The 72,089-nt window shown below is 35.4% G+C and overlaps 1 protein-coding gene across 1 annotated transcript; it reads left to right on the top strand.

Annotated features, from left to right (window-relative positions):
- The first annotated feature begins 46,432 nt into the window (after positions 1-46,432).
- Positions 46,433-57,546, top strand: GMNC (geminin coiled-coil domain containing). The gene is made up of 5 exons (XM_021671362.2): positions 46,433-46,514; positions 48,255-48,429; positions 50,270-50,358; positions 51,791-51,907; positions 53,430-57,546. Exons 1-5 carry the CDS (start codon positions 46,512-46,514, stop codon positions 54,048-54,050), a joined length of 1,005 nt encoding a protein of 334 aa, XP_021527037.1. The 5' UTR covers positions 46,433-46,511; the 3' UTR covers positions 54,051-57,546.
- The last annotated feature ends 14,543 nt before the right edge of the window (positions 57,547-72,089 follow it).

Here is a 72,089-nt window from a genome sequence, read left to right as displayed (position 1 = left end):
GCACATTTACCCCCTGAAATTAAATAAAAGTTAGAAAGAAAGAAAAATATGGTTTAGAAAATGGAAAAAAAGTCTACAGACAGCAAGAAAATATTTGCAGTTCATAAATGATATAAAGAATCTCCAAATTCAAAATTGAGGAAAGAAGGACACAAAAGTGGAGGATAAACTTCAATTGACACTTTAGCACAGGATATGCAGCTGACAGATTATCACATAAAAATATATTTGTTATTAATCGGTAAGAAAATAAACATTTAAATCACAAAGAGATACTATCACACATCTACTAAAATAAATTGTAAACACTGACCAACTGATAGCAAGAATATTGGTAAGTGAAACTATAATATATTTTTTGTGGGAATATAAAATGGTATAACCAATTGCAAAATAGTTTGATAGTTTTTTAAACTTTCTTAAAATATACACTTACATGATTTTGCTGTTCCACTGGTACCATATTTCCATACAAGATCTTATGCACGAAACACCCTGTATCTATCAGCCGATGAATTTATAAACACATTGCAGTATATACATATGAAATAGTACTTAGTAGAATATTATTTAGCAATAAAAATGGCATATGATAACATGGAAGAAAACCAGACCAACAAATAATATATATTCTATTATTGCATTAACATAAAACTCTAGAAAATGCAAATTAATCTACAATGACAAATGAGTAGTTGCCTGGGGAATGCATGGAGTTCCTTACCTAGGTAGAAGGAATAGTCCAGTGTTCTGTAGCACACTAGGGTGACCACAGTTAACAATAATTTATTGTATATTTCAAAGTAGCTGGAATAGAGTATCTGGAATGTTCCCAACACAAGTAAATGAAGAACATTCACATTGGAAAATAATAAATCAAGTTATTATTGTTCACAAATGGAAAATCTAGACTCCATCAAAAATTGTTAGAACTGACAAATGACAAACGAATTCAGTAAAGTTTTAGGATACAAAATCAACATACAAAAATCAGTAGCATTTCCATACACCCACAGCAAAATTCTGAAAAAGAAATTTAAAAATCCAATCTCATTTATGTTAGCTACAAAAAAATAAATTAACTAGGAATGAATTTAACTAAAAAAGTTAAAATCTTTACAATGGAAGCTATAAAATGCTGATGAGGGAAACTGACGAAGACACAAAAAAATGAAAACATAGCTTATGTTCATGGATTGGAAGAATTAATTCTGTTAAAATGTCCATAATATCAAAAGCAATCTATGGATTCAATGCAATCTTTGTATAAACACAAATAATGTTTTTCCAGAAATAAAAAAATCCTAAAATTCATATGGAATGACAAAAGACCCCAAATATTCAAAACAATTCTGAGCAAAAACAATAAAGCTGGATGTATCGCATTATGTATGCAAACCGATAAACTTGATATATTACATTAATATAATCAAGGACAACATGATTATTTCAATAGATGTCAAAAAAGAATTGGATAAAATTCAACATCTATTCATGATGCAAAAAACTATCAACAAACTGGGCATAGAAGAAACATGTCTCAAAATAACAAAACTGTATATAAAAAACCCACAGCTACCACCATGTTGAATGGGGAAAAACTGAAAGCCTTTCTTCCAAGTTGTGGAAGAAGATACAGATGCCCACTTTCAGCCCTTTTATTCAAAAGAGTACTGGAATTCCTAGTCAGAGCAGCTAGATAAGATAAATAAATGATAAATGTGTGAGGTCATGTATAATTTTAAGTAACCTGACTTGATCATTATATATTGTATGAATGTATCAAAATATCAGATGAACCTAGTAAATATGTGTAGCTATTATGTGTTAATAAAAATAATTTAAAAAATAGTAGACAGTATAGAAATAGGTAGAGTTCTGTTATCTCAATGTTAATTGAATTCTGTCTTTCAGTGCCCACTGCAGGCACTGAAAATACAACTCTGAAAAAGACTTGGTGTCTCCCTTTGAAGGACAAAATTACTTAATGAAGCTAAATGCTTTCACAAAGGTTTTCTCGGGAATAATAAAAGTTTTTTATCTTTAAGGAGTGGTATCTTACTTCAATTTTGGTGATTCTGGGAGATAGAAGAAGGGAAGTCAGAAGAATGTGAAGGCAATGCCTAGAGACAAAATTTTAAAAGGTAATTGGCAATATCAGATGAATCTGAAAAAAAATCTGAGAAAGTAAAAATCAAGAATATATATTAAATTGTACTCTTAAACTTATTTAAAGAAGACAAAAAGAAGGCAATGAATAGAAAAAGATATTAAATGCTGGAAAGTGCTTTTAAAAGGTTTCCTGCTTACTGAAAGGCTTAATGGTAGACAGATATTCCAATTATCTATTACTACAAAATGACTCACCCTCAAAAATTATTTTATTATACTCATTCTGTGAGGAAGGAATTAGGACAGAGCTCAGCAAGTGTGACTTGTCTTTATTCCACAATGTCTAGGGTCTTGGCTGTGAATATTCGAACAGTTGGAAACTTGACACCTCTAGAGTCTTCTTCACTCACATGTCTAGTTTATGAGCAGGTCTGGAATAGCTTCCTCCCTCTTTGTAACTGCAGAGCCTCTCAATGTGGCCTCTTCTTATGGCCTCCAGAATGGTGGCCTCAGTGTAGCTGGATTTTTTACATTGCAGCTTGGGTCTTCATAAGGGAGTATTTCAGCAAACAAAGTAGAAGCTTTGTGCCTTTTGTTGATCCTCTCTCTACGCAGTGCCACTTCTACCTTTTTGTCTAAGAAGTCACAAGCCTATCCAGATTTAAGAGGAGGGAATACAGACTCCTACTAGGGCAATCAACACATTTGAGGTTAACACATTTTAAAAACAACAACAGGCCGGGCACGGTGGCTCACGCCTGTAATCCCAGCACTTTGGGAGGCTGAGGCAGGCGGATCACATGAGGTCAGTAGTTCGAGACTAGCCTGGTCAACATGGTGAAACCCGTTCTCTACTAAAAATACAAAAATTAGCTTGGTGTAGTGGTGGGTGCCTGTAATCCCAGCTACTCAGGAGGCTGAGGCAGGAGAATCGCTTGAACCTGGGAGGCAGAGGTTGCAGCGAACAGAGATCACGCCATTACACTCCAGGCTGGGCAACAGGAGTGAAACTCCATCTCAAACAAACAAACAAACAAAACACCCCCCCCCCCCACCCCACACACACCCCACAACAACAGATTAATTCTAGAGAGAAGAAAATCTCAGATTTATGGAAGTGATAAATAAATCTCCCTGATTTTCTCAGCAAAATATATCACACATTAACTGTTGAAACTTTTCATGGGAAGGGGACATAGAATGATGATGAGAGAAAGAACTAGTGATTTCATAAGAGGGATAAAAAGGTCTGAAAGGTCACTTTGGTTGAGAAGTCAGTAAGCAAAGAGTAGAGATTTTGAGATTTTTTGGGGAATTGAGAAAAATAGCGACATAAGGAAAAACATTTAAAATAATTCATTTATCAAACTCATGGCAAAAATACCAGAGACAAAGTTAAAATATGACACAAACTATGGAAAATCTATAACACAATGGTCTGACAATTTAATATTAACAGATGTAACATATTAATAAGACCAATAGCCCAAGATATAAGAACACAGTGTTTTAATAATGAATATTAGGTATAAGTCTGAAGCACTACATGAAAAACTAAAATACTTTTTAATGTGAATATTGAGAAAGATCTTAAAATAATAAGAGAGGAGTTTTTTTTTTTTCATTTTAAGGCTGTATTTTGTTCATTTGTTTAATATTGTCTTATGACTACAGAACACATGCCATAAATTTGATAGCTTTTAATCAGGTTTGCTGTTGAGATCGAGAGTATATTTGAGTTTCAATATGACCATTAATTACCATGTGCTTTGTCACAGAAGATTTTATAAGGAAATGTAGAAAAGTATTTATATTTGGGGCAGAAAAAAGAAAAACTTAATAAACTTTAAACAAAAATGTGTTTTAAATTATTTCAATTTATTAAACTACCAATGAACTTGAATATACACACTGGTAATTGCTGCGTTTATAAACTCATAAACTCAGGTTTCACTCTGAATAGCAGAATGCAGAGAAACCATCCGTTCCCAAATGCTGCTCCCTCTTTATCCCAGCGGGTGGGCTTCTAGCTTTTCTATACACATAGTTATTGCTGGACAAATCTTTCCCTCTCTTTCTAAGAAATTCACCCCTCCCTTGAGCCACAGTTCTTTATGATGAGATGACTCATTAAGCTTTTTTCCCAGCAAGGAGCTGACACCCAATTAATGAGCTGACACTGTTCTGAGTCTGCTCTCACTAGTGCAGTAAGGCTCTGTTTACAAACACAGGCTGTTGTGAGTGTTAGGGTGGGCAGGTTAAAATCTCCCTGCTGGGCCAGTTTGTTCAAAATCATAAGGGTTCTTTAAACACTGTCTTTGTGCCTTACACATCAGACATACTGCTTTCAGCAGGATGCAAGTCACCCCAATGACAATATCCTGTTTGGTGGGAAAGGGACCAACGGACCCAGCTTTTGGACTATAAATAATACAAGTGGTAAAAATTTTATTACAAAGTCACTTTCAATACTCTCTAACGGTAGATAATTTTTATCCTTAAGTTAATATTTTAGGTTTGCAAACTTTTATTTTCAGCTGAAAATTGTTGTTAAATTCAGAATTTACATGTGTTTTCCTCCCTCCACCTAAAATTCCATCTGCCCTTCTTCATTTGGCAAACTGATAATGAACCTCAGGCCCCAAATGAAGCGTCATTTCTTCTGTGAAGTCTTTCTTGAATTTCTCAGGAAGGGATAACGCTCTATACAGTGTTCTCATGAGAATTTTTAAAAGCCTCTATAGTAGCATTCATTATACTAACTCTCTTTTAAGTCTTCTCTTTCTTAAGAGGAGAAGGATCTAAAGTATCTCGACATGACACATAGTAGATGCTGACTTAGGCTTCCAATTCTATGCCTATGGGCTACCTACAGTGTGTTCTATACCTACTAGTATCAATCGTTACTTCATTTTCTATCTAATGAACCCATTGGTTATGAAAATCATATCTCTTTCTGTACAATTAGGACTTCATATGTTCCCCCACTTTAATAGTGAGCAGCACAATGCCAGATGCTGTGCTAGTCATGGGCAATCACAAGGTGAACAACTTACAGCCCATTTTCTCAAGGATCTCATAATTTCATATATAAATAACAGTTATTTACCTACTCTGTACCACTTCTGAGTATTAGGGCTTGTATCCAAAAGACATTTATTTGGAGATAGAGATAACGTAGAAAGAGAAACAACCATATTGTTTTCATTGGGCAAAAATAATGTTTCTTTTTTATTAAAAAGACTTGAACGTTAAAATTATATCATTGCAACCAAAGACAAAGCAATCTATTTCTTTTTCAAACATTCTTATACTGACAGGGTGCAAACAGAGGTTCCCATGTGTTCAGTAGTCTCCCAGTTATGCTTATTCAGTGCCAACCTTCCCATTTAAAGTTCTCATCCTAATTAAACAAAGCCTGCAGATATAGATGGCATAGGAAGAGTGAAAAAACTCAAAACTACAAAATTAAAAATTGCACTTGCCTGTTAATCACTAGTTAAAGGAAAATGGATAGAAGGCTTCCAAAGCATGAGGGAGCACATTCACTGTATGTATACTGGAATTTACACACACACAAACACACACACACACACACCCCTTTTCAGAAAGGCATTTTCAGTTCACTGTATTCTCTTGAAACTCAGAGAAAATAGCAAAAGCAATATAAAATTGGGAGAAAATTTATTTTACAATGAAGTAGTTATGAAATTAAAACCATGATGCCTACTGAGTGCATACTGTGAACTAGAAATCTAAGTGCTTTATACTAATTGAGAACAAATTAAAACCACAATGCTTGCTGAGTGTGTACTGTGAACTAGAAATCAATCTAAGTGCTTTATGCTAATTGAGAACACATACACAACTCCCTAAAAGAAGTGTTCCAGCCCTAAAAGACCCATCCAGTGATCTTTTAATTAAGGCAAAATCCCTCTTCAAATCTCTGTTTCACTCAGATTCTTCTATCTTAGAAGATGAATTAAAAAAAAAAAAAAGGTTTGTTGCTGTTGTTTGTTCATTTGTTTTTGTCTCTGACTTAGCGTCTTTGTTGAAAAGCACTGTTGGAAGTAAAATGCTGAGAAGGAAGAGGAAGCAACAATCTTTGGATCTTAACAAGGAAAATCTGCAACTATAGGCATTATGAGTGGCAAAATCTTGTCCATTCTTAGTTTGTTATAAAGCATGGCTACCATGTCCTGCCATATTCCATTTTCAGTCATACCTGCATGGGTATTTTGCTAACCTGAAAGGCATTCTGTGGAGTAGACATTTAGGAGGCCTGGGTTTTGACACTAATTAGATATATTTACCTGTGTCACTTGAATCTTTAATTTTCTCTAATTTTATTAATTGTATTCTTCAGTTTCCAGAATGGTAGACAACTTACTGCTGGGCTTGTTTTTTTTAATTGGAATCTGCAAGAATTCGTTATGGTCATAATGTGTATGTTATTTTTGGGTAATGGAAAAAGAAATATACAAGCATTTATATTTTCATAGATGACTTCTGCAAAAATTTAAGTGTATAAAAGGTTTCACACAGTGTTAATGATTGAAACACAAAGATCTATCAATTATTATTATCATCATACCACAAAATTCAAGATGTTTTTATATGCTTGGAACTCTGTGTATTTTATTATGTCATCTTTGCAAGAACTTGTAAGGTTATTAATATCCTTACTTATTCATAAGGGGATTGAGGCTTTGAAAAGTTAAACATATTGGCCAAGTTCCTCTAACTACTCAGTGAGAGTCAGATTTTGAATCCAGATATACCTATGCTTAAGCCTGGCATTTTTAATAATTACTGTTTTTCTTCTCCCCTGAGTAATGGAATTTCCTTGAAGATAGATATGTAGGCACTTGTATCTAGTCCCAAGCGATGTTGTAAATGTTCAAATAGAGATCAGAAAGGAAGCAATAATTGCTCTGTAGCTAAAAGGAGAACAAAGGACCTGGTTTTTGAAGAGTGAGTAGATTTTTCAGGCAGGGAAGCAAAAAAAGAAATTATGTAGGCAAAGAAGTATGGAGAATGGTTAGGCTTTGAGAATATAGATTGTGGATAGAGAATTGCTAAGGCATGTGAATGATGGAAGTGAAGGCTGAGGTTTGAAAAAGAAATTAGAGCTAGATTATAAAGATTCATGAACACTATATACAGAAATCAGGATTTCACATTTTCCTGAACATAATTATCGAAGTTAATGGACACTTTAGTAAATATCAAAAGCAGGCCCTGTTGTCCTTTTTGTTTACAACCTTTCTACGACCATCACATCAGCCAACTTACTTACTATTTGCCAGGTATTGGTATCTTCTCAAGATATGATGCCTACTTTTAAATTTATTTGTAGCCTACTTACAAAATGACACATGTATAACATGATCAAATGAAACATGGTCTTACATGATGGGGATCTGTAAATGGTCTAGAAAATATATAAAAGCTACATAATTCATATGTAGGAGTGACACTTGGAAGGAAATCGGTCATGGAAATATGTGTAGTGGTGAAGACCATGAGCACTAGAATTGGGTCTGAGTTCCAATAAATCTAATGACCTCTAATAACCTCAAACTTTGTGTGATCTTGAATAAATTATTTCCCTTTTAGTTTATTCATAAGTAAAGTAGTGACAGTGATGAAGAGTGTAATTAATGATCAATAAATATTGAGCCAAAGATTCTGAGAGGAAAGAAATTGATGATAGTCGTTCAGGAAGGATAAAGGACGAACAGGAAATAAGACACAGACACAGGTATGTCCTATGCTATGAGTAACTAGAATGAGTATAGAAGTTGAGAAATCCAGATAAATTTGAGTTGGATATGCCAGAATCATATTTGAGGCAGCATGGTACAATGGGAAAAACAATGGATTCTCCACTAGGCCACTTTGACAGTCTTCTGCATTGAGCACTCAACCACCCTTCTGAAGCTATTTTTTAAATCTGTAAAACAGATTTTATTATTCATTGAGAAGCACGTAGGAGAATGTATAGCATGAAACATTCAGTATGTATTATTAGGATAACCACCTTACACTGAGCTATATGGCAATTTCATTGATATCTATGACTCGCACATGTACAACCCAATACTGTGTTGGAAGACACACGTGGTTCTAACATTTAACTATTGGGATAATGTCCTCCCATGTAATTTGTGTTAAAGAACTTTTTCCTACAGGTCTATAAATTTTTTACTTGAATACAAAAGCACACTACCAACCAAATAAACAGATTTAGGGTAAAGAAAGCAGTAAACTTTTTTTTGTTGATTCCTCTTTGATCTAAAATCCACAGAGCCACATGTGTACATTGTACATTATAGTAAAGAATTTTTGGCCAAATGCGGTGGCTCATGCCTGTATTCCCAGCACTTTTGGAGGCTGAGGTGGGCAGATCACGAGGTCAAGAGATCGAGACCATCCTGGCCAACATGGTGAAAACCTGTCTCTACTAAAAATACAAAAATTTGCTGAGCACGGTGGCATGTACCTGTAATCCCAGCTACTCAGGAGGCTGGGGCTGGAGAATTGCTTGAACCAGGGAGGTGGAGGTTGCAGTGAGCTGAGATCACGCTATTGTACTCCAGGCTGGTGACAGAGCAAGACTCTGTCTCAATAAAAAACAAAAAAGAAGAAGCATTTTTAAAATTTTTGGGAAAATCAATCTTCTTAGCTTTGTTTAATTCAGACCTTCCCACACTTACTTGACCACTGAACCATTTTAATCATGAAATATTTCTTAATAGTCAATGGAATTATGGCACCTACTGGTTCTACTTTGGTTAATATAAGGGCCAGGGCTATAGTAAACTGAAGACTCTACCAGGGCTGGAAAATCACTTTCCACGTGGCTGTTGGCAGGAGGCCTCGGTTTCTTGTCACATGGACCTCTTCACAAGGTTACCTAAATGTCCTCATGACATGCCAGCTGGCTTCTTCCATGGTAAGTGATCCCAGAGAAATAGAAAGGCAAAAGCCACAACGATTTTTATTACTTAGTCTCAAAAATGACCAAGATGGTCACTTCTGGCATGCTCCATTTGTTTCAAGCGACTCACTAAGTCCAGAGCACATTCCAGGATAGAGATATTTGCTCCACCTTTATGCCAGAGAAGTAATGAACAGATTTTAAAACCTCTGTATTGGCCTTTTGAGTGTGGGGAGGGAAGCTCAGCAACTTGCTTACTTGATATATTAGTCTGTTCTTATGCTGCTAATGAAGACATACCCAAGACTGGGTAATTTATGCAGTAAAAGAGGTTAAAGGATTCACAGTCCCACATGACTAGGGAAGCCTCACAATCATTGTGGAATGCAAAAGAGGAGAAATGGACATCTTACATGGAGGCAGGCAAGACAGAACATTTGCAGGGAAATTCCCTTTTATAAAACCATCTGATCTTGTGTGACTTACTCACTATCTTGGGAACAGCACAGAAAAAAACCTGACCCCATGATCCAATTTTGTCCGAATGAGTCCTTCCCATGACACATGGGGATTATTACAATTCAAGGTGAGATTTGGGTGTGGGCACAGAGCCAAGCCATATTATTCCACTCCTGGCCCCTCCCAGATCTCATGTGATCACATTTCAAAACCAATCATGCCTTCCAAAGAGTCCCACAAGATCTTAACTCATTCCAGCATTAACTCAAAAGTCCAAGTCCCAAGTCTCATCCGAGACAAGGCAAGTCCCTTTTGCCTATAAGCCTGTAAAATTGAAAGCAAGTTAGTTACTTCTTTGAAACAATGGGGGCACAGGCATTGTGTAAATTTGTCCATTTAAAATGGGAGAAATTGGCCAAAATGAAGGGGCTACAGGCCTCACACAAGTCTGAAATCCAGCAAGGCAGTCAAATCTTAAAGCTCAATATAATCTTATTTGACTTCATATCTCATATCCAGGTCACACTGATGCAAGAGGTGGGTTCCCATGGTCTTAGGAAATCACCACTGTGGCTTTGTGGGGTTCAGCCTCCCTCCTGGCTGCCTTCATGGGCTGGCATTGAGTGTCAGTGGTTTTTCCAGATGCGTGGTGCAAGCTGTGAATGGATCTACCATGCTGGGGTCTGGAGGATGGTGGCTCTGTTCTCACAATTCCACTACACAGTCCCCCGGGAGGACTCTGTGTGGGGGCTCTGACTCCACATTTTCCTTCTGTATTGCCTTGCAGAGGTTCCCTACAAGAACCCTTCCTCTGCAGAAAACCTCTGCCTGCACATCTAGATGTTTTCATACATTCTCTGAAATCTAGGCGGAGGTTACCAAACCTCAATTCTTAACTTCTGTGTACCTGCAGAACCAACACCATGTGAAAGCTACCAAGGCTTGGGGCTTGCACCATCAGAAGCAATGGCCTGAGCCGTATGTTGGCCCCTTTTAGCCACAGCTGGAACAGCTAGGACACAGGGCACTAAGTCCCAAGACTGCATACAGCAGGGATCCTTGGACCTGGCCCAGAAAACCATTTTTACCTCCTAGGTCTCCTGGTCTTTGAGAGGAGGGGCTTCTGTGAAGGTAGCTGACATACCCTGGAGACATTTTCCCCATTGTCTTGGTGATTAGTATTTGGCTCTTGGTTACTTATGCAAATTTCTGATGCCAGCTTGACTTTCTCCCCAGTAAATGGGCTTTTCCTTTCTATTTCTTTGTCAGTCTGCAAATTTTTCCAACTTTTATGTTCTGCTTCCTCTTAATCACTTTGTTGCTTAGAAATTTCTTCTCTCAAGTTCAAAGTCCCACACATCTCTAGGGCAAGGGCAAAATGCCACCAGTCTATTTCCACAACAAGAGTTATTTTTACTCCAGTTCCCAATAAGTTCCTTATCTCCATTGGAGACCAGCTCAGCCAGGACTTTACTGTCTGTATCACTAGCAGCATTTAGGTTAAAGTCATTCAATATGTCTCTAGGAAGTTTCAAACTTTCCCACATCTTTCTTCTGAGTCCTCCAAGTCTCTAGGAGGTTTCAAACTTTTCCACACCATACTGTCTTCTGAGCCCTCTAAGTCTCTAGGAAGTTCCAAACTTTTCCACATTTTCCTATATTCTGAGCCTTCCAAACTGTTCCAAGCTCTGCCTGTTACCCAGTTCCAAAGTTGCTTCCACATTTTTGGATAACTTTACAGCAGCACCCCACTACCTGGTACCAATTTACTGTATTAGTCTGTTCTTACACTGCTAATAAAGACACACTTGAGAGTGGGTAGTCTTTAAATAAAAAGAGGTTTAATGGACTCAGTTCTGCATGGATGGGGAAGCTTCACAATCACAGCAAAAGGTAAAAGAGGAGAAAGGCATGTCTTACATGGTGGCAGGCAAGAGAGAGCATGTGCAGGGGAACTCCCCTTTATAAACCATCAGATCTCATGAGACTTATTCCCTATCATGAGGACAGCACAGAAGAAACTTGCCCCCATAATTTCATTACCTCCCACTGGGTCCCTCCCACAACACATGGTAATTATTACAATTTAAGGTAAAATGTGGATGGGATACAGAGTCAAACCATATCACTCAGTTACCTTCTTGTTTCCCCTGCATCTTTAATGTTTCACTACAGAAATCCCAGGTCTTCCTCAAAATGGGGTTTAAAACCATTTTTTGTCTAGATAATTATTAATTCAGAAAACATTGCAAGTAAATATTATATGCACCATCTATCTGCACATAGATAATTGTTTTGTAAATTTTGGTTATGTTTCACTGAGAAAGACTTCTTTCGTTTAAATACTCTAGGAAATATAATGTGAGGGACCTAGTTATATTTAATAATGATTGTTCTAACGATGAATTCTTGGAATTCTGAGACAATTGAGAAATGTAGAAAGTGTGATTTAAGAATGGCTCCATATGTTAAGCCTTGAAGCCACAAAACATTTCCTGGTCAAGATTAGGCTCTCTTATTTTTAAATAACATTACAGTAATAACAATTGATTTTTTAATTTTAACAGGAATATTAGATATTTCTATATGTTTCTTTTAAAAATGTAAGTAAATTAGCCTGATTGTTTTCTGTAAAAACAAAATAAATACATTGCTAAATTACATAGTCTAAATGCCATCTGTTGAAAAATTCTTTGGCTCTACTAGTCCTACTACGTTTTAAATGAAATCCTGGTAAAATCTTAATGCTACAAGCTGTTCTGATTTCTAAGGTACGAAATGCAAGATAGATGTTTTAAGTGAATAAAAATATATGAGCTAATACTCAGGAAAGTGTATTTTTTAATTGTTTGTTACCTGAAAAAGATATAATCCAAGTGCTAGGCATGGTTCTATGGAATACACATATGTATTTGTAACATTCATAAAAACCCCTATGTTTATACAAGGTCCACATAAATATTGTTCTCCTTAAAATAAAATATCTGAGTAATTGAAATGGCTTAATCCAAATATTCAAGCATGCAAGCAAACTACCAGGAGACAGGTGAGTGAAGGTTGTTTATTTAAATAAGAAAAAGAGAACCAAATTATGTCACCAGGGATTAAAATAATACATTGCAGACAATCATAATTCATAACAAAATAAAACACAAAATAGGTGGAATTCGTGGTGGTTCAATACTAAGGAATTAGGACTGTTTCAGATCTGTTCCATTATTGATCTGCTCAATGAAGTCCCATAAGCTGGAATGAAGTGCCTAGACAATGGGACTTTTAACACAGGCAAATATATAATGTCTACTGCAGGCAGGCACCATGACTAAATAGCTATAGTCAGCTAGTCAGCCTTGCAACATAACTAGTCTCTGATGAAAACTCATACTGTATTTTGCCCATACGGGAGAATTTTTTTTTAAAAACTAGAAGCTTTAAAGAGAGAAAGTGCTGATGTGTGAGCTAGTATCACCATTATTTCCCATTGTGGTGTAAGCAAGTATTATGCGTGAAGCAACCTTCTGTTCACCAAGCAGATCCTGTTGAACCTTTTTGCTGTGTGTGGTTTCTTTACCTATGCACCTAAATAAGTTCTATTTTTAAGTTTGATAGTTCTTCATCTTCCTGTTTTGGGTTCACTGATTTTACAGAATTTACCCTAAACTATCAGACCACCTAAAGACAACAATAACTATATGAGAATCATGTGGGTACCTCTCTGTCTTATTTTTAGCAAACATATATTTAGCATGTAAATTATGCCAGTCCTAATGTTGAAACCTTCATGTACATTTTATTAGTCTGTTCTTTCATTGCTATAAAGAAATACCTGAGACTGGGTAATTTATAAAGAATAGTGGTTTAATTGCCTCATGGTTCCACAAGATGTAGAGGAAACATGATGCTGGCCATTGGCTTCTAGGGAGGCCTCAGGAATCTTGCAATCATGGCAGAAAACAAAGGGGAAGTGGCTCCTCTTACATAGCCAGGGCACAAGTAAGAGAAAGGGGGAGAGTGCCACACCTTTTTAAACAACTAGATGTCATAAGGACTTACTATCATGAAAACAGTACCAACAGGGAATGGTGTTAAACCATGAGCAACCACCCTCATGATCCAATCACTTCCCTCACTTCCAACATTAAGGATTATACTTCAAAATAAGATTTGGTTGGAGGCACAGATACAAAACATACCATTTTCCCCCTGGCCCCTCCAAAATCTCATGTCCTTCTCACATTGTAAAATACAATTATGCCTTCCCAACGTTCCTCCAAAGTGTTGACTCATTTCAACATTAAGTCAAAAGTCTGCAGTCTGAAGTCTTATCTGGGACAAGGCTAGTCCTTCCTGCCTGTGAGCCTGTAAAATGAAAAACAAGTTAGTTATGGCCAATGTACAATGGGAGTGTAGACATTGGGTAAATACACCTCTGTCAAAAGGGAGAGATTGACCAAAACAAAGTGGTTACAGGCCCATGCAATTCCAAAACCTACAAGGGCAGTCATTAAATCTGAAGACTCCAAAATAATCTCCTCTGATTCCAGGTACCACATCCAGGGAACACTGGTGCAAGGCGTGGGCTCCTAAAGCTCTGGGCAGCTCTGCTTCTATGATTCAGCCCCCTCAGCCACTCTCATGGGCTGGTGTTGAGGGTCCACAACCCTTCCAGGTGCAAGAGTGCAAGCTGCAAGTGGATCTACCATTCTGGGGTCTACAGGATGATGGCCCTCTTCTCATAGCTGCACCAGGCAGTGACCCCAACTCCATATTTTCCCTCCCCACTGACCTAGTAGAGCTTCTCCATGAGGGCTCTATCCCTGAAGCAGGCTTCTGCCTGGACATCCAGGCTTTTCATACATACTCTGAAATCTAGGCAGAAGTGCCTAACCCTCAATTCTTGCATTCTGTGCACCACATGAAAGCTTAACACCACGTGAAAGCTGCTAAGGCTTATGGCTTGCACCCTTTGAAGCAGCTACTTGAGCTGTTCTTGGATCCCTTTGAGCCACAGCTGGATGCAGGGAGTGGTTGGGATGCAGGGAGCCATGTCCCAAGGCTGTGCAGGGCAACAGGGCCCTGGGGGACTAGCCCATGAAACCATTTTTCTCTCCAAGGCCTCTGGGCCTGTGATGGAAGGAGCTGTGCCAAAGGTCTTTTCTAAAATGCCTTGAAGGTCTTCTGCCCATTGTGTTGGGAGCTATTAGCACTTGCCTTGTTTTTAGTTATGCAAATTTTTTAATGACTGTTACACAACTGTTTATGTAAGTAAAAAATAATAAACAAATGTATGTACTCAATGTGGTTATCCCATTTCATATCTACACAACAATTTTGTTTCCTCAACTAACAATGAACTCAAAGAAGTCATATGTTGTCCTGTTGTCTAATGTGAGAAGGTTTGGGATTGAAGTTTCTTCAAAAAGAGGAGTTTACCGAGAAATCATCATGAAACCTGACTTTCACGGGGAACCAAGACAAAAGAAAGGCATCAGAAGAAAAGACAAAGAGGGGGAAAAAGCTATATATGAAGGAACCTTTACAAACATCATAAATGCTCTCTACAGTGTTGTCATAATCTAGAAACACCCCAACCCATCCCAAAAGTCTTGGTACATAGTGAGTTAAGGTTAGGGAGATGGAGGGCTAAAAAAAATTGTTTTTCTTTAAAGAAAATAAAAAAAAAACTACTCCCTCAAAAGTAAGCATATTATTGGTATTTGTTGTCCTTGAATCATTTTTGGTTATTTACTTATTTTTTCATAAGTTATTAGGATACAAGTGGTATGTGATTACATGAGTAAGTTCTTTAGCACTGATTTGTGAGATTTTGGTGCACCCATCACTTGAGCAATATACACTGCACCATATTTGTAGTCTTTTATCCCTTACACCCCTCCCACTCTTCCCCCAAGTCCCCAAAGTCCGTTGTATCATTCTTATATGCCTTTGTGTCCTTATATTTTAGATCCCACATAACATTGAGAACATACAATATTTGGTTTTCAATTCCTGAGTTACTTCCCTTAGAATAATAGTCTCCAATCTCATCCAGATATACACCACAGTTTCTTTATCCACTCATTGATTGATGGGCATTTGGGTTGGTTTCATGATTTTGCAATTGTGAACTGTGCTGCTATAAACATGCATGTGCAAGTATCTTTTTTGAATAATGACTTCTTTTCTTCTGGATAGATGCTCAGTAGTGGAATTGCTGGATCAAATAATAGTTCTACTTTTAGCTCTTTAAGGAATCTCCACACTGTTTTCCATACCAAAGTGACTGTACTAGTCTGCATTCCCACCAGCAGTGTAGATGTGTTCCCTGTTCACTGTTTCGAGGCCAACATCTACTGTTTCTGATTTTTTTTATTACAGTCATTCTTGTAGGAGTCAGGTGGCATTGCACCATGATTTTGATTTGCTTTTAACATCATTAGTGATGTTGAACATTTTTTCATATGTTTGTTGGCCATTTGTCTATCTTCTTTTGGGAATTGTCTATTCATGTCCTTAGCCCACTTTTTGATGGGATTGTTCATTTTTTTATTTCTTATTTATTTGTGTATATTTATTGTAGATTCTGGTTATTAGTTGTTTGTGTACAGATTTTGAAGATTTTCTCCCACTCTATCTGTTGCCTGTTTACTCTGCTGAATGCTCCTCTTGCCATGTAAAGGCTCTTTAGTTTAATTAGGTCCCAACTACTTATCTTTGTTTTTATTGAATTTGCTTTTGGGTTCATGGTCATGAAATCTTTGCCTAATCCAATGTCTAGAAGGGTTTTTTCGAAGTTATATTCTAGAATTTTTATAGTTTCATGTCTTAGGTGTAAGTTCTTAATCCATCTTAAATTGATTTTTGTATAAGATGAGAGACGGGGATTCAGTTTCATTCTCCTACATGTGGCTAGCCAATTATCCTGGCACCATTTGTTGGAAAAGATGTCCTTTCCTCCACTTTATGTTTTTGTTTGCTTTGTTGAAGATCAGTTGGCTGTAAGTATTTGGGTTTGTTTCTGGGTTCTCTATTCTGCTCCACTGGTCTATGTGTCTATTTATTATACCAGTACCATACTGTTTTGGCATCACTGGTGATGCCTCCAGATTTGTTCTTTTTGCATAGTCTTGCTTTGACAATTTGGGTGCTTTTTTGGTTCCATATAAATTTTGGATTTTTTTTTTTGTAATTCTGTGAAGAATAATGGTGGTATTTTGATTGGAAATGCATTGAATTTGGAGATTGCTTTTGGCAGTATGATCATTTGCACAATGTTGATTCTACTGATCCATGAACATGGGATGTATTTCCATTTGTTTGTGTCATCTATGATTTATTTCACAGTGTTTTGCAGTTTTCCTTGTAGAGGTCTTTCAACTCCTTGGTTAGGTATATTCATATATATATATTGCAGCTATTGTAAAAGGAGTTGAGTTCTTGATTTGAGTCTTGACTTGGTCACTGTTGGTGTAGAGAAGAGCTACTGATTTCTGTACATTAATCTTGTCTCCTGAGACTTCTGAATTCTTTAATCAATTCTAGGAGCTTTCTGGAGGAGTCCTTAGGGTTTTTAAGTAAACAATTATATTACCAGCAAACAGTGACAATTTGACTTCCTCTTTCCCTATTGGGATGCCTTTTATTTCTTTCTATTCTTTCTCTTGTCTGATTGCTCTGGCTAGGACTTCCAGTACTATTTGAAGAGGAGTGGTGAGAGTGGGCATCCTTGTCTTGTTCCAGTCTCAGAGGAAATGATTTCAACCTTTCTTCATTCAGTTTTATGTTGGCTGTGAGTCTGTCATAGATGGATTTTATTACATTAAGGTATGTACCTTGTATGCTGATTTTGCTGAGTGTTTTAGTCATAATGGGATGTTGGATTTTGTTCAGTGTTTTTTCTGCATCTATTGAAATGATCATGTGATTTTTGTTTTTAATTCTGCTTGTGTGGTGTATCACATTTATTGACTTGTGTATGTTAAACCATCCCTGCATCCCTACTATGAAATCCACTTGATCATGATGGAGTATCTTTTTGACATGTTGATGAATTCAATTAGCTAGTATTTTCTTTAGAATTTTAGCATTTATGTTCATCAAAGATATTGGTCTGTAGTTTCCTTTTTTAGTTATGTTCTTTACTGGTTTTGGTATTAGGGTGATGCTGGCTTCATGGAATGAATTAGCGAGAGTTCCTTCTTTCTCTATGTTGTGGAATAGTGTCAAAAATATTGGTAACAATTCTTCATTGAACATCTCATAGAATTCTGCTGTGAATCTGTCTGGTCCTGGACCTTTTTTGTTGTAGATGGTAATTTTTACAATTTCAACTTTGCTGCTTGTTATCGGTCCATTCAGGATATCTAATTCTTTTTTATTTAAACTAGAAGGGCTGTATTTTTCCAGGAAATTATTCCTCTCTTCTAGTTTTTCTAGCTTATGTGTGTAAAGATGTTCATACTAGCCTTAAATGATCTTTGGTATTTCAGTGCTGTCAGTTGTAATATCTCCTGTTTCGTTTCTTAGTGAGGTTATTTGGATTTTTCTCCTTTTCTTGATAATCTTGCTAATAGTTTATCAATTTTATTTATCTTTTCAAAGAATCAGTTTTTGTTTCATTTATCTTTTGTATTGTTTGTTATTGTTGCAATTTCATTGAGTTCTGCTCTGACCTTTGTTATTTCCTTTCTTCTGCTGGGTTTGGGTTTGGTTTATTTTTGTTTCTCTAGTTCCTTGAGGTGTGACCTTAGAATGTCAGTTTGTGCTTTTTCAATCTTTCTGATGTAGGCATTTAGGGCTATAAACTATCCTCTTAGCACTGCCTTGGCTGTATCCCAGAGGTTTTAATAGGTTGTGTCATTATTGTCATTCAGTTTGACAAATTTTTAATTTCCATCTTGATTTTATTTACAATTCAATGCTGATTCAAGAGCAGGTTATTTAATTTCCATGTGTTTGTATGCTTTTGAATTTTCCTTTTGGAGTTGCTTTCCAGTTTTGTTCTACTGTGGTCTGAGAGAGTGCTTAATATAATTTCAATTTTCTTACATTTATGGAGGCTAGTTTTATGGCCTATCATATGGTCTATCTTGGAGAAAGTTTCATGTGCTGTTGAATAGAATATGTATCCTGTGGTTGTTGGATGAACTGTTCAGTATATATCTGTTAAGTCCATTTGTTCCAAGGTATAGTTTAAATCCGTTGTTTCTTTGTCGACTTCCTGTCTTGATGACCTGTCTAGTGCTGTCAGTAGAGTATTGAAGTCTCCTACTATTATTGTGTTACTGTCTATCTCATTTCTTATGTCTATTAGTAATTGTTTTATAAATTTGGGAGCTCCAGTGTTAGATGTATATATGTTTAGGGTTGTGATATTTTCCACTGGACAAGGTCTTTTACAATTATATAATGTTCCTCTTTGTCTCTTTTAACTGCTGTTTCTTTAAACTTTGTTTTGTCTGATATAAGAATAGCTATCCCTGCTTGCTTTTTTTTTTACACCCCTTTACTTTAATTTTATGGTAGTCCTTACATGTTAGGTGAGTTCTTTTGAAGGCAGCACATGGTTGGCAAGTTCTTATCCATTCTGTGGTTCTGGTATCTTTTAAGTGGAGCACGTATGCCATTTATATTCAATGATACATCCCGCTATTGTTGCCTGTGGATTTTTGTTTTCTTGTTCTTTTTAACTTGTATTTTAGTTTCATAGGTCTTATGTGATTTATGTTTTAAGGTTCTATTTTGTTGTGTTTCCAAAATTTGGTTCAAGATTTAGAGCTCCTTTTAGCAGTTCTCATAGTGATGGATTGGTAGAGGTGAATTCTCTTAGCATGTGTTTGTCTGAAAAGGACTGTACCTTTCCTTCATATATGATGCTTAGTTTCATTGGATACAAAATTCTTGGCTGAAAATTGTTTTGTTTGAGGAGGCGGAAGCTAGGACCCCAATCCCTTCTAGTTTGTAGGGTTTCTGCTGAGGAATCTGCTGTTAACCTGATAGGTTTTCCTTTATAGCTTACCATGTGTTTCTGTCTCATAGCACTTAAGATTCTTTCATTTTCTTATCTTTGGATAACCTGATGGCCATGTGTCTAGTAGAAGATCTTTTTGCAATACATTTTCTGAGTGTTCTTTGTGCTTCTTGTATTTGGATATCTAGGTCTCTACTAAGGCTGGGAAAGTTTTCCTTGACTATTCCCCCAAATATGTTTTCCAAGCTTTTAGAATTCTCTTCTTTCTCAGGAACACTGATTATTCTTAGGTTTACTCATTTAACATAATCACAGACTTCTTGGAGGCTTTGTTCATATTTCCTTATTCTTTTGTTTTGTCTTTGTTGGATTTGGTTAATTCAAAGACCTTGTCTTGAGCTCTGAATTTTTTTCTTCTACTTGTTCAATTTTATTGCTGAGACTTTCTGTAACATTTAACCTTTCTAAAAGTGTGTCCAAAGTTCCCTGATTTTTTAAAATTGTTTTTACTTTAAGCTATTCATTTCCTTGAATATTTCTCCCTCTTCTTGTATCATTTTTTGGATTTTCTTGCATTGGGTTTCCCCTTTCTCTGGTCCCTTCCTTTCTGATTATCTTAAAAACTAACCTTTTGAATTCTTTTTCTAGTAAATCATGGATTTTTTCTTGGTTTGAATCCATTTCTGGTGAACTTGTGTGATTGGGGGGTGGGTATTTAAGAGCCTTCCCTTGTTATATTACCAGGGTTAGTTTTTTGGTTCCTTCTTATTTGGGTAGGCTCTCTCAGAGGAAAGATCTAGGGCTGAAGGCTATTGTTCAGATTCTTTTGTCTCATGGGTTGTTCCTTTGATATAGTACTCTCCCCCTTTTTCTATGAATATGGCTTCCTGTGAATTGAACTGCAGTGATTGTTGTCTCCCTTCTGGGTCTAGGCACCCAGAAAGCCTACCTGGCTCTAGGCTGGTACTGGGGGTTGTCTGCAGAGTCCTGTGACCTCAACCATCCATGGTTTTCTCAGCCTTGGATACCAGTGCCTGTTCTAGTGGAGGTGTAGGGCGGTACAATAGACTTTGTAGGGGTTCTTAGCCTTGGTGCTCCCAGGGGCCTGGCCCATGAAACCATTCTTTTCTCCAAGGCCTCTGGGCCTGTGATGGGAGAGGCTGCCCCAAACGTCTCTGAAATACCTTCAAGGCCTTTTGCCCATTGTGTTGGAAGCTATCAGCACTTGCCTTCCTTTTAGTTATTCAATTTTCTGCATTGGGCTTGAATTGCTCCCCAGAAAATGGGGTTTTCTATTCTACTGCATTGCTAGGCTGCATATTTTCCAAACTTTTGTGCTCTACTTCCCTTTTAAATATAAAATCCATTTTCAGGTTATTTCTTTGCTCACGCATATAAGCATAGGTTGTTAGAAGCAGCCAGGCCATTCTTGAGCACTTTGCTCCTTAGAAATTTCTTCCACCAGATACCCTAATTTATCACTCTCAAGTTGAATATTCCACAGATTCTCTAGAACAGAGGCACAGTGGCAGCCAATCTCCTTGCTAATAAATAACAAAAGTGACCTTTGCTCCAGTTCCCAATAAGTTTTTAATCTCCATTTGAGACCTTATTAGCATGTCCATCTTTGTCCAAGTCACTATCACATTGGTCACAACTGTTCAACAATTCTCTCAGAAGTTCCAAATTTTCTCTCATCTTCTTATCTTCTGAGCCCTCCACACTCTTCCAGTCTCTGCCTGTTACCCAGTTCCAAAGTCGTTTCCACATTTTCAGGTATCTTTACAGAAATGCCAACTCCTTGGTACCAATTTTCTGTACTAATCCATTCTCACATTGCTATAAAGAAATATCTGAGACTTGTCAATTTATATTTAAAAAAAGAGGCTTAATTGGTTCATGGTTCTGCAGGCTATATGTGATGCTGCCTATCTACTTGGCTTTTGGGAGACCTCAGGAAAGTTACAAATATTGTGGAATACAAACAGGAAGCAGGCTTATCTTACGTGGCCAGAGCACAAATAAGAGAGAGAGAGATGGGGTGGTGCTGTACCCTTTTAAATAACTAGATATCATGAGAACTCACTATTGTAATGACACAACCAAGGGGGTTGGCGTTAAACCATAAGAAACCACATTCATGATCCAATCACCTGGTCAAGGGTGGGACCAGGTGGAGATAATTGAGTCATGGGAGGGTTTCCCCCATGCTGTTCTCCTGACAGTGAGTGAGTTCTCATGAGGTCTGATGGTTTCATAAGGGGCTTCCCTCTTCACTCAGCACTTATTCTCTCTCCTGCTACCCTGTGAAAAGGTGCCTTCCACCATGACGGTAAGTTTCCTGAGGCCTCCCGTGCCATGCAGAAATGTGAGTCAATTAAACTTCTTTTCTTTATAAATTCTCTGGTCTCAGGTATTTCTTCATAGCAATGTAAGAATGAACTAATACAGGCAGGCTGCATAACAACTTTTATATAATTTCCAATACTATTTTAAATGATATGTAAAATGTCTCTATTGTCTATACCACCCTGAGTAATTAACATAAAAACAACCACATGCAAAGGAGAAAGATTGGAAATGAGCAAATCTTTTAAGAGCAAATGTTTCCCATTTGTTAGTTATCCATATACATCATATACTTTTTTTGGTATTCAAAAAATTTAGGCTTTAGAGTAAGCATGTAAAATTTATACAGTAAGTCCAAGAGTCTTATACACAATATTATTATACATTATTATATATAATTATATAATTAATATAATATATAACAATGCATATAACTAATGTATAATATTATTATACAATAAGTACTATATACAAAAACACAGATGATGGAAAAATATCTGCTTGTTACAGCTATGCAGTTGAATACCAGGAGCGTGTGTGATTTTTCAACTTATCTGACATACATAAAATTTGCAAAATGTTTGAAACTATCTACTATTAATTTTCCAAGAAATTTTCTTTTTTATAAAATAGAATATCTGCTTTATTTTTTTCAGACCAAGTCACAACCCAGTCTAATATGTCTCTCTCAATCCTTTATACACCTGCATTTTTCTTCAAGTAATTCAAGTACTACATAAATACTGCACTTGCATGGCTCTTACTAAAGTCTTCCCTGCAGTCCTTTTCTCAATCCTTTTCTTATTCCTCTGGTGATAATCACGCCAATAAAGAATGACATCTGTGCCTTAGATCATTTTGAGCCATTTCAGGTAGGCCATGTGTTGTACCTTGACCTAACTTCTCATTTCTGTTCCCACTATTGTGGCCAATTAAATGGGGGCCTTATAAGGAGCCAGTTGACTGATCTGGTTATATGTGCCGTCTATCACCACAAGAGCTTAAGGGCCACAAATCTCTGTTATTACCAAGCTGTTGCTGCCAGAAGCATGCTGATTCTTGACAAAAAGATTAGGATCAATCAAATCTCCCCCAGGCTTATCAGTGGGACTTTTAGCCACACCTTCTACCTCAAACTTTCCCCTTCACCTCCTTCCAAACACCTACGCAGCAGCAAGCTAACAAGGTGTCTGCCAAACCATATGTTCATAATTAGTTAACTTCTTGCCTGTCGCTAGAGGCACCACTGATTCAGCAACAGCCCTCAAGGGTGTTGGGCATCCAATAGGACACCACCAACCAGCACAGCCCCTCCCCTCAGCGATCAGAGAAGAGGCATACTTAATTCCAGCTGTGGCATTGTTAAATGAATTAACTTTATCCTCAATTTAAAAAGCCAGCATGAAATCAAAGGAGACCCATGTAAAGAAAAATAGAAAAAAAAAAAAAGCTTCTAGGTTAACTCAACAAGTCTGCTGAATGAAACTCAACTGGTTGGCCTCATTTAGCCAATCACAGCAAGGCAGATTTCTGGCACCGTTGTTACTTCTGGCATAATTCTTCCTTTTATTTCCTAGTTCTGTGGTTAAGGTCTCTTGTTACACACAAAGGGGATTGATGATATAATTGTTTATGAGCCAGCAGAACACATTTTTAGGTAGTAGTGAGGTTACTGGGCAATGAGAAATTAATGTTAGAAACAGCAGTATACGATGCTGGCTAAGAAATCTCATCTCAAGGTAAGAGTGCTACATATAAAATTAAATTTAAAATCTGCTCTTTCAGCCGATACATATTTGAGTGTATGGTTTTCTTTAGGGAAACAGTTGGCAAACGATGTTTTGCAAAATGTTCTAGGGCAGTGAGAACTCTAAAATATTTTTTGTACCCATTGACTAAGAAAGAAATGTCTTGTATCTTGAAAAAATATGCATTTTCATTTACCATGTTAATTTTATTTAAATGAGAGGCACCGATAAATTACTCTACTCTGAACAAAATTATTTATATAGATGCTTCAATACATTCATTCATATAACTATGCTTAAATGAGTAAAATCTAATATTAAAATCATGTATGATCCTGAATTTTAGTAGATACAATTTGACAATGCCATATCTTGTTTTGAAGCTTTCAAGAATATGGAAAATAAATCTCTAAACTTGGAAAAAAGAATATATTTTCTGTAAGTTAAATGGGATAAACTGTTCTTTTTTAATTTTCTATTTTTGGTAGGTATATATCTATATGGGGTACATGAGATACTTTGGTTCAGGAATGCAATGAGTGATAATCATATCATGGTAAATGGGATATCTATCCCCTCAACCATTTATCCTTTCTGTTACGAACAACTTAATTATGCTCTTTTAGTTATTTTTAAATGTGTGATTAAATTAGTATTAACTGTAGTTACTTTTGTGCTATCAACTAATAGGTCTTATTCATTTTTTCTAACTGCTGTTTTAAATTAATACAAATTGACCTATTAATTTTGGATTTGAAAATTTGTTAAACAACAATTAAGTCTAAATTCTTAATATAGACTTTAAAAGTAACAACTTCTATAAAAATTAAGAAGAATAAAATGCAACTGTGTTAAAAAAATGTTTTTATGCATAACACTCATGAGACCAAAAATGTGAACTTAACATAGAAGACCAAATTTTTAAATTAAAAAATAAGATTTAAGAATTTTTGTTGGAAATAATTATAAATGATCAACCAGCTTACTATTTTAAACAATGCTAATATTATAATATTGTGATTTTGTTGCTATGGTTGATGTTTACACTCAGAGAAAATTGTCTTGGGAAGTACTCTAAGAATTTTGGAAAATGCAAAGAACAGGGACGGAACAACTCAAGATTTAAATATCCACCAAGCATAGGTCACTGTTCCTTATAAGTTAAGTATCAGCTTAAGATCTAATTTCATTGTCAATCACATAACCTCTGCTATTATATTAAATAACCATTGAGGTTGGCAAGGGACTCAGGGATCTTGAGTAACAGACATTGTCAAGATGATATGTGGCTTAAAGTGAATTAAGAAACTACTGATGTGGCTTGGGACCAGGGAATTAGAAAACAGAAGCCAAAGGGAAAATGCAGAAACCACAGATTGGTACAAGTTACAGGCAATTTTCTTAATAACTCCCTTTACTATAACGTCAGACAAGCCATGTCAATCGTCTTCTTTATCCTCTATGGAAAAAAAAAAAGTTAACCAGAATCAAATGTTTGCTTTCAAATATAAGTTGTCATCCTACAAATAAATTTATACAATGTCATTGTCATGAAGCAAGTAACACCTTTTTGAAAAATGAAAAGAAAATAATCTATTAAAAAATGACCATACATTTATGAACCATTTTTTCAGTTTAACCTTTTTAAATTTTCAACTTTGATGTATTTTAAATAAATAAAAATTAAAAAATATATGATATGAATTCGATAACCAAGGGTTTTATTTATAATTTCATAGTAGGAAGTCTTTATTCTAGCTTTCAATGTGATGAACTTATAAGGAAATTTAACTTATACATGAGTATTATATTTATGGAATGTGAAGATATACAGAATAGAAATGGAAAATACTGTTAACTAGATATTGATTTTGAGGAATCTTAAAATCGTGTAGCCCTGTTGCAATAATAAATAGTGAACTTCTGAAGAATAGACCATGGTGATATACTATATGAGCAGGTTGCTTAACAGAAAACTGAGCAGGTTGAGCAGTGCAGCCTGAAGGAAAACAAGAGCCTTATTGAAGATGATGTATTCCAGATTAGTGATAAATGCTTGATCAACACAATACAAATGAGACTGGATAGAAAGAGACAAATATGAGCTGTATTAAAGATCAAATAGGATGGAAACAGCTAATGAAAAAGAAAAAAAAAAATCAATGATATTGCCATACTGACAAGTTTTGGTAATCAAACCCCGTCTCTACTAATACAAAAAATTAGCTGGGCATGGTGGCGCGTGCCTGTCATCCCAGCTACTCAGGAGGCTGAGGCAGGAGAATTGCCTGAACCCAGGAGGCGGAGGTTGCGGTGAGCCGAGATCGTGCCATTGCACTCCAGCCTGGGTATCAAGAGCGAAACTCCGTCTCAAAAAAAAAAAAAAAAAAAAAAAAAAAAAAGCGACCATGGAAAAGGTATGTGAGGTCAAAAAGATTAGAAGTCAGATTTTTGACAGGAAAAATCCTGAGTTTGGTGTTAGTCAAATTCAATTAAAGAAGTGATATGCACCACAGAACTAATTACCTGACTACAGCTCTACTGATCAGATGGAGAACTTTTCAGTTTGGGAGTTACCAATCAAATGAAGATTACTAGGCATATGGGAATGGGTGTGCTCTTTAAGGCAGTGGATATAAATCAAAAGCAAAAGGTCAAGCTCTAAATGTTTAACTCCCAGAATAAACGGCTGAACAGAAAGTCTACAATGAGAAAATAGAAAGAGTGTTAGCAAAAGAGTCAGATAACAGAATCTACAAGACAGTGAAATTATACAGAGCCAGAAAAGGTAAAAATATCTTGTGGTGTTTGGAGGTCAAGTATAAAGAAAATGGCTAAAAATCCAAGTAAACACAATCAAACAGCACAATCATCCTTCAAAATCCATTTCTTAAGCATGGGAATGATGGAAGCCAAACTGCTCAAAGGACATGAAATCACAAGAAAATAAATGGAACATCTTCTAATGTATTATGCAGTACTTTGCAAGCATGCTTATAATTCTTTTTTATTATGCTGTTCTTGTTTAGATTTTAGTATGAAGGTTATAATTGCTTCATAATATGAATTGGGGTATGTTTTTTCTTTTTCTTTCCTTTGCCATTTCTTATTTGTAATAAATTGAGGTTATCAGTTTTTTAAAAATTTGATTTGAAATTCACTTTTAAAACACCTGAGCCCAGCATATATTTTAAGGGAGAATTTTGACTATACATTTATTTTTTTAAAGCGTTATCATAGTATTTTGTATTATTATTTTCTCTAGGGTAGTTTTGTTATTTAATATTTCTAAAAGATTGATCCTTTCTTCTATGTCTCTAAACTTATTTGCATTAATAAATTCACAGCATTTTATAATATTTTAAAAAACAAATTGACTATATCTAATATTATGGCTCCCTTTTTTATTGCAAATATTTTAACATTTTCTCATAATCAGTGATCTATATGTATGTCTACTTGATTCGTTTCTTTAAAAAATAATTAAATAAACTTGTCTATTAACTCTATTTTTCAGTTCTTTATTGCAATTACTCTTATTTTTTGTTGTTGCTTTCCTTTTTCAACTTTTTATTCTGCATTGTCCCAATTTTGTGGATTAAAAATTATTTAGTTAATATTTGATTTTTTGTTTCTAAGTATTTTTAAAGTTTATAAACTATCGTCTAAATCTTTATTTCTCACAAGTTTTGATACAAATTCTTTTATTTTCCATAGTTCTAAACATTTTATAATATTTATTTCTTTATTTTTATTTTCTGGAGACAGTATCTCGTGCCGCCCAGGCTGTAGTGCAGTGGCGCAATCTCTGCTCACTGCAACCTCTGTCTCCCAGGTTCAAGTAATTCTCCTGCCTCAGCCTCCCGAGTAGCTGATACTACAGGTGCCCGCCGCCATGCCCACCTAATTTTTTGTATTTTAATAGAGATGGCATTTGACCGTGTTGCCTAGGCTAGTCTTGAGCTCCTCAGCTCAGGCAAGTCGCCTGCCTCGGCCTCCCAAAGTGCTAGGATTACAGGCATGAGCCATTACGCCTGGCCTATTTTTTTCCTTAACCAATTAATGATTTAGACATTTAGATATATGTTTTTAATTTTTAAAGTTGATCTGACTTTGGTTTATGTTGTTGATTTCCAACTTTATTAAAGGGTTGGTAAATTACTAGAGATTACTTAATAATTCCTGAGTTCAGCAATGCTTTAGAATAGTGTTTACTCTCTGTATCATAATAGACTACTACAGAAAAGTGATAGAAATTTGGACCGTAGTGGTAGGGTGGGGAAAGAAGTAATTTGAGACTTGGGATAGGTTTTTAGGTCTGAGACTTAATGACTGACTGACTGTAGAAGGTTAACATGTGAAAGGAGTTAAGTATGACTTCTGTGATTCTGGCTGAGTGGCAGAATGGGTGGTATGGCCATTACTGATACAAAGAAGATTGAGAACAATGACAGAGACTGGGTCAGTTTGGGACAAGTCGTGCTTGTGTTGCCTGTGAGATATTTAGAATGAGATAACAATAATGCATAGATTTGAAGTCCTTCTCTTGAGATCAAGAAAAAAGTTAAGATTAACTGTATATATTGTGAAATCATCAAGGCATAGAAAGTCATCAAACTAATGGCAATGGATTGGTTTGCTTGCAAAAATGTGTAGAATTGGAAATGTGACAAGATTAAAATCTTGAACAATTTCAATGGTCTGCTAGAGGAGGAGTAGTTACGGCTAGAAAGTGAAGATGAAAAGAGGTATGTGATATTATGGTAAGATAACAGAATAGAGTATTTTGAGAAAAAGAGAATCAAGAAGAAAATGTCATTAACAATGAAGTAGAATAACTGAAAATCATATTGATACTTAGCATACTATAAGAATTATAATATATTATGGGAAGTGCCCATTACTATTACTAGTAATACTAATTGAGATTTTAGTATTTCAGGAAGTTCTATGAATTATACATTTTTCTCTTGATAATACTGAATGGAGCTGTCAGAATATTAAGTATGGTAAAAATTCAAACAACAAACTGTCATGTATTAAATGTCTACTGTGCTCCAGGAAGAGTGATAAGCATCTTATACAATGCCACTCTAAAAAATTGTTATTTCTATCTAAAGCACAAAGTAGCTTAAACAAATAAATGCATCATTTAATCAATATGTCAATGTATCTACCATTTTTTTGCAGCTTATAATTTGTTAGGACTTCTCACATTTTTAATTCAATTGTCACTGTTGTGGAAGAAAAAAATGTTGCTTCCTCTTCTTTTTATACATCTGCCGTAACCCATAGAGAAGGACATTTCCACCTACTCTCCTTTCTTCACTCCCTTGTTGGTTTCTGCCCACAAAAAGAGGAGTTGACCATCTGCCTGTTCTGAACATGAGTCACCTGCTCAGGTTTTCCTGGTAGACAAGGTTTATTTTCTGTAAAAAGCAGGCAAATGCCCTGTTTTATCTTTACTTTTTGCACGCAGGTGCTGCCATTTTCTTTCTGCTGCCTGCTCTTGTTTATAAAACTTACCTAGTCATGCAGCTGTCAGCATCTGCCCTTGCAATATATCCACTACTTCATTCTCTTGGTTCCATTCATGCTACAAGGTAAGGCAGAGAAGCTACACATGCTTATGTAACACTTGAATAAATGGACTTGGGAGTTTGCTCCATAAAAGTAGCCATTCCAAAATCGAAGAATTAGACCTCTCACTTAGACATCTAGGCCTGAGTGCATTCCTTCATCATATTTTACCAGCCTGGCCAACATGGTGAAATCCCGGTCTCTACTAAGAAATACAAAAATTAGCCAGGCGTAGTGGTGGGCGCCTGTAATTTCAGCGATTCAAGAGGCTGAGGCAGGGAGAATTGCTTGAACCCAAAGGCAGAGATTGCAGTCAGCCAAGATCGTGCCACTGCACTCCAGCTTGGGCGACACAGCAAAACTCTGTCTGAAAAACAAATAAACAAACAAACAAACAAAGAAAAACCCTGAAAGTATTAGCCAACTAAAAGAATGGATACAGCCTAATTAAAAAAAATGGAGATTAGAAAGAGACTTATTAACACTCCCATAATAGAAATACCAGAATTAAAGGAAGAGAATGTAAAAGAGGCAGTGAATGAAAAGAATAACTGAGAATTCATTATAATTAAAGCTATAAAATCTCAGATTGAAGTTATGTAGGAGTTCAAACCTTCAAGAGATGAGCATTCCCACACCTAAAGACACAGTGAAATATAAGAATATCAAATATACTATCTAAGAGATCCCCAAAGAATAAGCAAATAGTCTACAAAGAAAGCAAAGAATCAAATTCATGTCAACTCTTCTTGATCTATGAATATGTTGACTCTTTTTATAATTTAAAAATAATAGTAATGAGTGGAAATTAACTTCTCGTCTCAAACTACATTCTTCTTAAGATGATATTCTTTATTTGTTCTTCACAAACTTCCGAATCCTAATTTCCTTGAAATTTAAGAAATAAGTTTATAATAATTTTATTGTTAAACAGGTCTTTATCAAATTGCATTTGTCTGCTTTCTAAAGCATATTCTTAAAAAGTACACAGGGGCATCATAATTCTCCTTTACAATATTATCAAACGGAGAATTATCTCAGTTGAGAATGATGGTTTTTTTTTAAAGAATCTTACTCTTATAGTTGAACTTATTTTCCATTGGTTTCTAAATGTGCTTCCCCATATTTTCATAAATTTAAAGATAGAGGACAAAAATTCAAGATCTGGTTGGTATTTAAAGCAAATTAAGTTAGCTTCATGCTACAGAGTCAATAATACAAAACTCTATAATTGCTACAACATGTATTTCTTTTACATTACAGTAAATAGTGAAATTACATTTTTCAATCAGAATGTGTATTGTCATGAAGAGACACTCATCCCTTACTTCAGTCTGAACATAGTAGAAAAGTCTCCAAGAAGCTCCCTCTAGTGTCTGAAGGATACAACTCACTGGCAAAGGATTTGTGAGAGACAAACAGATGTGAGAATTTTAGCGTCTAAAATGTCTGGCTGAAAGAGCATGGAGAGCGTCAACTCCAATACACATTCTGCTTGCAAGTGGGGATACCAAAGGTCCAGAGAGAATGCTTTGACTAAGGTTATGCTGTTAGTTAGTGGTAGATCAAGTAGAAGTCAGGTTTCCTGACTTCTAGTCCACAGAACATTCCATTCTACTCTGCAGACTTGGATTTCGGACAAACAGGACTAGAGCAGAATAGAAGCAGAAAACTTGAAGATGAGATTTAGAAGTAAAGGGATGAGGAAACAGTCATTGGGTTAAAGGAGAAAACAACAAGGTTAACATTGACGAAAAGGGCTAGGGAATCATAGTTATCTGTTTAAAGAACAGGAACCCAGAGACAGGGTGGTCAAGATGACGAGTTAAAATTTACCATATTTGAGAGCTTATTGATAGAATTGGAAACATTAATTGAGCATTTACAAAAATATGAAGTTTGTTATTGAGTCTTAAGATCAGTAATGAAGTTTAGCTAGTAATTCCTCACTTATTAAAATCTGTCATTCAACTATTATTCTCTTCTTATCACCTGTCTCAATAGAGATTTCTGACAATGCAGAATATGAAAATGTCAAAGCAAGACAATAAACCTTGATTTCTTGCCCCCTACTCTAGTTCACGATAATAGACTGGCAGTGGGGTTGTTAGTTAAAACAGCCATGATGTACTGTCTTTAAATGATGTGTGTAACTTTGGATCTCCTCATCCTGCTCCCAGAGTACACAAAGGACAATGCCTCTCTAGAGAAAACTCCAAGAATTATTTACCTTTAGAAACACAAACTAGAAACAGCCTCATTGCTTTATCCTTAGGTGTGTGACTTCTGTCTTCATACTGTTTCAAAAATTAGTTTGTAAAAATATATTCAATGATTTCTTTTTAATGAGTATTGAATGTGAGAGTATGCTGTATGTATAGAGATGTACATCAAAGAGGTCATAGTCTGGTGGGGAAAACACCAAGATATAGAAGAGAAAGTGGGAAATATTGTTTCTAGTACCTTTCAATTCTCAACACTTTTTACATCTTAGCAATTGTGTAAGGTGACTCTGAGTTCTCTGGAGATATTATTACCAAATACATCCTGTCAGGTACTAAGGATACTTGATACATGAGCTACTCTTCACCAAAAATACCAGTGGAGGGGGTGAGTGAATAAGGATATAGCTGGAGTGGGGCTCTAACAAATAAAAATGTGTTAGAAAAGAAACTTCCACATGGAATAATGCAGTCTGAGCATTGAATTTTAAAAAGTGTTGTATATACTGGGGCAAGTAAGTAGATGAGAATTTCTGAGTTTCTATGCTGCATCATTTTATGGAATGAAATAACAAAGCTCAAGAATGGCTTGTTTGCTCATTAATTGAGCAGTTTCTTTTCAAGTAAAAATGGTAGAGATTTGGAGATAAATTTCTGTTAAGTCTCTGAAAACTGAGAACACTTCATAATAATATAGTTCTTTTTTATTTTCAATTTTCATTATCACAATAAAGACAAATATTTAATAAGCTAAAATATATTGAGAACCAAAATTGTGCAATGTACTATAGTTAGTATTTTTATCAACATCATCACATTTCATTTTTGCAAAAAAACTTTCATCCCTGAGGCAATACTGTTGGACCACAAACATAAGAGAAATAGCTAAAGCATCAGAGCATTCCACAAAATTCTTCATCACATTATTTAGCAAGTTTCTATATCTAAAACAGTATATAAGATATATGATTCCTTCTTTTTTGTGGAACATAATTAAACTTAGAAAGATATACTTAAGAACGTTTTATAAATCTGATGGAAATAACACTGAATCTAAAATGGTGAAGAAGACCTAAGTGTGGTAAAAATGTTCCAGTAATGAACAAGAAGTTGGTGGCTTCACAAAATTGAATAATAGTTCAGTACAGGGAAGTACAGTGGGAACTATGGTAAAAGACTAGAGGCAAAAAGAGATCTAAGTTCCAACTGCAATTTTACATATATATGTAACCTACATACATGTACATATGTAACACACATATGCACACATGTACAGATGCAACACATATATGTAACATATGCACACACGTGCAACATGCATACATGTATACGTATATATGACACACGTACACATGTAACACATGTACATATCACACATGTATATGTGTCACATACACGTATATATGTAACATGCATGCATGTATATATGCGACACACATATACGTATATATGCAACATATATTAAATATATATGTACATATATACGTATATGTGTGTGTATATATATGGCTGATCTCTAAGGCATGTTATAAAAGCACTAATTAGATCAAATCAAGTTGATGGGTTTTACCCTTCACCACAGCTTCCATTTCTTCTTCTCATTCATAATCCTACCCAGGACTGTTCAATTGCTCACGTGACAGCCTCAAGTCCAGCAAATTATTCCACAAATTACTACTCCAAAAGGTTGTCAGAAGTGAACCCTAGACTTTTTTCTGGAGAAAGAGATCCAAATAATTTTGGTAGCTTTGGGCTACATTTCACAATTTCATCTTGTCCAATTATCTGGCAATAATCCGTTATCTTTCTATCACTTTGCTCACTTACTACATTTGCTCTCTGACTCCAGTTAATTAATTTAAACTGTTCAGTTCTTGATGGAATTTTTAGCAAATTTTATGTTTTTGCTATAAATCTTGTGAGAAATATAATTTAATTTGAATTTATGTCTTAATTTCTCAATATTTTCTTACAATATGGTCCTAAAATAGAATTAATAAATAGATATTAACAAGTATTCTTTATATGTATTACCAAAGTACTTTACATAAATATTTTACTAATGTATGCTTGTGTGACTATAGCTTTGACAACACTGAGTTATACCTTTAATTTCATTTTCTGCTTGGAAAAGTAATATCTCATTTTAATTTGTGATATAAAAAATTTGTAAGAAAAACAGTAAGAAGTAAAAATTCCAAATTATTTCAGCAAAATCTAGGAATAAGTGGTCTATAAAATAGAGCACAAAAACATTTTAAAGGTCTCTTGGGAGGGGCAGACGAGAGTGAGAGAGGTAGCTAAAAATATTTTTAAAATGTAATCTTATTGGAATAGAAGGAAAGAATGAAAAAATATGCTTCCTGAGATAACTAATTGAGTTTGTTCAAGTCAGTATGCAAACTAGAGTACCAAAGCTTTGACCAAACTCGATCTACCTGTTTTCAAAAACACTACTTCCACTTCTTACCTGCATAACATAAGGTAAGTGCTTCATTTCCTCAGTAGTTAGATGTTATAATTATCTTTACCTTATAGGGTTGTCGTGAGAACTGAATTAGATACTATGAATTATTATAGATGATTAAGTATAATAAAAATATAGATTCCTAACACTTATATACTGTGTACACAGTATATACTTGATAAATTATATTATCATTATAACACTTTTTGTTCATAGCAATAGAGAGAAATTATCTCTGTATGAACATCCAGAAGGAAAGACAACTACTTAATAATAAAAATAAAGTATGATTTCCAAATTACTAAGATGACAAAATGGAATGAATAGCAACTTTATCAAGCACATGAGAATAGGATTGAATAGAAAAAAAGATATAGAAACATTAAAATTAAGAAAATAAAATTGGAAAATAAAAAATGAGAGATAAAAATGTGGACCAAGTGGTTTTTAGAACAGTGAATCTATTTTGTATGGCACTGTCATGGTGGCTACAGGTCATCAGACATTTGTCAAAACTCACAGAAACTACAACACAAGAAATGAACACTAATGTAAACTATGGAACTCAGGTAATAAGCATGGATCGACATTGGTTTATAAATTGTAACAAATGTGCCATCTAATGCAAGATAGTAATAATAGCAGAAACCTAGGGTGAGTGTAAAGTGGTTCATAGGAATTTTGTACTTTCTATTCAACTTTTCTGTAAAGCTAAAAGTACAAAAAAACCTATTAATTATAAAAATAGTGTAGAAATTTCTGTATACACACACACACACACGTATATATACAAAGAAAGAGCAAGAGATAACTCAGCAGAAATTTCTACTATATTTTAGAAATTTTATATTAATTGTATATATAATTTAGTAACAACAGATTTTTGTCAGCTATATAACATAATAAATTTGCTAGCTTTTATCGTTACTTACTTGCATGCTAATATTTCCTTGAAGTATTAGCAATACCTTGCAGATAAATGGTTTAGAAAGTACATATAGATTATTTCATCATTGCAGTAATCCTAAGAGGTAATCAAAGGCAGGTATTATTTATGCTTTAAGGATTACAGAAAAAGGAATGGCTAACTTTATGGAACAAGAAAGTTGCTGAGTGAACATAAAGACTAATTCTTATGATTTTTTGCTTTGGGGAAAGATTCATGCAGATCAATATAAAAAGTAAATATATTCTGTAAAAAGTACCAAAAATAACAGACCAGATAAGTGAAAACATAAAAGAAAATGAAAGAGATAAAATGTTTCATCAATCATTACAGAGATTGAGAATGAACTGTAATTTCCCATGGAATAACAAAAGTTGATGTTCTTAAACTGGACTTTGAAAAATCCACATTGTTACAGAGAGACGGGAAGAATGTTTTAGTGTTCTATTACACAGTAGGGTGATTGTAGCAATAACAATTAGTATATATTTCAAGGTAACTTGAAGAGAAGATTTTTACTGTTGTTACCACAAATAAATGATAAATGTTTAAAGTAATGGATATGGTAACTACCCTAATTTGATCATTATGTTATGTATACATGTACTGAAACATTATATTGTGTCCCATAAATATTTATAATTATTATGTGTCAATCATACATTTAAGTTATTCAAATTATATTTTCATCAAGTTGCCAAGGTGGTAATACGTAGTTCTTACTTTTTATACTAAGCTGGTGCCATGCAAAGCTCTATGACGAAATATTTGCTTCACAAAATGTGACTTTTATCACATTTATCACTAATGTTGGCGCCTTGGCGCCCTCTTAGGCAGCCAATTAAGTTATTTGGAATGGTGAGTTCATGGGTGGTTTGAGTAGATGCATCCAAACTTGCCCAATAGCCTTTCACCTCTGGAGAGCTGCAGTCAATTCTGGCGAATCCGGCACCCCCCGTGCATCATGGCAAAGTGAGACTGTTGTCTTGCCACCTGGTTCAGATTGGCCAGATCGAGCGGAGAAATGGTGTGTTGCCCTTGAATCGAGTAGGCATCTAGAGGTGGTCCCTCCAGGTCGTGGGTGGCGTGGGGGTAGCCCGCGGCGTCGCTGCACCGATCTTGGCCACCTGCGCAGATGACTGGGAAGCTGGCCATAATATATATAATATATAATATATATTAATATAGTTATATAATATATAATATGTATTAATATAGTTATATAATATATAATATGTATTAATATAGTTATATAATATATGTCAGATAATATATATTTATGTGTAAGTGTGTGTGTATATACATATATGTGTGTGAGTGTGTGTGTGTGTATCTTTCATATAGGTCCAATTCCACTCTGCTACGTTCTAAGTATTTTCAGATGTTTGTGTATGTTTGCATTTGTGCCATTATGAATGAGTTTTTAAAACTGTCAACTGGATCAACTATCTAAATGAAGATAGTTGCCTGTGTTTTTGCCTTCCATGTGGCCTGATTTTTGCCTTAACAGTGTGGGTAGGTTCCAAGGTTGAGCTTTGAGAGGGAGGGAGAGAGAGGAAGTGGAGGAAGGAGGCAGGAGTGGGGCCGGAGGAAAGAGAAGCCTTATCACCTTTAAGAACCAGCCTCTGAGATTACACAGTTCTGTCCTGCTCTTTTGGGTTGAGACAGTTATACAGTTTCCTGTAGTTTCAAGAGAAAGGAAAATAGACTCTGCCTCTTGACGGAAATGGCAAGGTTGTGGAAGAACATGTGGGAATGGAAATACTGCTGTAGCCATTTTTGAAAAATATAATCTGCTATAGATACAAAATATAAAAATGATTTCTATAAAGTTATCTAAAACTATGCCTAGACTTTTAAAAATTCCTGGTAAGGTTAATAATTTTACACACTGGTAACTATTAATTTTCTTTGTGAATATTCGCGCCCATTGTAGATTTTTAAACTGTAATTTTTAGTTTCCTAAGTCATTTATATACTATTTTATTATGTATTATTCTCCACCTAAGAATATGGCATTTTTTATAATATGAATATCATATCCTGAATAACGATGCTTAAACAGGTGAAACAATAGGGCTCTTACAACTGTAGTTTAATTTAAGAATATTAGATAAATGTTTCCCATGATATTTAGAATAGCCAAAGAAAGACATTAGAATGACTTTTTAACTATTCTAAATTATTGCAAAATAAAAACAAAATATCCCAAGATCTCATATTTAAAATGACAGTATCTAATAAACACTGAAGAATTATTAAAATTGCTAATCATCCACAAAAGAACAACATTGATTAATAGCAAGATGGGATGGGAGTTCAAAGATCCAGTTTCTGGTTTTAGCTCTTCACTTAAAAATTGGTCCTTGGCAACTCCATTAACCTCCCGGGTGGGTCTCAGGAGATGAGAGAATATCAGATGGGATAATATCGAAAGTACCCTTCTGTTCTAAAAATCATGAATTCAAAGATCTAAATTCTTGGGAATAACAGAGGATCAATTTTAAAACACTTTTTTGATTTGTTTTTAAATGAGAGCTAGCTCTGCAAAAGCATAGGGGAATCTGTATTGTTCAAAGTACTTGACTGGAGAAAATGCCTCAATTTCGTAGACTCTCGTATTTATTTGAAAGACCATTATTTCACCAAGGATTTGTTGCTTTGCAAACAAATAAGCCTTCATGTACCCAGTTAAAACTCTTCAGTAACTTTCCATTGCTCTTAGGATAGAGCATGGCTCCTGGGTGACCTAGTCTCAACCTATTACTCCAGCCCCATTATTCACCACTGCTTTTGTTTCTGATGTATCAGGACCGTTGCATATGTATTTTTGTCTTCTCTGTTGCATGTTTCCCTCTCCCTCTCCCTCTCCACTCATTTAATTCCTATTCTTTCTTCAAGTTTTGGTAAAATGTCATTTAGTCAGAAAAATACACCTTGACACCTCAGTCTACTCCCAGGTTCCTTCCTCCAGGTCAAATGCATGGAAGCACAGGTCAACACATCCACAGCACCCTATAATTCCTTGTTCATTGCACTTACCACTCTTTCAGTTGACATACGTATTTGTGTAATATTTTCCTCTCAAGTATAAACACCATCAAGACAACCATGTCTCTTCTGTTCATGAGGCAAAAATTATAGGGACACAGATTGATGGTCAATAGTTTTAGTCACTTTTCATGGAATTGTCAAAAAATAAATAATTTTTCTTAAGTAGTAGGTTTTTCATTCCTGAAGGTGTTCCTTCAAAGGCCAGATAGTAGACATTAGTGAATACAAGCGGGAATTATTCAAAGAGTAACTGAGCTCTTCCTCAATTTTATTCTATATTATATAAGTACTGTGGATAAAGCACTGAAAAGAACATTCTTTTCTTCTTCTAATTGTCCACCTTTTGATGCATATCCTCTCATATTCTTTGTTTTTATAATATATATATATGACTTATTTTAGGTTCAGGGGTACATGTGCAGGTTTATTACTCAAGTAAGCTTATGTCCTGGGAGTTTGTTGTACAGATTATTTCATCACCCAGATTAGTACCCATTAGTTATTCTTCTGGATCCTTTCCCTCCTACCACTCTCCACCCTCCTATAGGCTCCTTTACTGTATTTTTCAGTTTTCTTCAAATCTGGGTCTGCTCACACTCCGAAGTTCCCACAGGCATCATCAAAACATCAATTCCACTTGGTGATTTATAACTTCCCCTTGAACCCTGATAAGTTACGACCTAGTGTAACATGACCCATGAAGTTCCTGCATTCACAATTCTGTTTTGATTTCCTAAAACTTAAACCCTTAAGATTTGGGATAGACTCAATATATCCTGTCACTCAGTGTGCTTCCCTGCCTTTCATGACCAGTTCTGAGAACCTAGTGCCTCAGAATGGAGGAAAGACAGAATGCTACAGTAGTCGAGATTAGCAGTGATTCTACTCTACTATCAGCCTTCTCGTTCCATGTTGCTTCTTCCTGTCTTTCTGATCACCCTTTATGTCATGGCAGTTCCACTAAAGCTCAGCAAAGCTATTCCTATATAAAAAAGAGCCAGAAATTCTCCTGCCTGTTTAAAGATGTGCACGGAAATTAAAATCATATTAAATTGTGAGTTTTGAGAACTGAAAATAATTTTAAGGAGCATATATTTTTAGCATTATCAGTGTATGAATATAATATAAAACATATGAGACTAGCAGTAATCCACCCTCTTTGTAAATTCCTCTAGTGACCAAGAGCTCACCACTTACAGGGTATCAAGTTCCATCTTTACATAGTACTGGGTGTTACAAATGTCTTTATTTTTTAAACTGAAATCTGGCAATTTGTTAATTATAACTATTGGAACTAGTTCTATATAATCTCTTCCATAATTTTATCACAACATTTCTCTTCAAAACAATAAACACTATTAACATATTGGTATATTTTCCTTTTGCTTTTTAATATGTATGAATATAATTGCATACATTTTAATATAAATAACATAATGTCATTTTTCTGTCTAATTTTTTTCAAAAAGATTTTCTGTAAATACACAATCTATCTATACTATGGATATATTGTAATTTATCAAAATAGTTTCTTATTGAACATTTTAAAATGTTCAGTATAATGATGCAATAAACAAAGTTGCACATTATTTTTGATCAAATGTATTATTTTTATAAATTATTTTGTGCTTGCTGCTTAAAGGGTATGGATATTTTAAAGTTTTTGAAATAGATTTGCATATGGATGAGTTTTATATATATGTATTTTTCTCTCTTGATTCTTTTATGACAAAGTATATGATTATTCATATATAAAGATATATACATACACAGACACACACACAAAACACACTCATAGCACTTATTTCTCTACTGAGCTAAGAAAAAAATAAGCTATAGACACAAAATACAGATACTTGGGAATAAAAGTTATCTTTTTCATAAAAAAGATTGACTGTAAAACATAACAATCTATAAATGCATATTAGGTAGCCTACTAAAACTATATATATGCACATTAGATAGCTTACTAGATATATATACACACACAGTTACTACAACATAACTATACACATGTACTATACTATATATGCACATATATGTGTGCGTATATACATATATTGCATATATGTGTGTATATACACACACATACATACACACATACACATTGTTTTAGTAGGCTACCTAATGTGCATTTCTGAGTAGAAATAGATTTGCTCACTTTATCATGGTGACACTGGGTGGCCACACACAACTCCAGTTGGAACAGAGCCTACTCTGTAAGCTTTTTCAGGAGAAGCAGAGAAAGCATGTGCCATGTAGACAATGACATTTAAATGGGAAACAAATTGTTCCTTTCCTTCTTTCGATCTCACCAATCAAACAAATCTGTTCTCCTAGGAATTGTTGCCCCTTTATAAAAAAAATAGGGGTGGAGAGTCTTTGTTTCCTAACATCTAGTATTCCAAGGCAGTGGTCTTCACAGATTACTTTATATACGTGCCTATGTAAACATGCAAATATATAAGCACATATATTTATACATATTGAGATATAAATTGATACTAAATAATACACTAGAATAACTGCTAATAAAAATGTTTTTAAATATGCAATTCTGTAATATGCAATTTGAGTTTTTCCCAATTGTGTTCTAGGACAATAAACCATTTTTTAAAGAGCTTAGTCAATATGCTTGCTTGTCATTGGGGGCCCTCTTACCTATAAATGAAGCTGTTGAAATGCATTTGTTAGTTTAACATTATTGGCTATGATTTGGTTATGCAGTGCTAATATTGCTGTACCAAAGGTGGCAGCAGAAAAGCTTCTGGTTAGATAAAGAAAACAAAAACATTACTTGCACTATTTTCATTACGGCCCTCTTTATCGAACATCATAGAAGTTTCTGGAGTTTTACTTTATTGTTGACAGAGTACTTTATTATGATGCGTTTGTTCATCTTAAGACATTTAGCTTTATTAATTTCATAGCAACTATACATTTTTCTAATATTGTTTTAGAATATATAAATACTTCCACTAGCTGAAGGTTGGCATTATGCTTTCATTTTGCGAAAAATAAATGTAGAAAACAGAGATACTATCAAATTTCACCAGTGGAACACAATTTTTAAGTAAATTTCTTTTATTTGTTTTAGTTGGTAAATTAGATAATTTTGCCACAAATCATTAGGTTAATAAGAATTCAGTTAATATTTCCTAGATTTTATAGATTAAAAAACATGAAATTATAGCTTCAGTATAGCTTAACACTTTGTATTTAAATATACTTCTTTTTCTTCTTTTTATGAGAGAAGTCACATTATTTCAGTTTCTCTGATAATTTCAGAGCTAGATGAAATTAGGTCCCAGTTGTCCTATTTTTCTATTACACTATTAATGAAGTCTTTTTTTTTTAAAGAAACTCGGCAGTAACCCTTTTATTTCTATTGTCTTCAGAATGAAATTGGGTGCCATGTTCCATGCCAATGCACCTTTCCGAACTTTAATGCTTTGTCAATAATCTATCCATTAATTTGTCCATCAAAAATCCCTAACAAGCATTTCATGAGCAACAAAAGCACTAAAACCAACTCTGTGGAAATACCGGTGCTCTGAAAGTGGAAATCCATTTTATTTCAAATTATAGTTGGTCTAGCATACCGCTGATGTATATTAATTATAAAAATTATTATTATTATTATTTAGAGGAAGGGTCTCGCTTTGCTGCACAGGCTAGAGTGCAGTGGCACAATCATAACTCATTGTAGCTTCAAACTCCTGGGCCCAAGTGATCCTCCCACCTCAGTCTCCTAAGTAGCCAGGACTACAGGTGTGTGTACAAATACTTGGCTAATTTTTAAAAATTTTTTGTAGAGATGGGATTGCACTATGTTGTCCAGGCTGGTCTTGAACTCCTGGTCTCAAGTGGTCCCCCCACCTTGGCCTCCCAAAGTTCTGGGATTTCAAGCATGAGCCACCAGGCTTGGCCCTATTTTAATTATTTTCTAATGCAGTTGGGATAAAGTGACAGAAGTAGAACTGTATTTGTTTTGTTTTACTTCAGTTTCTGCAACTCTAACCTCGTGGCAATACAAACTCAATTTTACTGTTTTGTATGTACTTTCATAGCAGTAGTGAGATTATTTTCTTCCAACTTGGCCAGATAGGTTATACAGAGAAGAACTTCCCAATTCATGCAGCAAGGCACAATAGATTACAGGCCTTTGAGATTCTGTTTCTCCCTGACCTTGGGGCTGGCCTTGTAACACTTAGGGGATTCACACATGGTTGCCAACAGGCAGGAAAATCCTCAATTATTTACTCCAGCCTGCCTGCAAATCTTATTTTGAAGTGTTAACTTATGAGAAAAGTCATAAAGCAATACTACCAACTACAGTAAATGTTTGCTTACTTTGCACAACCAATATAGATCTGTATCCATTTTCTAGATAAATATAAAGTTTATAGCTGATATTTAAAATATATGCCCTTAGACTAAGAATCTTGAAATTTGTGACTATCACTATAGTATGTAATTTTTCTTAATAAAATGTAATAAAATTTAACTGAAAAAATTAAGCAATCACTTAATGAGTCAATAAAAGACTAAAGATAGTTTTAAAGCTATTAAAATACATTGTGATGAAACATCCCATAAAACAGTATTATAAACCTCCACATACACACATCACATTTCCATATAGGGCTAATATGAATTATGCCCAAATGGAACATTTCACTTCTTAAGTTACCTAGGGTCTTTCTCTTTCCTGGATGATAACCTAATATAATTTTCTTGACTTTTTCTATTGCCAGAATTAACAGCTGACTTTCTTTTCCACACATTTTCTTCACGTAGAACCAGTTTTTCACCACTGCATAAGTTATTACATATATGATGGCTACCAGAAAGCTATGTTACCTGTAGGTAGTAGTAGGTAGTAGGCAAGTCTCTTATCAATATCAACATGACTGATTTCTGCACATCACTTTGGTGGGGTACAATTAAAAACTATGGCTCAACAAACTGAATCTGTCATGGTTCTCCAGATATGCTAAACAATGCAAATGCTAAATCTTCCAATGAAAATCATCTACTGCACTGAATTTTCTCTATGGATACATTTTTCTTTACCTACTAGTAAAACAGAAATGCTGTTTTGTTTTGTTTTGTTTGGCCTGGAGGTTCAGCTGTTGAAGTTATGAGAAAAGCTATGTTTGTAAAGAGAAATTAAAAATTGTTCTTTATTATGTATGTTACTGAATCCACTAATGAGGTAATCAAATAAAGTGTCCTCCAGGGGTGAAATGAAAGAACAGTCCATATGCCAATCTATTTATCTCTTCAGTCTACCTCTGGTCACACTCTATCTTTTCCTGTCTGCAGACTTGGTTTGTGTGCAGGTCAAATTACCTCCTATTTTTAAAAATATTTTTGCCCTGGCAGGGTACAGTACTATGACTCAACAACTGGGTTGTTATTAGTCACCTCCCCTTTAACACCATCCCTTTAGACATAATACAAAAGCAGTATTTGCCTGATCTTATTGTTCATAGAAGAAAATCATCTACATGGGTTACAGCTGCACACTAAGAAAGATGCACTTCATCCATACGTATGAAAACAGAACTGCCAGAAGATTTCACATTATTGTTTACTTGATGCCCTTTGCAAAAAAAATTGTTAAACCAATAATAATAAAGCTTATACTTAAGCAGTACATCTTAGGTAAAATGATGTACATAAATCAGACCTTGAGAATTTAAGATATTTTTCATCTGTTATGGTTTTAAGAAAGCTTTATCTTTGATTTATGTTCAATTGTCAATAGTTCTTCACTGTTTAACTTTAGGGTTTCTGAATCACTCACTATCTATACTCCCACTACTGCTAAGCTAAAGTAGTTAATGATTTGTAAAACACTTGTGTGCTTAAAGGTCATCAAAGACTTTTTAAAAATATGTCCAGCCCTCAAAAAACCCCCTTATTTTACAAATGTAGCTTTTATCTATAGTTACTTTTAACAACAAAAAAAGCACAGCAACACGTATGTGATCAAAGGTAGAATTCCCTATACGTAATAGTAAGAATAGCTACTATTCATGATTTAGACAGTAAAATCATAATTTTATAAGCATTAATGGTCAGCTTTTTAGAAATCTTTCAGGTATGTATTGCATTCCTAATTTACCAGATGAGTTAACTGAGGATTTAGAGTCTTTGATAATGTAAGTCTAAGTGATTCAATTTCAGAGGAGAGAAGAAATTGGAATCCAGGTATATATGGATGGAAAGCCTATGGTTTTTGTTTTCATATTGTGTTTGCTCATTTGCCCATTTTGTATCATTTTCAGACCCAGGAAATTATATATCTCAGAGGCTCATGTCTCATTTGTGACAGCTTTGAAAAATTAAACAACTGGATTCTCCTTTTTCTGCTCCTGGTGCTCATCACAAAACTAACAGGGGTGCTGCCAAACAGACTGCATGTTGGGAGGACTACAAGCATGAGTTCTTTGTCCTGAACAAAATCACTGATTCTTACAACTTAAATGGGTTTTGATCTGTTTCCTCTTCCGATGCCAGGGCATCCTTGCCCAGTGTGCAGTGAGGGCAGAGAGGGGACCACTCTTTCATGTCACTCTCTGAAATGAGTCTAGGTAGAATAAGTCAGTTCACCTATCTTCCAGGCACTGACACCCAAACCTGGTACTGTTCACTTAAAAATGCTTGCAAATAAATGGTATTGGAACAGGAGGAAAAGGTCCCAACAAGTCTGGCACCTTGTTCGCCTTCCTTGTCTGTTCTTTTCTTAAACTTGGACACAGACCACTTAATAAACATCTGCTGTATGCTAGTCAACTTGCTAAGTGCTGTGGGTCATGAGTACAGTACAAAGAAGAATAAATAACAGTCAAAACTATTTTAGAGATAGAGCTGTGCAGGACACAATCAGAAGTTTTCTTAATTCCTACCCCCTGCCTGGTGTTAGTTTGCTAGGGTTACCATAACAAAATGGCTTAAACAACAGAATTATTTTTTTTTCCCAAAAAATATCTTGAGGCTGAAATTTTAGGATCATGGTGTTGGCAGGATTGTTGGTTTCTCCTGAAGCTTCTCCTTTTGGCTTGGAGACCAGACAGGTGCCTTCTTACTGTGCCCCCATATGGCCTTTACTTTGTGTGTGCCACCCCTACTGTCCCTGATAAGGGGGCCAGCCTAATTGGATTAGGGTCTCACCCTTCTGACTCCCTATAGAACTTAATTACCTCTTTAAATGCCTTATTTCCAAATACAGTAACTTTGGGGTTAGGGGTTCAACATACGAATTTTGGGAAACACAACCCACCCATAACAATAACCATTACATAAATGTCTTTAATGTGCAGTGGAAATAAGCCAAGGTGAATCAGATACCACATGCATGGAGTTAGGAGCATGAATGCTTCAGCCAGCTTGGGTTCAAATCCCAAGTCTGCTACTTCTTAATTGTATAATCATTGGTGAAATTTCTTAATGTTAGTGCTTCATTGGTCAACCTGTTAAACCAGACAATAAGAGTACCTACCTCCTGGGGTTAACGTAAATTGCTTTGTATCTCTTATGTTAGTAAGTTGAAATAAAAGTTGGCTGTTAGTGGTGGCTCAGTGCTTTTAAAGATGGTGCTACTCCTCTTTCTCCTCTAGATATAACATAATAGGAACTGTCAGAATAAAAGGTGAGAGAAATCAAATTCTTTAATTGAAAGATATTAACATACACCAAGTTTTCTTAATGATAATCATTTATTATAATGTGAAGATAGGTACCATACAGAAAGACACTTGGATTCCTAAATTTGTAGCTTAATTAATAATTTTTACAAATCTTTGTTGAGCACTTATAGCTTGTCAGAAAGCGTTCCTGGTATTTTGGAGACAGCAGGGAACCAAATAGGAATTGCTGTTCTAGTGAAGCTTACATTCCAGAATGGATATATATCACCTCCACATGTGACGCTTCAGAAATTGGAGAAAATAAGACACACCCAACAGAAACTTTATAAAAAAAGTCAACTGACAGCGTCATACAGCAAGTTAATATTAATTTGCTATTGAGTAGCCAGAAAAAAAAGTACACAGGACTCATACTAACGTTGCGGCCAGTCAGAAGTGCTTCCCTAAAGGCTGCCCTGATCCCTGCGATGCAGGTTTGGGCTCTTCTTACCCTGCGTCCAGGCACCAGGATCAACGCCCCGCCCTGCCCGGCCCTGCCCGGCGCTGCGCGTGGAGCGGGAGGGAGCCCGGCCCTCGCGTGGGTCCCGGCTGCGGGGTCGCCGCCAGCCTCGGCCGCGCGTCTCCCCGCCCGCCGCGAGGCCGCACTGGGCGGTGGGGCGGGATTCGAAGCAGCGCCGCGCTCCGGGAGGCGGAGGCCTGGAGGTCCTGCCTTTGCTCCGCGGCCGGCGGCCCGATCGGCAGGTCCCTGGTCCCGGCGCGGCGCTCGCCCGGAGCGCGGGTGACTTTGTCTTCTGCTGGGTGAGGCCTGGCGCACGTCACCAGTTTGACAGCCTCTCACCCAATCAGAGAGCGGCGCTCCCGGGAACGCTGGGCGTCACCGGGGCTCCGGCAGATTAGAACTCGCCTCTCCTAGCTCCTCCCCTCAGTCTCATTTAAAGCTCCCACTAGTTTTACTGAAAAATTGAGTGGGCTCAGTTTCTGCAGCGCTTTCTTCCACTGCAAGATGGTAAGTGAGGAACTGGCGTTAGCCAGTCCGCTGGCAAAACTTGGGTCTCTGAAAGTTAGTAAGCTTTGCATTTGGAATGTATTACACCTTGGGAGCAAGATTTTTCTGCTACCTGCCAATTAAACAGATCCTCTCTGTTGCCCTGTCTCTCTTTTAGAATCCTCTATCCTTTATCTGCTTTCTCTGTCTGCATTCTCTATCTGCTTTCTCTATCTGCTCTCTCTCTTTCTGCTTTCTCTCTCTCTCTTTCTCTCCCCCACCTCCTTCCCTCCCTCTCTCCTCTCTCTCTCTCGCTGTCTGCTCTCTCTCTGCTTTCTCTCTCTCTCCTTCTCTCTCTCTCCCTCTGTTATTTCTACTTTTCTTACTTTCTCCCCAGTTTCTCCCTCCACCTGCACTCACTGTTCATTCTACCTCTTCCTCTAGATTATGTATATATTTGGAAACACTTGGACATGAACTTGTCTAGGAGTATTTGGGGTTTGTTTTCTTCTCAGGTATCAATTGCATAATAGCTTAGTTCTGATTCCAATAAGAACCTCAGGGAAGGAGTCTGCAAACATGCTTTTAAAATAAAAGAAAATTGCGCTTGATAAACTTTTGGCCGAATTTCTTTGGTCTGCACTGCCCAAGCTAGACTTGCTTCAGAACTGGAATTTTTCAAAACTTAATTTACTGAGAACATTAACAAAGTGTGATTGAATTGACTTAACTTTTTTTTCTTTTTCTTCTTCTTATTTGTTTTCTCTCTGTTTATGTTAATGCCCAAAGAGGCCTTCAAATCAACAAAAGACTGTAGTATTCAAAAAGAGTTTTCCCAAAGCTGCACCTTGCTAAAATGAATGGCTTTTACCTGATTAAACATTGACAAGTAATTTAAAATTGGTGTCGTACAAATTAACCCAGGAAGGCTGCATACCTGCCCCTGCTCGGACATTTGGAAAGAATGTGTGTTTGAGGTTTGAGAAGTGGAGGGGTGTTCGCTGGATGAGAAACAGTGGAGAATACACGCCAGTTAGTGGCAAGATAACTCTGGTGGGGCATTGATTCCTAGTAGTGGACAGAACTACAGCTTGCTGTCTTTGCTGATGAACTGCTTTCAGCTTTGATTATACATTTACTTGGAGTGACTTTATGCTCCCATGCTTAGGGTTGGGAGCAAAATTTTTAAATTATCTATAAATTATGATAGACTATAAGCCAGCAGCATGTCAGAGGGAGGAGAAAGGGAAGAGCGAGACAAGTATGGTTCAGAAACTAAAATGAAGAGGTTAGTCTATATTATGTCATATCCATTTCAGCTTTAGCATTCTGTGCTCTTTGTCCTTCAGGAGTTTTAGAAATATAATTAAGGTATTTGCTAGAGAGAACGAAATAATTCTTATGTTTTTGAATCATTAAGTAGAATTCTCTTTACTTAGATCTTGAGTAGCCTATTAGCTGAGCTAGGCATTGCAACAGAGAATACTACCCAGATATGTACAAATTTCACCCATTCAATACTAGTCTGTTCTTTGCGCAGAGGGAAATTCTGGGTAAACCAAGAAACACATTCTCTTTTAGTAATTATAATTTGGCCATCCCAAAATTAATATGGATCTATATTTAAATACCTTTACTGATATTTTTTTCTTTATAATTCACTGCATGTAATTTCAGTATTTCTCCCACCCTTTTTCCCTTCTAAATCTCCATCACCCTATCTCCTGGGACCCCTCACTCCCCCCATACTGAATTTCACAGAACACCATTCTGCCTTGCCAAGACCAGTACTTTGTAGGAGGCCAGAGCTATAATTGCCCGTATTCCACTACAACGTCAGAATCTAGTGTTGACGTTTCCACGGAGACTTGGGTCTCTTTCTGGGCTGCTGGTCTCCTGGACAACAGAGAGCTCCAACAAGCACCACAGGCACAGGGTAAGTTCTGCTCTTCTGCTTCCCTGATAGATCTGGAGCCCTTTTCCATACTCGTGCCTGCAGAGCATCCTGGGCTAGGACTCTAGAACAAGGGACAGTATGGAAAATTTAAGTAAACCCAAAGACTCCTGATTTTTGCAGCCATAAAGCCTGCTATTTTGTACATGCCAAATAATGAAAATGGGATTCTTTACCTTCCCACTGGATAGCATGTATTTCTCCCTACACTTTACAGTTTTTTGGAGAGTCCCATCTCAATAAGGGAGACTGGGTCTGGATCAGAGTTTTATAAACAACACACTAGCAGACTGTTTTTGGAATGAGGATACCAGTTGGAACATTTCCTTTGGAATTCAGGAAGGTTTCCCTGAGTTTGAGAGAAGAGCAAGAAATACTAACTTAGTCTTTTATTTCATAGAGGAAGTTCCATGGACATTGTCTTAGAAGTGGAAAAAAGGATTCCCTTTTATACACAAAAAAGGCTTCAACTTTGGAGAGAAGTATAGCATTGATGTAAAATCACATATAATTTTGATCTGTGGCTTACTAGCAATATTATGTATGAAAGAAATATCTGTGTTAAACACTCAAGTTTCTTGAAGAACTCTCAGACACTCCAGAATTAAATACTCATACTGTTGGTTCTGCTGCATGATTCGTTTTATTTTATTTTTTAAAAAGACACAAACAAAGGAAAACAAAATATTAAAAGCATATTTAAATGTCAGGGAGGAAGTTGTTGGGTATTAGCTTTCCACTACAAGCAACAGCAGAAACAAAATGTCCAAAAATGTGAACTCAAACTGCTTTTGCCATTTTATTCCTGTCTCCTTACTCATCATTTCACTTTAATAAAAAAAAAAAAACACAAAAAGCATAAATACTTTTTACAAAACAGCTACAGTTTCAGAAAATAAGCAGGGAAAGCATGTAGCCACAAGAGGTTCCCACATTATATATAGTGTGTCTATTGTTGCATTATATATAATAAAGAATGTTGGGCTAGATGCTGTGGCTCATGCCTGTAATCTGAGTATCAACAGTATAACTAGAGAAGGGCAAGAGTCAAAACTAACCTAGATGAAGAAAAGAAAGTAAAAATAAACCAGGGTAGTGTGACCAACCATAGTTTTTTATTGATAGATAGAGCTAACTGTCAAATATGGGGGGAAAAGCACTTTGAAAAAAACATTTTAAAATATACAGATTAGAACAGTTGAAACAGATAAGGCTTGAGTAGAGTTTTGAGATTTTCATTAAGGTCTTCAGAGAAGCAATGTCCAAATTGTTTTAAAGTAGGAAGTGCTACCACGTGCAATTCTGAATAAATACAGTCCATTAGATTTGAAACAGGCAGGCTGACAGGCAGAGAAACTGGTAGCATCACAGACCAGGATTTAATTGTAGAGCCAAACAGTATATTATCAAGTGCTAAAGCTTAGAAAATAAGATAAAAACTAGAAAAATAGAATGCAGTTGCAATGTTATGCCCAGTGTTGGGGGGAGATCAATAAGTATTTGAACAAATTAGTGACAAAGACTGGACGGTCTTTATTAATTTTTCCAGCAGAAATACATATATTAGGCAAGAATGTGACCCCTTACCACTTAAAAAATTTACTTCTTTAACACTTTTGGCATATAGTGTATAAATATTTGTCTCTCACAGCTTGCTTGCCTTTTCTAAAAACTTTAAATGTTTTGTCTTCCTATGTGGCAGCAGTAGCTGTTTAAGAAAAATAATTGAACCTATTAAACTTTCTGATTCAATTTGATGAGTTTCTTTATTGCACAGAAACTACAAGATTATTTTGTCAGTTGTCTACTTGTATTTTCACAGAATCATTCAGTGACTCAAATTTTCCTCTTCCGGACTTGTGCTCATGGGAAGAGGCTCAGCTCTCCTCTCAGCTCTACAGAAATAAGCAGGTATGTGTAAGTCAGAACATTGAGACTGGTCATGTTCTGTGTGATCTATTCTCTACCGTTAATGCCTTGCTTTTTTTCTTTCTGGAAATTCATGCTGACTTAGTTAAGAACCAAAGTGAGTGTGTGTCCACAGAGAGATCAAAGTTATATGATCAATGTCACAGAAAAGAAAAAAAAACAAGACTTCTAGAAGGGCATGCAGTCAAGCTCTCACTTTACACATTTTAGCCATATGACCTCGAATCCTTTTCTTTTTCCTCATTTGTGGAATGTGATCTTTGTTTTCCTTTTTTTTTTTTTAAATTGCACTTTAGGTTCTGGGGTACATGGGCAGATCATGCAGGGTTGTTGCATAGGTACTTACATGGCAAGGTGGTTTGCTACCTCCATTCCCCCCGTCACCTAAATCTGGCATTTCTTCCCATGTTATCCCTCCCCAATCTCCCCACCCCCCACTGACCCTCCCCTAGACCCCCACAACAGACCCCAGTGTATGATGCTCTCCTCCCTGTGTCCATGTGTTCTCATTATTGAACACCCACCTATTAGTGAGAACATGTGGTGTTTGATTTTCTGTTCTTATGTCAGTTTGCTGAGAATGATGGTTTCCAGATTCATCCATGTCCCTACAAAAGACGCAAACTCACCGTTTTTCATAGCTGCATAGTATTCCATGATGTATATGTGCCACATTTTCCCTGTCCAGTCAATCATTGATGGTCATTTGGGTTGGTTCCAGGTCTTTGCTATTGTAAACAGTGCCGCAGTGAACATAGGTGTGCGTGTGTCTTTATAATAGAACGATTTATAATCCTGGAACTGTAATCTTTGTGCTGCTTATTTCAGAGGGCATTTGAAAAGATCAAATGATATAATGAGTGTGACAGTATTTTTAAACAATAAACATAGCTAATTCTTGGAGAAGCGATAGTGATTACAAAATATTTTCCAACGATTTTTTTTTTATATTGTGTTAGTTTTGCCCTGAAGTGTAATTTAATTTAGTGGACATACAGACAGATCAATCTGAGGCTGAAAGAAGCCAACCCATCTCTATTTTTATTTATTTATTTAAAAATGCAAGGAAGGAGTCCAGCAAACTCTTCCTAAACATCATTTTCTATATTTAAACAGTTGCATGAAGCTCATTTTTCTTCATATCTACCTGATTCCCTTGTGCTTCCAATTTTAAAAGTCTATTACGATCTCTCCACATGCTTCGCAATGAATGAAAATTCAGAGCACAAAGCTGAAGAATTAGGTGTTAGGGGGATGTAAATTTAATTCAGACCGCTCAGATGAGGGGTCGCTGAGATTGTGCTCATACAACAAACAATAATCAAGTTTAAGGCAGTTAAGCATCAGTGGCATTATTATAAAGTTACACAGTCAATATAGGGGAGCAGCCTTCACCATTGCCTGCTTTTTGCAGCTGCAAGATACTCTGGTGCAAAAGGAAGAAGAACTTGCTAGATTACACGAAGAGAATAATCACCTCAGACAATACCTGAATTCTGCTTTGGTTAAATGTCTTGAAGAAAAGGCCAAGGTATGTATGTATCTAGTTTATAAGAACAAAGCAGTGATTTGAAAAAGGAAATGATTTCTGTAAAACTCCTTGATTAAACAGTGTATCTTGATATGCATTTATAGGATGGATGGTGTTTCTTGAGGAAATATGGCTCTTTCACAAGAATTTTTGTGTATGTTTTCTCTAACGTACCTAGATTGTAGATGTCAGTCATATATCATAAAACAAGTTTCTTAAAAAGCAAAAGGTAGTCAGGGTGAGGGTTGCTGAGACAATCAGGGTTAATCAAAAGGCAGAATTAGATGGATGGAATACTGGTATGGGAAGCAGATCAGAAAGACACTCAGTTCTTTTAATTATCTGTTTGACTTTAGACAAATCACTCTTACTTAGATCCTCACTCAACCTCACCTGTAATGGATGGGCTAAAATATCTTTTAAGAATTTTGCTAGACCTAAAATGTCGTGAATATTTCTGGAGCCCAAATCTCTTGATTTGGCATTTATAAATTACATCAGGCAATTAGGCATATACAATTATATTATCGTTTAATTCACATTTTTTCTACACTTTTAAATGAGCTATTTCTAACTCAAGGTTAAATAACTTGCCTATAGTCCTTTTTTGTTCATGTTCATCTTCAGTTCTTTGGCTTTGCAATTTTTTTTATCTATTTGACATTATGTTATCACTAATGCTTTAATCATCAATCTTTTCCTTACTTCTAGACTAGCTACATTATCTGATATTATTTGATCTAAATTGATTATGCTTCTTGCTACTTTTACTAAATACAGCAGTTCAGAGAATAAAAGACACTAGATTTGATGGCTTTACAATTCATTTGCTTTTGTTAAAAAGAGAATACATCATAGTTATTAGCCTGGGCTCCTAACTCCATCCACCATTCCATAAAAGGACACTTATTAAAATTATTAACTGATATTAACTAGGCAGTTTTATCTTTTTGTTTCAAGTTTCCAGGATTTAGAATAACATAATAATATATCTCAGAAGTGCTTTGAAAGTTAATGAAATAAGAAGCAGCAGTGTTGTGTAGTGTTTAATCAGAGAATCTCTCTAGATTCAGATGGCTTAGGTTTATGTCTAAGCTCAATCATTCTCAGCAAGTTATTAATATGTCTGTGCCTTAGTTTCCTCACTAATGAAGATTTTAGTAACATCTATATCCAATGAGATAATACATCTAATCAACGATTTATAAATTATAGTAAATGATAGTTTATTTATAAATGATAATAAATGATAATTGCTATTATGGTCATAATAATAGTAACTTGCCTGTACTGAAATCTTAAAAATATCATCTGGTCCTCTCAACATTTAAAAAAATTGAGTAAAAAAATATGATTTAGAGTTTTTAGGCAGTAAATTGTCATCATAGATTTTACTTTACAAACAAGCTAATCCAATCAGTCTTACTTGCGTGTGAAGAGAAACTTAATCATTTTTTCTAAATAATTTAGGTAAGTAGTAAATATATGAAAGAGGTATAACTTTCAAATATCACTTCCTTAGAAATTGCTGTCATCTGATGAGTTCTCCAAAGCATGTGGAAAATTCAGAAAGGGAAAGAGAAAATCCAAAGAGCAAAGATACTCTCCTGCTGAGATTCCTCATCCCAAAAATGCCAAAAGAAACTTCTCTGGTGAATTTGCTAACTGTGAAGAACAACCTGGGCCCCCTGTGGATCCCTGGGTCCTCCAAACACTTGGGTTAAAAGACCTTGATACCATTGATGACACCTTATCAGCTAACTACAGTGCCCTCTCATCTCGTCCCAGAAGATTTGCCAGCACATTTTCCCAGTTTCCGGATGATGCAGTTGATTATAAAAATGTCCCCAGAGAGGATATGTCAATTGACTATAGAGGTGACAGAACAACCCCTTTGCACAGCACTGCTACTCATGGAGAAGATTTCCACGTCTTTTCTCAACTTTCAAATTCCCCAGCGGGGCTGAAAACTCTTCCTTACTATACTGCTAATGTGTCACCCAACAAGACAGAGATGGCATTTTCCACATCCCTGAGCCCTCATTGTAATGTGAAAACTCATTCCTTCCACCAGGGACAAGCCTTTGTGCGTCGAGATGAGGAGGGAGGCTGGAAGTTTACCTGGGTCCCTAAGCAGTCTTAGTGACCCCTCTTTTATCACAATGCACTGCCATGAACTCTGTTTACAAAGACCTCTCTTGCACTTGAATTTGACTATGTGGAACAGAGAAGCTATTGCTTAGACTGTCTCCTGCCACTTTAAATGTCACTCTCAATTACCCACTTAAATCTGCAGGGAATGGCTTCCACAAATCCATAATGAAACATATCCTCGCTTCTTTCACCTAAATTTGACTTGTTTACACACAAATACCTGCTATCGACGTTCTCTCTTTGCCCTATACTTGAAAAGGTATTTTCCATTTACTTCTATATTTTTTAAGACCTAGATACATTTTTCCAATTATAGCCAGTTTAACCTATTTTCGTCTTTTAAGTAGTTGAAATATCATAGCCCTTTTACTTTTCTGCCTCTTTGTCATTTCTGAAAACTGCCTGTAGAATGAGCCTTATTTTTGCTTCAGTTACTTGCCACTGCATGTTCAAATAGCTTAGGGTGGGGTAGAAACCAGGGTCTTTGCCCGTCACCGCTACTACTGAAGACATAATATGGATGTGTATAATGTTATGTTCATGGCAGTTCAAAAAGTTCAGCGCCCCATGGTGGCATTGACAGTCTCTTAAAACATCTGTAACTCCATTAACAAGCAATATCACAGATATACTTTAAAATTACAAAGAACTTAAATTATTTTTAAATGCCTCATGATGTATCAGCTTCTATACATACCCGGCATTGTTTCTTTAACCAATGTGGCTCCAAGAAGAACATTTTGAGGGACTGTGTTAAAAAAACTAGTCACCATCTGAAACTACCCAGATGCTGATAAACTCTTATTGCTGAAAACAGACTAACCTAGTTCAGCCATTATCTCATTCATTCATTCATTCATTCATTCACATATTCATTTTTTTATTGATCACTCCACCAGGATATCTAGAATACCTAATGCCTACTTTGTACCAAGCACAATGCTATGTGATGATGACAAAATGCAAGTGATTTAGACACTGTGGCCACCATCATGAGACTTAGACCGACTCATCTGCTATGACTTTGAGAAAATGATTTCCCTTTTGTGAAGGTTTAGTTTCCTAGCTGTAGAATGCAGAAGTTGGACTAGATAATAACTAATATTCTAAGAATTGAGGCTGGGTCCTATCAGCTTTACTCCAACATGGCAATTTCAGGTCATTGAAGAAACTAAAGAGAAGTCTTTAGATAGGCACTGTAAATATCATGTAAGGTGAACTTACGTACAATTAATAACAATGAAAAATATAAGCCATTTGAAGTTAACATTAGAAATCATTGCTCTTGATCACATCTAGTAAGAGCCCATTTTGCAGTTAACTCAGTCTAACAACGTGAAAATAATTTGCATCTAAAAATAGATACATATTAATTTTTTAAATAAGTGTGGATAGATTGAATGTAAATATTGGCATCAAGGACTTCCTATTTCTAAATTTGAAACAATATATTTTTAGTGCTTATGCTAGTTTTTCTCTTTCCCATCTCCCAATATCCCTGTCATTCCTAGAGTAATTTACACGTCCTGCATGTACACCTATGTTTTTTGGACAAACTTCAATTAATGATGAAATCCTCCATGTTGAAACCTGTTCTCATTTTTCTCTTTTCCACATCTCAGTAAGTAACCCTGCACAAGCAGTATCTCATAGGTCAAGTGTATTGCTTAGGATTCTTTGTAACAAAGATATGCCTTTCATTGTTGTTGCTGTTTGGTTGTTGCTTTATTTTGGTGATGTGAACAAAAGGTCTGTTTTATAAAGTTTTGTTACCACCCACTTTTTAAAATAATTTATGAAGAAGAATCCAATATAGCAATTAATATCATTATCTGGAGTACTTTAATAAGTGGAACACAATCCATTTTCTAAAAAGTAAAATAAATAAATAAATGTGCCTTTTACATTCTAGTGTCTGTGCCCCTGGTTGGTGAAATTTGTCTCTTTTTAGAATAAGAGATTTAAAAATTAGAGTTATTGTACTTTACTACGCTAGGAGTTGAGAAAGCAGTATAACTAATTTTGAAAGTCTAATAATCAAGCTGCAAGAGAAAATGTATCTGTTAACAAACACTTATTTTTTGATCTTTGTGTGCCGTATCATGTGTCAAGTACCATGAGGATTCACCCAAACTTAGCACAATGCATTTGGGGTACAAAACAAAACCACATAAAATGTCGTAGCTTTTGATAGCTTTTAAATGAAACTTAGTTTCAGCCCAGTTTAAAGATATTACAGAACATTAGGGATAAAATGGGATAAGATTTCCTGGCTTATATTATAAATGGTATTATGGAAGACAATTACCACATGTTCTTGAAATCATGTCTATAAATATTTAATATCCATTTAAATTATGTATAGATAATTATTTTATGTTTGAGAAACTAAAAATTCCTTTCACCTGAGTATATGTTTTACTTGTGTGGTTTTACCACGTCTCTCTAGTAAACCACAGTTAATATTTTAAGCTATAGTGGGAAATAAAAACTAAGTATTTTGTGATTGTGATAACTATTTTTATATTATGCTTAACATTCCCTAATAGTAGATTTTCTTCTCCTAGTTTGTAGCCTTAATCGTGTGTATTTGCACTTCTTTTGTATGATGTGTATGGTCAGACTAATGTCTTCAGCATTTAGGGCTTAATGGTTCTTTCCTTTCTCTAGGGTACATTAATGAGGTTTTCAAATGTTAAGTGACTTAGGGTCCTGTGCCTTCTAGGTACACCACTGTCTTAACTGGCCACATATAAAAATTAGAATCCAGTATCAATTTTTAAAATTTGTTAAATTTACCAGTGTCCACTGATCATCTGAAAATAAATCATACTTGTATCTCTTTACTAGCTGGGAAAAAAAGGATGTCGTTAAGCTTCAGCTATGAAGGCGATGTTCAGTAAGTAAGATTATTAAAGATTTCAGTGATGCTAAACTGTGATTTTGAAAAATTTGAGGAAAAGGAACAATATGAATTAATGGAAAAATTTATCTATTTAATTCAATAAAATGATTTTTAAAAGAAAGTATGATAAATGGATTTAACAACTAACCTGTAGCATAGATGTGGAGAAAAGTATAGAATTAATATATCTAGTGATAATTTTTGATAAATATTCCATCTTGCTTGTAAGATCAGGTATATAATTATACCTGTGTTTCACTTTACCAAAAGATTCACATGAGAATAATATTAAATTCTGATGTTTTTCTTTGTATTTCACTAAACCAAATAGAATTGGTTTTCAGGCTATAAATACGTAGTGTGAGTATATTTCTCAACATATTTTTCATATTTTTATCTATTTTTTTGTTATATAAACATAACCAGACATCTGGGTTTAATTCTTGTATTGAATATTCTGGAACTGTAAAATATAATTTAACACACAATATTTTAAATATGATTTCTTTATGATTTGAAATATTTCTAAATATATGTAAGAGTTAATTTTGTAATGAATTTATAGCTAATAAATAATGACAAAAACTTACTTGACCCTACTTTTGGCCCTTATTTTGGAAACAGTTTTTAGAGAATGGAGCAACGAAGCAAGAAAAAGGTTTCTGTATCCATTTCTTTTATAAATTTTGTCACAGAAAAAAAAAAAGCATGTCATTTTCAAATGTATGAAATAGCAGAATGATTACTAATGGAGGTATTTAGTCAACAGATATAGCCTGTGTCAGGCTCAGCTGAGGATATAAAGATGAAATATGTGTTAAAAATTAACTTGGCAGCTGGCTGCACTGGCTCATGCCTGTAATCCAGCACTTTGAGAGGCCGAGGCAGAAGGATCATGAGGTCAGGAGTTCAAGATCAGCCTGACCAAGATGGTGAAACCCCATCTCTACTAAAAATATAAAAATTAGCCAGGCACAGTGGCAGGCACCTGTAATCCCAGCTACTCGGGAGGCTGAGGCAGGAGAATCGCTTGAACCCAGACGGCAGAGGTTGCAGTCAAATGAGATAGCGCCACTGTACTTCAGCCTGGGTGATAAAGTGAGACTCTGTCTCAAACAAACACAGAAACTAACTTGGCTGTAAATGAGAGAACATAATTTAAACATGCTTAATCAAAGCAAGGGTATAGTTGGCTTTCATCATCGATGTTTATATTTCCAGCATAGTTAGATAAAATGTCAGCAATCTGGTTTGGGATTTCAAGCAAGGCTATGATTAGGAATAGATTATTGAAAGATGTTAAGATAACACTCACCACACAAAAGCGTGACAGAAACCAACATGGGACAAGGTAAACTTAAAGAGCAATCGACATAAAATATTCTCTAGTTTTGTGACGTTCCACCTCAAGTGAATAAAGCCTCAGTTAAATGTTCCAGATTGAATGTAGTTATAGCATGAGGAATTATGAAAAGATTAGGGCATCTGCATGTGAAAATTGTGAGCAGGATTATCTTGAGGACACTCTATAGGTATATAGCCATATTTTCCTCAGGGAAAGATTAATATCGAGAGACAATGATTTGCGACTTGGATCTCAGGGCAGTAACCTATATCTACATGGAGACTACCTTGTTACCAGTTATGGATAACCTGGATTTTATTTAGTTTTCTTACAGTATTTTTGTTTCTTTGTTTGTTTGTTTTTGGAGAAAACTATGAATAAACTTCACTCACTTTAATCCTTGAATAGGGATGTAATTGATATAGTTTATTTTAAACGTATTATCACAATATGTTTCTTGTCTTTATTGCTATTTTAGAGACAAGTGTTCTAAGTGTTATATGGTCACATTATAATAGTTGAAGCCCAAGATAAACCCTGGTACTGACGTTAGGTCTAACACTCTTTCCACTATTGTTGTAGAACTTTCTCCTTTGTTCAGCTAAAACCAAGTTTTTGTCACACGAATAGGAAAGATTAGGCTCGCAGATACACAGAAGTGTGAGGAACGAAATTTATTAGGCGAAAAGGAAAAAGAAAAAGTAACTTTCAGCAAAGAGTTCTGCTGGCAGGTTTCCTGCTTTACATATTGAAATCCCAGGTAACCACACGGGAACCGGAGAAGCCAGGCTCCTCACTCCTGCAAACAGCATAAACTTCTTCCGGCTCTTCCCCATCCTCCCAGTACATGGGTGGGCATTATTTAGAGAAAATCAGTCGGGAAATGGCAGGCTTCATCTAGAACCAGAAGCCCGGTTTTTCAGCCTTCAGGGTGTTTTAGGCTTGAAGGCAGGGTTTCACTAGGGACATGTGGCTGACTCCTGTCTCTACCACTATCACACATAATGGCGATATTTGGCACTGGCCAAATATTGATACAGTCAACGGACTGTTAGTCACTATCACACACCTCAGAGATAGAAGTGTGAAGTATGGAAGAACTCTGAAACCTTTGCTTACTTTCTACAGTAGGGTATTCTGGTGCTCACGAATCTCATCATTCCTAACAGAGCTTGTTCACAAGAGACCTAATTCATCCTCTATCATTTCAAAAGAGAGAAGTGTATACATTGAAAACCATTTCAGAAATTTGGGATGAGGAAAGTGGGTTGGAAAAGGTGGGCTGTCATGGTCAAAAGTATTAACATTCTTCTTAAACAAAAAAAAAAAATCAAATAAAGGGAAATAAATCTTTCTCAATTACTGCTGCTAATATTAAAGCCTAAAGTAGCAGTGTATACATGATCCTTATGAAAGCCTATCTCTTCCTCTTTTAATACAGAAAATAAATTTTATTCCTGTTCAAGTACTAGCATTACTCCTTCTGTTCTCACTCCTTTTTGGTATAATTCAAAGGGAAAATTTTTTTATTTTTAAAAATGACAATGAGTCAGTCATATTTATAAGCTGACTCATTCTAACACACTGGAGACAATCTATCCTCACACTTTGAAAATCAGGGGTTAGAACACGACCGATGTTTTTGTTGTTGTTTCTTATGTCTATGTCAAGTTTATAATCTGCAATAATAAGGCATAGAAAGGGTGTTTCTAGGTAATTTCTCATTTCAAGAGAGTCCTCAATACCAAATGACTAGCCCCTCTGGGATGAGGCCCAACTATCTCAGGAGCTTTACAAAGATAATGTTCCCTCAGGGGCCTCCAGTTACTGTGAAGTTGAAAGCAAGAAAAGCTCTGTAATGAGTGTGCACTGAGAATTCAGAATCCTTTGTTATAATCAGGCAAAAGGCAAAACACACCTTCCTTTCATTTTGCTCTCCCAGGATTTTCCATCTTCCAGAAGCCACAGAGTTATTCTTCTTCCACCCCTGGCCCACAGGGAGACTTGGATGGAACTTGGAAGTGGCATCTGCACAGTGCCACTTGGGCCCACCCGTTAATAGAACTGTGTGTGCACCCCAGGAATCTCAGCCTCCTTGAGGAATTAAAGCACCATATTGCCAGAGCCTTTGCCTTTTCTTCCATTGTTTTTCAGAACCATGACTAGTCACACCTAGCCCAACCTGTTGTCCTCCCTCCAAATTTCTACGATAATTGTAAATTAATATGCCGCTTCCTTTTGAAATGATAAAGAAAAAATCAGGTTTCTTGGGAGCCATCCTGTTACCAACAATGGTAGTAAATCTGTCTGGTGACCCAGAATAGCCCTGATGAATAGAAATATCCTTTCAATGATCTTGGAATGGGCTTCAAGAAGACTGTTTAATGTGTATAGTAATTATTAGAATTCATTTTTGTCAGTTGATCAGATATAGAAATTCCCACTTCCCTTTCCTGCAGTGCAGTGATATTATGGACAAAGACTGCAGTAAAAAAGTGGGTTCCTCCACTCATAACTGTCAACCCTGGAAATTAATTTAAGTTTTCTCGGTCTCAGTGTATTCACCTGTAAAATGGAGATAATAATGTTTGCCCTATATGCTTACCAGTTTTGTGAGATAATCTTATAACTTTTAAGGACTGTGTATATGTTAATTTCTGTCATATATCCTCAATCTTTGCCTTCACATACAGTAAAAATACATTTTCAATTTAATTCTCAAGTGAAAATCTTCACATTTCATAAAATGAAACACTATTAAATCAGTTAGAGACTTTTACTGATTCAATTCAACAAATGCCCACTGTTTTTCTATTATCTTCAAAGTGAAATTTTATCTTCTAGGCACTATAGCTCATGTCTTACAAGAGTTTACCATTGGTAAGTAGAAGGAAACTAGGAAATAATTCATCGAAGGCATGATATCAGAAACATTCATTGGATATAAAGTTAGAATTGCAGCAAATAGAGGCTGAGGTAGGACGAACAGCTCAACAGTGCAAAGTGTGGGGCCTGTGTAGGGAATGGTAACTTTTCCAACTGACTGCAGGGTAGTTTTTTATAAAATGGTGTATATATCCTTGAAATTCAGCAGAAGCTTCTGTACAATGAAACACACAGCTTCTACGGATGTTTTATCAATAATAAAAGGGAGGAAGTTTATACCAAATCTAAAAGAGTAAAGACAATAGCTTAGATGCGTTATTTGTTACCTTAAAGCATCAGTTTTCATGCCAGTTGACATTGCTATTAGTATGGTAACCATTCCTTTTTAAAGGTTTTTAATTTTTCAAGACTGAGGCAGGCATACCCTTGATAGACAAAAGTATGGGCATGTAGGCAGTGAAAATTACCAGCTGTTCTTCATGCATATCCAACAGCTTTTGTTTCAAAATTATAGATCATTTTTAAATATGATATTCTAATATTTCTTTAAAGATCTTAAATGTACTGCACATATAACACGAGGACTAGGGAGAGTATACAGTAGTGGCCATCATCTTCCCAGAACATACAATGAGAAAAGAGCCTATCCTAATCCTCCTAACCCTTTTCCCATTAGAGGAAGAGAGGCAGGAAACTTCCCCTTTGCAAGCAAATAAAGGTATGCAAGAGAGTCATGTGAAGATGAGGAATGATTGTAAGAAAAGGAATGTAATCTTTTCTCCTCCTATCACTGGCTGCAGCAACATTACCTGGAAGGCAGGGCAATGAAAGAAGAGACAGCAGAGTAATCTGGATTCCCAACATTTTTCATGCAAAATAATTACTGTGGTTGATCAAACATTGCAGAAGTGCAGCAGAAACTTCTGTACAATGAACTTGTGTTTCCCCACCCACCTCCCAGGCCATGAGCTGAGCTACAAGAGGCTATAGAGTAGACATCTGACAGTGTGAGCTGAAGTTAGGAGAAGAAGCTGTGAGAAATGGTCAAGGCAAAGCTATGCGGAAGTTTTTCAGGTTCCTAGAAAGACCTCACAAATATATCACACCAGGAGCATAACTATGTAATTTATTGTCCAAACTATGACATTTTTAGAGTGGCAAATACTAAACTGAACGTTATGTTGGGGCAATAGATATAACCCTAGGTTACTGTCACCAAACCAAGACATAAGTCCACAATATGTGGGAAAAGCAGCATTTTTATTTCTGCCAGATAAAGGACACCAATAGCTAGTCATGTTATCCAGGGAAGCAGCAACCATGCATAAGAATAGGCTAAACATCATTTTTATTAGATAGATATGTACCAAATTATAAGAGAAGAAAACGAAGTATGTCAATAATGGAACTTCTCCATTCTTAAGTGCCTTGAACCACACATTTAACCCACATTGGAAGAAGGAGATCAGTTATAATATTATCAGTCCAACCAGTTATAAGATTAACGTTTAAAACACATGGATGCTGTTTCATGGACAAAAGTGACCTGACATTTATGATATTTACCTTAAAATAGAAAGTATAATTCAACGTGGTAAACCTAAAATCAGGCAAAGGGAAAAATAAAGCCAATTTATCTTTATATTCCAGTGAATTGAGGTCTCCCAATAAATGACTCACAAGTGGTTGTTGAGAGTGAAAAATTAGTTGGACAAATAAATAGAGTAGGCTTTGAGATGAACTGGAGCTCAAATGTACAATAAAACAAATTTGAGTTTCTGTGAACTTCTCTTCAGGGATTATTAGGTGCTTATCAGCAAATCATAAATTACCAAATACATATATCAAAGCCCAAAACTTTAAATTTCCACAAATTATTTCAGTTAAGATATTTGCATATGAATTTACATATTTTTTAGTAAAACAATGTTAAAAATGTGTAATAAAAGTTTATGCATACACATAGGGACATATGAATCTGTATGTATATATAATATTAAACAGTAATTTTATGATTACCTTTTTCATAAGAAAACTATCATCTTTTCAGGTTATTAAAATTTTTCTGCAATATAATTTTCAATTAAAGCATGGTATGACTATTTTGTGAAGGTACTAGAACATATTTAACTAATTACCTCTTCATATGAAGGTTATTTCCAATTTTCTTTTTTCTTTACCTTCCTTCCTCCCTCCTTCCCTCCCTCGCTCCCTTCCTTCCTCTCTCTCTCTCTTTCTCTCTTTCTCTCTTTCTTTCAGTGGGGTTTCACTCTGTCACCCAGTGATGCAATCTTGTCTCACTGCAACCTTCAACTTCTGGGTTCAAGTGATCCTTCCACCTTCGCCTCCCAAGTAGGTGGGACCACAGATGTGTGCCGCCACACCTGGCTACATTTGTGTCTTTTTGGTAGAGGTTGGTTTTTGCCATGTTGCCAAGGCTTGTCTCGAATTCTGAGCTCAGGCAATCCACTCCTCTTGGCCTCCCAAAGTGCTGAGATTACAGGCATGAGCCACAGCATCTAGCCCAACATTCTTTATTATATATAATGTAACAATAGATACACTATATATAATGTGGGACCCTCTTGTGGCTACGTGCTTTCCCTGCTTATTTTCTGAACTGTGGTTGTTTTGTAAAAATATTTATGCTTTTTTTTTTTGTGCTTTTAGTAGAGACAGGGTTTCACCATATTGGACAGGATGGTCTTGATTTCCTGACCTTGTGATCTGCCCTCCTTGGCCTCCCAAAGTGCTGGGATTACAGGCGTGAGGCACCACTCTTGGAAAGTATTTACACTTTTAAGAGTTTCACGATGGCTCACGTCTGTAATCCAAGCACTTTGGGAGGCCAAAGCTGGTGGATAACTTAAAGTCAGGAGTTCGAGAACAGCCTGGCCAACAGGGTGAAACCCCGTTTCTACTAAAAACACAAAAATTAGCCAGGTGTTGTGGCGCATGCCTGTAATCCCAGCTACTCAGGAGGCTGATGTATGACAATCGCTTGAACCCGGAAAACAGAGTGACCAGGGAGCATGCCACTGCACTCCAGCCTGGGAGATAGAGTAAGACTCAGTTTCAAAACAAAAAAGTTTCAAAATAAATAGCAAAAGACAAAAAAGAAAATAGCCCTAGACCTTATCATTCTTTTCTTAGTTTATTTTCACACTGCTATGAAGAACTACCTGAGACTCCTAATTTATGAAGAGAAGAGGTTTAATTGACTCACAGTTCTGTGGTTACCTGGTCTCACTCAGGTAGTTCTTTATGCAAGTGTAAGAATGAACTAATGTACTGCCTTTAAATAATTGTTGCCTCATGATGCAAAATCTTACATATGATATTAACACATCTGCAAACTAGAATTTGGTATAGCTCTCATGTATTAAAATAAAACCCAGGAAAACTCTGAAAATAAAACTCAAGAAAATTCTGGTGGACATATGAGTTTTCAGGCATTCATTTGGAAGTTTGAGTTAATAAAATTACTGCAATCAACAGGACTAACACCTAACTGTTTGTTTGTTTGTTTGTTTGTTTGTTTGTTTCTAAAAAATTGTCTTTGAGTCTCCTAAGCTCTCTGGTCAATTCTGTCAATTGATGAGAGTCATGAATTTTGAGTTGAGTGGTTAACTTTGCAAATAATGTACATTATTTTCTCATTATAGATATAATCCATACTCATTTTTTCCAAGGACCATATTTTATGGGGTAATTTATTATCGAAGAAAGAGGGAATTTATCAATCCTTACTTTTCCTCATTTTCCTCCAAATAGTGCAAACAGCAGCGATTTTTGTTAAGCATATTCAAATTATTTTATATATTTGAATACTTTAATGTTTCTCTTTGTGCTTTCTCTATTTGCTTATAAGATCATAAAATTATTGCTCATCTAGAAATCTGATGCAATGTCTACTTTTCCTGTTGCTCATTCCATCATCATGGGCAGATTTATTTTTATAATTTTGGCAAAATAGAGACTGTCAAAAAATTATTTTTATGCAAAATATTGATAAATGCTTTTTCTGATCATCCTTAAATTATGGTTTATAAAGAACTTCCGGGCCAGGCGCGGTGGCTCACGCCTGTAATCCCAGCACTTTGGGAGGCCGAGACGGGTGGATCACGAGGTCAAGAGATCGAGACCATCCTGGTCAACATGGTGAAACCCCGTCTCTACTAAAAATACAAAAAATTAGCTGGGCACGGTGGCGCGTGCCTGTAATCTCAGCTATTCAGGAGGCTGAGGCAGGAGAATTGCCTGAACCCAGGAGGCGGAGGTTGCGGTGAGCCGAGATCGCGCCATTGCACTCCGGCCTGGGTAACAAGGGCGAAACTCCGTCACCAAAAAAATAAAAAGAACTTCCTAATAACATATTTTTCCCTGATAACATATTATATTGTGAAATACGCATATGAATTTAGAAACTTTATATATCCTCATATATAAAGAAAAATCAATTATGAAATATGTATTAAATTATTTAAAAAATTGCACCTTCATTGTATGAAATAATTTAATTTTAAAAAGTACTGCACTCTGCTTATGGGATAGCCGTGCTCTGCAGGAGCGGTCATGGAGCTGTAACACTTCGGGAGCTGTAACACCACCACTTCAGTAAAGCTGTTTTCTTCTACCTCCAAAAAAAAAAAAAAAAAAGTGTGTCTATAGACAAAGCAAAAAGTGGAAACTAGATAAACAAGAAAAAGTGTTTGGGTTGGGGAGCAATAGAAGAAAAGTGAATTTGGGATGGCATTTTTTCCCTGTCATCATTTATGTTTTTGCTAATATCAAAATCAAAACAATTTCTAGAAAAGCTAAAGAGAGATAATAACCAAAGTTAATTGCCAGAAGTCATGGTGATGAATCTGTGATGAATTTCTATCTTCCTAAAGCAATGAATCATCAAATATGTGCAATGGAAAAAGAAAAAAGTTTATATGACTATGTTAGACATATTTAAGCAACAAATACTCAAGACATCTTATTTCTAAATGGAATTATTATATTTAAGCCAGGAGAAGTAACCATTCCGGATTCTTATTTGCTCAAATTATTCTATTAATTTCCCAATTATGTAGTATTAGTTCTTCATTAGTTTTGAATAAAACAATACACTACCTAATTTTGAGACTTTTATTTTTTAAGTTTTAAATCTTACATTTCAAATTGGCAAAAATTAAGCATGATAAGGTACAGGAATGTGGAGAAACATTATCAAGAAATGTAGAGAACGATGTCCTTTTATACGTCGCTGTAGGAAATGCAATATTGTACTGTTAATTGATTAAAGCAAAGAGGCAGACAGTGTCTATAATACACAGTGATCAAATACCTATGTTTGTAGGTATGTGAACAATTTCGTGTGGATAAAAAATGTGGAATGAGATATAACTTTGTGAAGCAAAAAGGAGTGGAGTTTGCTGTATGGGAGGGAGCCTGGGACACAATTTCCTTCGAGAATTATAAGGGAAAGCAGGGCAGAAACCTTTATGCCATTATGTCATTGCCACTCAGCTTACTTTTTTGAGGGTTCACCTGCTGTCCAAGGTTTTAATCGAAATAGAGAGGAGAATATAACAAATACATGACAACCTGCTTTTTCTTTTCTTTTCTAGCTTGTCTATGATCAAGTTCTACAACCCCATCTAGGAAATCATATTATGTCCATGAAGTGTGACTCTCTATTATTATATTTCTGTAATACTATGTTGAACATCAGGCTGAATTTTAACATTTCATCCTTTGTATAACTACTGTAACAGTTTTAACCTTACTACCATGCCAGAGATGGATGGCTCAGCTTGTCTAGGGACAAAGACATATACATAAAATATGAAAGAGAAAAGCATTTTTACCATATCAATAACATTAATCGTATTAAATATGAAAGAACTAAGAATCTGTTTATTCCAATTTTTTTATCCCATGGATTTTAAATTTAATCAATAGGCTTTGGAGTGTGTTACAACCAATATTTTGAGGAATGCTGAAATAATTAATGATTTTAGAAGTATTTAGCCCCCAACTTTACAAAGGCTGATTAAAGCAGACTTTATATTATGCCTAGACTCAATGCAAATGTAAGATAATCAGTTGTTAGATTCCCCAAAAAAACTCGTATATTGTGCTATTTAGAATAGATGTTTATTTTCTACTTAACAATAATATGGCTTTAGGCAGATTATTTAACCTCTTTAGAACTTTGCCTCACTTGTAATATTGGCAACATTATAGTGCTTAACTCAAGTTTTGACACAATGATTGAATAAGTTACACTGAAATATTTAGAACTAGTCAACACATACTAGGTAACATGCAGAAATGTTAATTATTAATATCACTACTATTATAATCATCTATAAAGAAGAGCATCAGAGTAGAATAAGAAAGCTTGGAAATGAAAATTATGAGAACGGAAAATGTTTTCAAAATTACATAGGTCAACTGAATACAGCTCCTGTAAAAAAAAAGTACAAACAGAAAGTACGTAGTTTAGCAAGTGAAGAGACTCTGAGAGTGGAAACTAGGGGCCAACCAAGTTGTGATGACTCTTCAACGTGGTATTATTTTACTATTGAATTGATCTCTTACCCTGTAATTATTTTTGCCATCAGTACATATTGGACCCAACTCTTGTTTCCCTTATCATTGTGAGAGAAAGATACCCGTTTATTTTTATAAAACTTTAGTATATTTTTAAATAACATATGCTTATGTGATACATATTAGAAAACAAAACTAAACACACAGAGCAACTAGAATCCCAAAACCACTATGCACATTTCAGTATACTTCTCATCTTTGCTTCACATAAATGTGTGTTTTTAACATTTTTAATACACATTTATGTGGAGAAGCAAAGATGATACATATTTTTAAAAATACACATTTATATGTGGAAGCAAAGATGAAAAGTATACTGGAACGTGCATAGTGGCCTTGGGAACTGCTGATTTTCTTTTCTTTTTGTTGTATAAAATTTCAAACATGTCTAAAAATAGATAAAATCCTTTGTGAGTCCCATGTACTTCAACAATTATCAACATTTTCACATCTTGTTTGATCTGTTCAGAACTACTACTATACTATGATTCCATTTTGAGTTTTTAAAAACAGGTATAGGTTATGCAATTTTACTCAAATCACTGTAATATAAATATTCAATAAATAAGAACTTTATAAGTAACCACTATGCCCTTATCACATCTAACAAAATTAACATTAATTCCTTAATATAGTTTAATATTTACTTCTTACTAAAACATTTTGTTTTATAAGACTCTTTTATTCTGTTAACAGCCAAACTTATTTAATACTTTTCTATATAGCATTAATTTGTTAAATAAACTGGCCATTTGTTGTAAAGAATTGACTAGTTTTTGAATATGTAAATTCATCATGCATATTTTCATATCAACATGTATAACTATTCTTATGTTACGACTTCATTGTGTGGCATTTTATTATACATTTAAACTCTTAAAATTATTGATAATCCCAAGATAGAACACAAAGAAGAGTAAAATAATTTGGTTTACAGCACACATATTTCTTATCTTTCTGTGGTTGTCTTTTTTCAATATTTCTAGTGTGTGTTGTGTTTTAATTTATTATCAATATACAAAATCTGGAAATAAGGGAAAGAAAGAAGATATGAGAGAGAGTGAGAGAAAAGAAAGGCACTCCACTGTCTTTTATTTTACATAGACTAGATTACTTAATCCTAGCACTAAGGTTGTATTTCTATGTGAATGGTACCACTTTAATATGTACCATTCAGAAATTTCTTCCAAAACATTTTAACTCTTATGTGAGTAAGATTAAAAAGAATTTATTTCTATAAGCAAACTGGAAAGCATTAAGTATCTAGTCCAAGGAGGCACATTTCTTCTATGGTTTATTAACATTGAGAATAACTTCATTCTTCAGGAAGGATTGTAAGTCATTTCAATTAGGAAGGATATGCCTCTGTAAGCAGTTTAACAGATTGTCAGTCCTAATCATAACATCATATACTTTGATCACATTACTTTCATAAAACAATAATATATATGCAACTCTAGTACCATCAGTATTACTACAACTAGTTGCTTTATTTTATGAAACAAAAAAAATTTAGCTCCAGAATTTTAATATTACTTAGTCTAATTTACATGAAAAAAAAACTAGATATAGATCACTGGTCTCCTAATAACTTCCATTAAATAATATATTTTAATAAAAATGTCATTTTTATCAAACATATTTACAATGATGAAAAGGACTTTAATTCATGGACAAATTTGTAATAGGAAAAAAAATTACTTCAGCACAGGTATTTGTCCCTGGGCAATGGGAGATAGGAGTTTTGGATTAGGTAATTTTTTAATGTTCTCTTCAGCCCTAGGGCTCTATGATTGATTAGTTATTTAAAAAGCATGCTTATTAAAGTAAGACAATCTGAAGACTTTAGTGGATACTAACAAAATGCTTAGAGTTGGCTATTACATCTCTTTGCCATTCACTTTTTTTTTTTTTTTTTTGGGATGAAGTTTTACTGGTCTCACCCTGGCTGGAGAGCAATCACGTGATTTTCGCGCCCCGCACCCTTTGCCTCTCAGGGTCAAGCGATTCTTCTGTCTCAGTCTCTTGGCGATTCACTCTTGAGCATGTATTTATTGGTTTGAAGAAGCAATAATTGTCCTGTTGAATCCAAGGTGCCCAAAGTGAACAAAAACATCCTCCATCACATTGCTCTGGCCAAGGTGCTGAAACCAGTCCTTGAAATTACATTCCAAGTATCAAACGACTTAAGTAAGTACTGATTGTTTTCTACCGTATTGTTAATTACACTGGAACAAAATACATCTCACGATCCTAAAAATGTATCTTAAGATTTCTACACCCCTAAAAGGTAGGCAACTGTAACAAAAATTATTGCAAACGCTAATCATCAAAATGACATTGTAACCTATTTAAAAAAAATTGAATGTCTGTAAAACAAGAAAACTTAGAGGACACTTTCTCCTGGTTTATTAACACTGGTCATTAAAGACCACAAAACAAAGATATACATGCAACATGAATTAGAAATAAATACTTTCTGTGTTTAAATTAGAATTACTGTAATCTTGATGTCATTATAAAAACGAGAGGTTATAATAAATATATGAAAGTATATTGTGCTGTATTTTCTCAGTTTTTTTTCACTGAATTTAGATTTCAGATTTAGGAGAGAGACAAGAATTGATTTACTTCTGTGTCACTATATTTGCTCTACCTGGAATTTCCCTTCTCTCAATTTCTATTAAAATATTTTTCTTAAAAAAAAAAAACACACTTCTAAGTTCAGTTTAGTTACATAGGTAAATTTATGTCATGGGGGTTTGTTGCACAGATTATTTCATCACCCAGGTATTAAACCTGGTACCCGTTAGTTATTTTTCCTGATCCTCTCCCTCTTTCTACCCTCAACTCCCCAATAAGCCCCATTGTATGTTGTTCCTCTCTATGTGTCCACCTGTTCTTATCATTTAGCATACACTCATAAGGAGAACATATAGTATTTGGTTTCCTGATCCTTTGTTAATTTGCTAAGAATAATGGCCTACAGCTCCATCCATGACCCTGCAAAGGTTGTGATCTCATAATTTTATATGGCAGCGGAGTATTCAATGGTGTATATGCACTGCATTTTCTTTGTCCAGTCTATCACTGATGGGCATTTAGGTTGATTCCATGTCTTTTTGCAATTGTTAATAGAGTTGCAATGAACACACAGGTGCATATGCTTTTATGGCAGAATGATCTATATTTCTTTGGGTATATAAAGTAATGAGATTGCTGAATCAAATAGTATTTTTATATTTAGGTTCTTGGGGAATCACCACACTGTTTTCCATAATGGTTGAACTAATTTACACTCCCACCAACAGTATGTAAGTGTTCCTTTTCTTCCACAACTACACCAGTATCTGTTATTTATTGACTTTTTAATAACAGCCACTCTGAGTGGTGTGAGATAGTATCTCACTGTGGTTTGATTTGCGTTGCTGTAATGATCAGGAATATTGAGCTATTTTTCATATGATTGTGGGTCGCATGTATGTCTTCTTTTGAAAAGTGTCTGTTCATGTCGTTTATGCACTTTTTAAATGGTTTTTTAAAATGTAAGTTTGTTTAAGTCCTTATAGATGATGGATATTAGACCCTTGTCAGGTCATAGTTTGCAAAACTTTTCTCCCACTCTTTAGGTTGTCTGTTTATTCTATTGATACTTTATTTTTGCTGCGCAAAAGCTCTTTAGTTTAATTAGACCCCATTTGTCAATTTTTGTTTTCGTTGAAATTGCTTTTCACATCTTCATCATGAAATCTTTTCCCTTGCTCATGTCCTGAATGGCATGCCTAGATTTTGTTTTATGGTTTTAAGTTTGGGGTTTTACATTTAAGTTTTTAATTCATCTTGAATTATTTTTCATATATAGTATAAGGGGTCCAGTTTTTATCTTCTGCATATGGCTAGCCAGTTATCTCAGCACCATTTATTGAATAGGCAATAATTTCTTCATTGCTTGTTTTTGTCAGGTTTATCAAAGATCAAGTAAAATAAATTTGATCTTTTATCGAAGATCAAATAAAACCCTAGATTGTTTTAAGTTTGTGATCTTATTTCTAGGTTCTCTATTCTGTTGCATTGGTCTATGTGTCTGGTTTTGTACTAGTACCATGCTATTTTGGTTACTACAGCCCTATAGTATACTTTGAAGTCAGGTAGTGTGATGCCTCCAGTTTTGTTCTTTTTGCTTAGAATTGCCTTGGCTACTTGGACTCTTTTTTGGTTTCATATGAATTTTTAAATAGTTTTTTCTAGTTCTTTGAAGAATGTCAATGGTAGTTTAATAGGCATAG

The sequence above is a fragment of the Aotus nancymaae genome, unplaced genomic scaffold (genome assembly GCF_030222135.1).
Source record: "Aotus nancymaae isolate 86718 unplaced genomic scaffold, 86718_ANA_hifiasm-v0.15.2.pri h1tg000067l, whole genome shotgun sequence".
NCBI lineage: Eukaryota > Metazoa > Chordata > Mammalia > Primates > Aotidae > Aotus > Aotus nancymaae.
The sequence above is the reverse complement of the archived record's forward strand: the minus strand, read 5'-3'. Positions and strand labels throughout refer to the sequence as shown.

Excerpts from the sequence above, each read along its gene's own strand:
- GMNC (XM_021671362.2), top strand. Across the intron at positions 48,430-50,269 it reads ACAAGCACCACAGGCACAGG|AATCATTCAGTGACTCAAAT; the intron begins GTAAGTTCTGCT and ends GTATTTTCACAG. Across the intron at positions 51,908-53,429 it reads GTCTTGAAGAAAAGGCCAAG|AAATTGCTGTCATCTGATGA; the intron begins GTATGTATGTAT and ends TCACTTCCTTAG.